The sequence below is a fragment of the Rutidosis leptorrhynchoides genome, chromosome 8 (genome assembly GCF_046630445.1).
Source record: "Rutidosis leptorrhynchoides isolate AG116_Rl617_1_P2 chromosome 8, CSIRO_AGI_Rlap_v1, whole genome shotgun sequence".
In the NCBI taxonomy this organism is placed as follows: Eukaryota; Viridiplantae; Streptophyta; class Magnoliopsida; order Asterales; family Asteraceae; genus Rutidosis; species Rutidosis leptorrhynchoides.
This window is the reverse complement of record NC_092340.1, coordinates 271,835,430-271,907,518: the sequence shown is the minus strand read 5'-3', so window position 1 is coordinate 271,907,518 and position 72,089 is coordinate 271,835,430. Positions and strand designations below refer to the sequence as shown.

The 72,089-nt window shown below is 32.8% G+C and overlaps 4 protein-coding genes across 7 annotated transcripts; 2 read left to right on the top strand and 2 right to left on the bottom strand.

Moving 5' to 3' along the window:
• Nucleotides 1-23,234: 23,234 nt before the first annotated feature.
• On the bottom strand, nucleotides 23,235-40,791 carry LOC139864216 (protein FAR1-RELATED SEQUENCE 11-like). The gene is made up of 4 exons (XM_071852800.1): nucleotides 40,474-40,791; nucleotides 24,759-25,193; nucleotides 24,071-24,211; nucleotides 23,235-23,987 (listed from the first exon to the last, which is right to left on the bottom strand). The coding sequence occupies exons 1-4, from the start codon at nucleotides 40,789-40,791 to the stop codon at nucleotides 23,235-23,237; spliced, it is 1,647 nt and encodes a 548-aa protein (XP_071708901.1).
• A 580-nt stretch (nucleotides 40,792-41,371) lies between these two features.
• LOC139861291 (heat stress transcription factor A-4c-like) lies at nucleotides 41,372-44,320 on the top strand. 2 transcript variants are annotated; one of them, XM_071849667.1, is made up of 3 exons: nucleotides 41,372-41,484; nucleotides 41,590-41,901; nucleotides 43,225-44,320. In XM_071849667.1, the coding sequence occupies exons 2-3, from the start codon at nucleotides 41,695-41,697 to the stop codon at nucleotides 44,149-44,151; spliced, it is 1,134 nt and encodes a 377-aa protein (XP_071705768.1). In that variant the 5' UTR covers nucleotides 41,372-41,484; nucleotides 41,590-41,694; the 3' UTR covers nucleotides 44,152-44,320. The 2 variants fall into 2 exon arrangements, with proteins under 2 accessions (XP_071705768.1, XP_071705767.1); XM_071849666.1 differs by having other exon boundaries at nucleotides 41,376-41,484; nucleotides 41,586-41,901.
• Nucleotides 44,321-45,625: 1,305 nt separating this feature from the next.
• LOC139861399 (probable sugar phosphate/phosphate translocator At1g06470) lies at nucleotides 45,626-58,500 on the top strand. Of its 3 annotated transcripts, none has more exons than XM_071849784.1 (13): nucleotides 45,626-45,714; nucleotides 45,868-46,339; nucleotides 46,427-46,596; nucleotides 46,754-46,839; nucleotides 46,917-46,966; nucleotides 47,051-47,118; nucleotides 47,300-47,400; nucleotides 47,849-47,861; nucleotides 47,959-48,143; nucleotides 48,278-48,364; nucleotides 49,086-49,180; nucleotides 49,383-49,537; nucleotides 58,305-58,500. In XM_071849784.1, the coding sequence occupies exons 2-12, from the start codon at nucleotides 46,107-46,109 to the stop codon at nucleotides 49,501-49,503; spliced, it is 1,209 nt and encodes a 402-aa protein (XP_071705885.1). In that variant the 5' UTR covers nucleotides 45,626-45,714; nucleotides 45,868-46,106; the 3' UTR covers nucleotides 49,504-49,537; nucleotides 58,305-58,500. The 3 variants fall into 3 exon arrangements, with proteins under 3 accessions (XP_071705885.1, XP_071705884.1, XP_071705883.1); XM_071849783.1 differs by lacking the exon at nucleotides 58,305-58,500 and adding an exon at nucleotides 49,741-50,076; XM_071849782.1 differs by lacking the exon at nucleotides 58,305-58,500 and adding an exon at nucleotides 49,680-50,076.
• On the bottom strand, nucleotides 52,154-53,155 carry LOC139864215 (uncharacterized). The gene has a single exon (XM_071852799.1). It carries the CDS (start codon nucleotides 53,153-53,155, stop codon nucleotides 52,154-52,156), a length of 1,002 nt encoding a protein of 333 aa, XP_071708900.1.
• Nucleotides 58,501-72,089: the final 13,589 nt, after the last annotated feature.

The following is a 72,089-nucleotide window of genomic DNA, read 5'->3' as shown; positions in this document are numbered from 1 at the left end:
TTTAGTACTTCGAGGTTATTTTAAACACACCTGATCTGGTGTACTTCAGAGGGGAAAACATGAACGTTAAGGCTTGTTACCAGGTGCATACAACATATAGAATACTTTTATACACTTGCGAGTGTACATATATTTATAAACGGAAATCTTGTGGTCTATTAATATATTGAAATGATTGTTATGATAAACCTATGAACTCACCAACCTTTTGGTTGACACTTTTAAGCATGTTTATTCTCAGGTATGAAAGAAATCTTCCGCTGTGCATTTGCTCATATTACATGGAATCGTTCATGGCATATTTAAGTCAGTACCTCGCAATGGAACCAAATGTTGAAGACTTCGTCCATGAGGATTAGGACGGGTCGTCACAGGTGGTATCAGAGCGTTGGTCCTAGCGAACCAGGTCTTACATTAGTGTGTCTAACTGTTAGTTGTTAGGATGCATTAGCGAGTCTGGACTTCGACCTTAGCTGCATATTATAAGTATTATTTACCGGTCCTAGTGAAAAATTACCTGCTAATCATTCCTAAGTCTATACATGACTTCCTGCACTTATTTGATAGATAGTGTACAGATAGATTCATATCTTAGCGTATCTGTTACTGTAGACTTTATCTGACACGTTTCCTTAAATCTCTCCGTAATCTACGAGATCTTCTGTACTATATATAGATATTCTATGTAATTAGAATATCATCCGATATCCGAAATTCATTTCATACCAAAAACTCTTTATCTAACCGAGCAAAATGGAACTCACCACTAGTTCAAGCCCCTCGGATTCCGATATTGAGTCCCATTCAAGCTCCGAAAGCAGTATGACCGGAATGGTCCAACCAATTCATCGGATGGGCTCGTAGTTGACTTAACCAATGGAGATGCAAAGAAGGTGATCCTTTTCATCAACCATATTTTCCTCTTGGATATGAATCTGAAGCACTTACCGGCGAACCAGTCCGAAACACCATTTATCACCCTCATTTCCCAAATATCTCGCAACAATTACACAATATCTACAATTCTAACTTTATTCATCCGCTTGTTTCGACCGCCAAACATCCCAGAGTAATAGAAGAAGTCAACGAGCTTCGCGTTTGAGTCGTGGCGTTAGAGAATATGGTGCAAAACTTACCAGCACCAGCAGCATCACCGACACCAACAGTACCACCAGCATTGGCACCATTACCACCAATAACACAAGCCTCAACATTACATGCCTCAATATCACTATTTGTACTTCGAGTATGATCTTCGTTCTACATATCGTTCTACATCGATTATCTTCACTCGACATGGCGATTATGTAATTTCTAAAGTTTTAGAGATTATATATTCTTGTTCTAACAGTAAATCAAATGAGATTAATATCATATTAACTCATTAAATCCATGATTACATCTGAAGAAAATATATATGCAAGTATATTTTCATAAAGATTGTAATTAAAATTCTTTTGTACAAACTGTTAATGGTGAAAATATTTTAACGAGTAGGTAATACCCGAGGAATATTTAGATTTCACATTAATCAGTTACACGGTACATTATTCGACTCTGATTCAACAGTCAGTCACTATTCTACTTATATCCATAGATATACGTATCCGTTCATCACAGAATCCATTTTCGTTCAATTTCATATTTGGATTTTGACCTATCAGAATCCAACAAGTGGCATAATGAAGAAAACATCGGACAAAGTAAAATTTGTTAGAAACAAACGAACTAACTAATTGAAATATTGTTAAGAATCCACGCTAACTGTTCCTAGCTAACTGGTTACATTTTATTTATCGCAATTTAATTATCGCAATTTACATTCTCGCAATTTTATTTATCGTCATTTAATTTCTGTATTTATTTTTCGCACTTTAAATAACGGGAAACGTATACAAGGTTTCGACATATCATATTGACCCATCTATATATTTATCTTGGAACAACCATAGACACTCTATATGCAAATGACGGAGTTAGCTATACAGGGTTGAGGTTGATTCCAAAATATATATATAGTTTGAGTTGTGATCAATACTGAGACCGGTACATGGGTCACGATACGTATTAATTAATTCGAATGTTATATATTAAACTATATATGAACTATTGGACTGTTAAATGTGGACTATCGACTGTGGACGAATAATATTGGACAATTAAAATGAATTAAAATACTGATTATAACATATGAAACTAAATAATTTTTCAAGTTTGCCACTTGATTTCATCTTAAACCTCATTTGTACCTTGACAATTATAATCTGTGTTCAAATCTTTCATGATTCCAGAAACCACCTCGATCTAGAGGATGAACCAGCCGCACTTCTTCTACGGAAGAAAAGATTGATGCATATAGTTATGCACCTGAAAACTCTCGGAAACTGAGTAAATGTTTAACACGTAGCTATGCTAATTCCTTTAGTGTTATTATTACCCAAAATAATTTGGTAATCCCTTTCAAAGTAGCAAATTTTGTCACAGCTCCAGCAAGTCAACTTCGACTTTCATTTGAAACAACCATATTGTAACTTTGATATATATGCGTGCCTTTTTATTGTTATCGGAGAAACCTTTTATATCCCACCATATTACCATCAGCGTTTAATCATTTAAAAACACAATCCTCCTGAAACCACCTCGGTTTGATAACCGATGACCCAGATCCGTTAACTTTGAAAATGCTGACGAAGCAGCATGTTGTAGATGGTCTTAATGGCCAAAAGTTGATGATAAAGAAGGAAGTGTTAGGAACGCTCGATAGAAATTTGGTACTAAAAATCGTATTGAGCACACCATGAAGGAGATTGTGAACAAATCACAAAGACTAAGCATGTACTTAACGAATCCAGATGATTCAGTATCTGCTGAAACCTTTAAATGAATATCTTGCTCCTTCTTATTCTAAATCCATGTGGAAGGATTTTCTTCATCAAATTTCGATCTTAGAAATTCCAAAATATCGTCATAAATATCTTCGATATTTATGAAGATATATCCATAAATATTCTTGTCTGAAATTATCTATCTCTTTGTGCTATCTGTGTTACATCCTAAAAGAAACTATTTTAGTTTCTATATTCTTTAAAATTCAAGTTAAATTATGAATGATTTTCTAGAGAAGTGTTGGGAATTGAAGCATGAGTTAATATAATATAATGACGCCGGGCCAACGTGGTTATATTACAGTAATTCATGCTAAATTTCTAATGGAACGTGATGATGGTTCACAGATCACACCCTTATCATGTGCCATGTTACATAACTCTTTCATTCTACTTAATCTCTAAGCATATCACGGAAATATTTTCTTGATATTTCTGTTCTTCCGTAATTCAAACAGTTGCTAAAAAAATCGTGCTATCACATTTTCTTGCTGAATAGAAGATTTCTTTAAAATTCCTTAAATTCCGGAAATCCACCATGACTACGTCAAAAGTTAAGACGAAACTTTTCACTCTTTTGTAATAGCTTCACTCGTACGCTTCACATGATCGAATCGTTTTATCTATATTAATCATTAATGATAAAACTCTAACTCATATTCATCATAAAAACATTCTTATTGTTATCCATGACGACCTCGATCAAATTTCGGGGACGCAATTTCTTTAACGGGTAGGTACTGTCACGACCTGGAAAATTTCGACTAATTTTAAATCAAACTCTCGATATAATTTAGTATTTTTGACACGATAAGAAAACTCTGTAATGTTGAGTATCGAAAATTTTGAAATGTTTCATATATTCAATTGACCATTGACTGTTTCCGACGATTCACGAACAATTAATTGTAAATAGATGTGTGCATATATATATATATATATATATATATATATATATATATATATATATATATATATAATAAATAAAAATATAATTTGAAATATTATATGTTGTTGTTATTAAAATTAATTATGTAAAATAAAATAAAATATGATATTATGATAATTAATATTTAAAACATATCTATATATATAAATAAAGTATATTAAATATATATTTTGTTATTTCAAATCTATTTAGTAAATGACAGTAACACTCAATTACCATTTGATGAATATTAAACAAGTTTAATACAAACTTAGGAGACTTTTAAGAATAAGTGGAAGTTCATGAATAAATTATGTACCTTATAATTAAAATTTGTATTTATAATTTATAATTTATAATTTGACTTTCAAATACAAATAATTTACAATTTTGCCGATTGTATAAGTTCATTAATCATTAAACTTTCCTTATTTGATATAATATATATATATATATATATATATATATATATATATATATATATATATATATATATATAATATATAAAAGATTGTGTCGGTAGATTTGTACAAATTAAAATCACGAGACTCTTTCCTATTCTTGTTTTCACTTCACTTATTACCCTACAATCATAACATCACTCTCTATTTTGAGAGCAAACCTATCATTCAGCCATTTAACACTGTATTTGATTGCTTATTTTCCGCTACCTGTCTCAATCTATCAAATTCTATCTATGTTCATATATCATTACATATTGAGAGAAACACATCACCAAATGACTCATATAACTCTGACTCCTATAACTCTTACTCATATAACTCTTATTCTTCTCTCCAAGAACACACCATCTTCATTACAAGAATCCTACCATGATCATAACACCAATTAATCATCACACCCATTTACATAAGCACACACATACATAAAAATGATATTGTTTCTTCTTCTTTAATTGTTTCTGTGAATCACCGAACACTCAACATAGTTTCCTACTCGACTCCTTCTTGCTCACTAACATCGACTAAGCTATAACCACAAACCCACAAAACTATTACAATTCCCAACCATCGACCATTACCCTTTGTTCTGTCCGATACACCTTATCACCATCGTAAATTTTATAGGTCACCACACAACCACCAAACCTCATCACCTTCTTGATTTTCTGTCTTCAACAATCAACACCATGGTTACTATTATTTAACGTGCGATTTCTTCCTTCCTTTCTTTTATTCGCTGCTACAGCAGTATGTGTCGGTTTCCTTGTAAAAAGTGATGATAGTGGTGTACATAATGGTGGACACAATTGATATATAAAGCTTCTATTTTCAATCAATAAACATCCACTTGGTTTTACTTTTTGATTATGCGGTTCTTTTCTTTCTGGTGGACCAAATACATCGACACATTTTAATCAAACAACCCCACTTGTTTTGTGATGTAAATTAATATCAAATGTTACAGATGTTTCGTTGGGCCACAACACCTATCTTACTATTGGGCCGATTACTTAAGAGGGATTGTTATGAATTGGGCCGTGATTATGTGTTGTACCGATTGTGATTTAGTTGAAATTACAATATAGGATAATGATGATGATGTATAAAGTTTGATGGTTGATACTCGATAAAATCTAGCTGGGTAATCTGACCGATTTTTTTTATTTTATTTAATGGACTGGTATTTGATAGTTTTGAAACCGAGTTTTGCTGTTGGGCCTGTTGGGCCACAGGATCTAGTTGGGCTCCCAATATCTAACTAGATTTTAGTTAAGTGGGCTTGTATTGGACTGCAGTGGTTTTTACGACTGATGGAACGTCATATACATCACACACATTTGTGTATCGGTCTTGAATTCACCAAGGGTATAAACTTTCATCTCTATTTTAAATTAAATGTTTTATGTAAACACTAATTGGAATTAAACATGAACATGTTTATTATCATGATTAATTAATATTAATATAGCTTGCTAATATGTATGTAAACATATGAATATAGTTAATGGTTATGGTTAATAAAAAAAAATGAATATGATTGTTAATATGTATTATGATAAACATTGTCACTAATAATTTGACACTAGTTTAATAATAATATGATAAGTATATACATGTATAGATAAAAGATAAAACTTAATACCTGAATCATAGAATAAAAAGGAAAACAATTAAAGATAATAATAAAGTGATAATGATAAATTTAATCACATAGGATAAGATAAAAGTTTAAGACATAAACTTATCTAAGTTACTTAAAATATAATATCATGATGCTTAGGATAATGATTAGATTAAGAATGATGATAATAGATTAAGATGATGAGTATGATTATGATTATGATTTTGATTATGGTTATGAGTTAGATAATATGATGATAATTCAAAACCGAAAACTAAGATAAAAGATATTAAAATCTTAATAATAACAAAAATGATAGATCAGAAGAATGGTTAAGGATGTTATCGGGCTAGCGGGACGTCGCGGGTTCAAACCCGGACTTGAGCATTTTTTTAGGGTTACTCCTTTGAGGCAGTTACTTATCTAATCATTTATTTATTAATATTATTATCTTATTATTATTATCATTATTATCATTATTATTAGTAAACTAAAACTAAACATTAAAATTATGATTATTATTATTATTTTCATTAGTATTAATAGGATTAACAAGATTATTATTATTATTATTATTATTATTATTATTATTATTATTATTATTATTATTATTTTTATTTTTATCATTTCTAGTATTATTTTAAGTATTAATATAACTTTAACAAACAAATGATATATATACATATATATACAAAAATGTATTAAATACATATAATATAACAAAATTTATATTAAATATATAAAATAAATATATGAAACATATAGGCTATTAATATAAAAATGATATAACTAATAAATTTATATATATATATATATATATATATATATATATATATATATATATATATTTATATATATATATATATATATATATTATATATATATATATATATATATATATATATATATATATATATATATATATATATATATTTGTTCGATTACAATTATGTGTGTTAATATATATATAAATGATATAGGTTCGTGAATCCGAGGTCAACCCTGCATTGTTCAGATTCGTCATATGTATTTTTACTACAAAATACATTATAGTGAGTTTCATTTGCTCTCTTTTTATATATATTTTTGGAACTGAGAATTCATGCGCTGTTTTTATAAATGTTTTAAGAAATAGGCACAAGTACTAAAACTAATTCTACGTGGGTTTAAACCAGAAATATACCCTTAGCTTGGTAACATTAAACTACTTGTCTATGTACGGTAGGCGCGAATCCTAAAGATAGATCTATTGGGCCTGACAAACCCCATCCTGACTATGGGATGCTTTAGTACTTCGAGGTTATTTTAAACACACCTGATCTGGTGTACTTCAGAGGGGAAAACATGAACGTTAAGGCTTGTTACCAGGTGCATACAACATATAGAATACTTTTATACACTTGCGAGTGTACATATATTTATAAACGAAAATCTTGTGGTCTATTAATATATTGAAATGATTGTTATGATAAACCTATGAACTCACCAACCTTTTGGTTGACACTTTTAAGCATGTTTATTCTCAGGTATGAAAGAAATCTTCCGCTGTGCATTTGCTCATATTACATGGAATCGTTCATGGCATATTTAAGTCAGTACCTCGTAATGGAACCAAATGTTGAAGACTTCATCCATGAGGATTAGGACGGGTCGTCACATTATGTTTTATTTGATTCGGGTGCAGATAGAAGCTATATGAGTAGAGATTTTTGTGCTAAATTAAGTTGCCCATAAACGCCTTTGGATAGTAAATTTTTACTTGAATTAGCAAACGGTAAATTAATTTCAGCAGATAATATATGTCGGGATAGAGAAATTAAACTGGGGGATGAAACGTTTAAAATTGATTTAATACCAGTCGAGTTAAGGAGTTTTGATATAATTATTGGCATGGACTGGTTGAAAAAGGTGAGAGCAGAGGTCGTTTGTTACAAAAATGCGATTCGCATTATGCGTGAAAAAGGAAAACCTTTAATGGTGTACGGAGAAAATAACAACGCAAAATTAAATCTTATTAGTAGTTTGAAGGTGCAAAAACTAATAAGAAAAGGTTATTACGTCATTCTAGCACACATTGAGGAAGTTAAACCTAAAGAAAAGAACATCAGTAATGTTCCCGCAGCAAAAGAATTTCCCGATGTATTTCCGAAAGAATTACCGGGATTACCCCCACATCGATCCGTTGAATTTCAAATAGACCTTGTACCAGGAGCTGCACCAATAGCTCGTGCTCCATACAGACTCGCACCCAGTGAAATGAAAGAATTACAAAGTCAGTTACAGGAACTTTTAGAGCGTGGTTTCATTCGACCAAGCACATCACCGTGGGGAGCTCCTGTTTTGTTTGTCAAGAAGAAGGATGGTACATTTAGGTTGTGTATCGACTACCGAGATTTGAACAAACTTACCATCAAGAACCGCTACCCACTACCGAGAATCGACGACTTATTTAATCAACTATAAGGCTCGTCGGTTTATTCGAAGATTGATTTACGGTCTGGGTATCATCAAATGCGGGTGAAGGAGGATGATATTCCAAAGACTGCTTTTAGGACGCGTTACGATCATTACGAGTTTATGGTTATGCCATTTGGGTTGATTAACGCACCAGCTGTGTTCATGGACCTCATGAACCGAGTGTGTGGACCATACCTTGACAAGTTTGTCATTGTTTTCATCGATGACATACTTATTTACTCAAAGAATAACCAAGAGCACGAAGAACATTTGAGAAAAGTGCTAGAGTTGTTAAGGAAAGAAAAACTGTACGCTAAGTTTTCAAAGTGTGCATTTTGATTGGAAGAAGTTCAATTCCTCGGTCACATAGTGAACAAAGAAGGTATTCAGGTGGATCCAGCAAAGATTAAAACCGTTGAAAAGTGGAAAACTCCAAAAACTCCGAAGCATATACGCCAATTTTTAGGACTAGCTGGTTACTACAGAAGGTTCATCCAAGACTTTTCCAGAATAGCAAAACCCTTGACTGCCTTAACGCATAAAGGGAGGAAATTTGAATGGAAGGATGAACAAGAGAAAGCGTTTCAATTGTTAAAGAAAAAGTTAACTACGGCACCTATATTGTCATTACCTGAAGGGAATTATGATTTTGTAATATATTGTGATGCCTTAAAGCAAGGTCTCGGTTGTGTATTAATGCAACGAACGAAGGTAATTGCTTATACGTCTAGACAATTGAAGATTCACGAGTAGAATTATATGACGCATGATTTGGAATTAGGTACAGTTGTTTTTGCATTAAAGACTTGGAGGCACTACTTATATGGGGTCAAAAGTATTATATATACCGACCACAAAAGTCTTCAACACATATTTAATCAGAAACAACTGAACATGAGGCAGCACAAGTGGATTGAATTGTTGAATGATTACGACTTTGAGATTCGTTATCACCCGGAGAAGGCAAATGTGATAGCCAACGCCTTGAGCAGAAAGAACAGAGAACCCATTCGAGTAAAAGCTATGAATATAATGATTCACACTAACCTTACTACTCAAATAAAGGAGGCGCAACAAGGAGTTTTAAAAGAGGGAAATTTAAAGGATGAAATACCCAAAGGATCGGAGAAGCATCTTAATATTCGGGAAGACGGAACCCAGTATAGGGCTGAAAGAATTTGGGTACCAAAATTTGGAGATATGAGAGAAATGGTACTTAGAGAAGCTCATAAAACCAGATACTAAATACATCCTGGAACGGGGAAGATGTACAAAGATCTCAAGAAACATTTTTGGTGGCCGGGTATAAAAGTCGATGTTGCTAAATACGTAGGAGAATGTTTGACGTGTTCTAAGGTCAAAGCGGAGCATCATAAACCATCAGCTCTACTTCAACAACCCAAAATCCCGGAATAGAAATGGGAAAGCATTACCATGGATTTCATCACTAAATTGCTGTAACATCCTCCAGATAGGGTCTAGAAGAAACGTCACTAATATCAAATAAACCAACATATTATAATATACGAGAACAATACTACATGATAAAATCAAACTTTATTGAGAGTACGCAGCGAAAAATGAAATGTCGTTACAAGAATTGAAATTACAATAAAGTAAATGTTTAAAATGCAAGAATAGTAAATGCGATATCTCTTGTTCCTAAGTCCAAGTAGCATCACATAAGCAGTAAGTAAGTAAGTAAGCTTGAATCAATCAGCACCTGAGACAAACATGCTAAAGTGTCAACCAAAAAGGTTGAGTGAAATCATAGGTTTAACAAAAGTAGTTATCGTTGTTTTTAGACCACAAGATTTAGTTTATAAAGTTGATCTCGCAGATCAAAAAGTTATGCCAATGCGTGATATTTAGACTAAACGTTCAAGTTTGCCCCAAGACAAGTTGTAGTTTATACTTGTCGGTTTAATTTCATTATTAAGTAATACAAAGACTTAGTCAAATGTATCGGAGACGTTACTCCCGATAGGCCTACCCCCAATAATTAATAATGCATTTATCGAGCAATTAAAAATATCACTGTAGGGACTTAGTCGGACATAGCCGGGTATAGCATAGTTTAACAGTTGGTACTTGTGTCTAAATTGTAAATACTAAAAGTAGCATGTGTCTCACCCCAAAAAGTTAAATAAGTTATGCACAATATAAAGTGGGGCTATGAAGTTCACCTTAGTAAGTAGAGAGAGAGAGTTATTCCTCGGAATAGAAAGTTGGATGAGTGAGCAGAAAAGTCAACCTATTGACATTTAAGAGTAGTAAGTGTTTTTGCCCAAGTTTAAGTAGATGTTTAAGTATGATAGTGTTGTAAGTATAGTTCGTTTTACTAAGTTTCCTTTCCTAGTAAGTTTCTATTTTTAGAAAGTTTCCACTTTTAGTAGATTTCTTATCTTAGTAAGTTTCTATAACTAGAAAGTCTCTACTTTAAGAGTGTTTTCCATTTTAGGATACTTGCTGTATTAGATAAGCTTCCAATCACCCCTTTCCCTTCGAATGGCCATTTCAGGTCTAGGGACTTGAGCTATAGGATCATTTAAATAAGAAATCCAAACCCTTCTGCCTTGAGTTTCGTAGAAACCATTCGTCAAGAAAGTTCGAAGATCTAAACATCTCTAATACATATCCCAAAATGTTTTTATGTGTTATAATATAAGTAGTAGGTTATAGGTGTTAGTAATAGTAATAGTGTATACATGTTAATTAATAGTATAAGTAGTATTATGGTTTCATTAATTAGGGTTAGTTAATTAAAGTAGTATTTTAATGATTAGGGTTTAGGGTTTTGAGGATCTAAATAATATGAATGTTAAGATCATGCACGAATATGATTATGAATATAAAACATGAATTGAAAGAAAGATTTAAAAGTTTTAAGATTTTGGATCATACCTTGTTAATGATGATGAAGATTAACAAGAAACGAGAAGAAAACTTGGTGATGAAGATCAAATAACCCAAATAATGAAGAACACGCTTGAAAATCTTGATGAACACGAAGAACAAGCTTGAAGATCCGAATACCACAAGAGTGGGAGAGGGAGAGATTATTTTTGAGAGAGGATTTTGGTGTGATTTGTGAATGAGAAACTAAGAGTCTATGGGTGTTTATATAGTGCAAGTATTAGAGTGTTAGTCAACATAAGGATGTTCTAATTAATGATTTTATTTTATTTTATAATTTTTAGTCAACAATAGGTGGTACTAGTTTATATATATATATATATATATATATATATATATATATATATATATATATATATATATATATATATATATATATATATATATATTATTTTTTAGTCAACATAAGAATGTAATTGTTTAAGATTCTTTAGTCTTATTATTATTATTATTATTATTATTATTATTATTATTATTATTATTATTATTATTATTATTATTATTATTATTTTTACATTTACTACATGATAAGTATTATTTTCTTTTTACTAATTCATGACTTGTATATATTATTTTTTTATTTAGTTCCCAATTGTTTTATTATTTATATAAATGTCTCTTTTTATTTATTACTTATAGGTTATTAGTTATAATATTACATAAATGTATAAATTTTAATTAGCAGTGAGTGTCGACTAACAGTTTATTATTTTCATCTTTTATTAACTTGTCAATTATTGCACAAAGTTAATTAATATGTTTTATAACTCTTAACACTTAATAATTGTTGATTAAAGTTTAATCATTAAGTTTTAATTATATTGTTTGGGCATTTAATATTGGAAAAATATAGAATGGAAAAATGAGGGTCGTTATAGTACCTCCCCGTTATTAGAAACTTCGTCCCGAAGTTTTAAGTAGAGCTCTCGTTTGCATCAGTAGTTGAGAAGAGATGGGGGTATTTCTGTATCGTTTAGTCTTCGCGTTCCCATGCATGTTAGGGGCTTCTACGCAAATTCTAACGGACTTTAACAATAGAGTTTGATTTTCACGTTCCCGGGTATGGTCGGGGCCAATGAGTGTTAACAATAAGTATATTGTTTTGTTTACATGTTTGATCTCATGATCCTTAACCTTAATAGGTCGTTTACAAGTGCAATGAGTGTTAACAATAGAGATAGTACCAGCTTCAAGTTTCGAAAGGTAACCATAATACCTTTAGTTTTCAAGAGATGTCTAATAGACAACTGAGATGTTAGTTGAGAGTTCGTTGATCTCAGGATAATACGAGTGATTAAATTTAAGACATCGTTCAGTATACATGAGAACTTGTCTTTAGAAATAGTTTCAGAATGTAGCTTTCAGATTTATGATTTCAGTTTCATGTCGAATCATAGATTAAAACTTGACTAGAATAACATCTAGTTGCAAACCAAAAAGGAAGAAATGTTTAGAGTATCTTCATAAATGTCTAAGGTAACTCGTTCTGAGTAAGAAAAGTGTTTTCGCACAAATGGAGAGTCGGTCTATTATTTACTTATGAGTTTAAATGTAGATGAGAATAAATGTGAATCATTGATTATAAGATATTGTTTCTACCATGAAGGAACCTCTGCTTCCATGTTCAAAAGATCGTAGTTTTGATGTTTACGAGAGCGTCGTGGTTTGGCCATGAAATACCGGAAGTAGAAACTTCTTAACGAATAACATAGCAAGGAAGAGATGATGTACGTAAAGAGGTAAGTCTCGTTCTTGCACGGAGAATGAGAATAAAGGTGATCCAAACACATTGGAGAGCAATACGAAAGTTTTAATAATAAACCAAAGTAATTTTTGAAAAGTTGCGACATTTGTTATAACAATATAAACGAAGCGGAGCTATTGGTAAAACTTGAGTTATGTACAACACGTACTATTTTATGTGAAATAATTTGAACAATACGAAAAAAGAGTTGTTTAAAAGAATGTTTAATTTAATGAAACAAAGGTAAATTTCTAAAAATGCGAAAGTGTTTATATAATTAGTGAAAGTAATTTTAGAGGAGGTGGCGAAATGATGGTCATAGTACAACTAGGGTTACGTAAAATTTTGTAAAGTAATTTTGATTTAATCAAAGTGGAAATTTGTAAAAGTGAAAGTATAATTTGATATGTACTAGTCAAAGTACGTAAAGTTAAGTTTATGTATAAGGTTTTATAAATCACATAAGTGAAAAATCATTTTTTTTATAAATTTCGAGATAGTTTGAAAATAAAGACTCGTGTAAGAAATCTTTGGAAAACAGGATACTTGTATTTAAGAGTTTATTTGTTTGAGAAAAATTGATTGAAGATTTTAAAATTCTGGAGGATAATTGTGTAATAATTGTTTCAAGGTAGTGAAAACTAATGGATCGACTTTTATCAGGGCATGAGTCCTTGGACTCGAAATGTTAACATTAAAGTTAAAAGGATGATAATGTGATTATCATCAAATGAGTAAATCCCTCGGATTTAGAGTTATGTATGAAAGAACTTCAAATAAGATTTGCAACTTTGAATCGTTCGAATGATAGTGAGAGTTTGAGAACTCGGCATGAATAATCTGGCAGTCGCATAGACAAGTATAAATAAATGCTAAAACAGTGACTTTCAACTATGTAATGATCGTTTGAATTCAGCCTTAGCTGGTCTGAAAGGAGGATACGTGAAAGTATGATGGAATCATTTCAATTGTTACAACAGTTTTTCAGATGAGTTTAGCTCAAGCCACAACTTGAGATTGTGTATTTCACCTTCGAATTGACAATGATCGATTATTGTTTGAGTATGAAACCATTACTTACATGGTGCCAAGTTTTCTATCATAAGTAAATGCACGAGTGCAGAAGTTTCTTGACTATGATAGTCAAAACGGTACAAGTATGGAGATTCTATTCTTCAAATTTACCATCTCGACATAGAAAATGTAATATTGAACATGGTGTTTATAATATCGACGTTTGAGGTTTCAAATGACATAGGTTTTTGAAAGTCATATGAGAATTTACACCGAGAGTGTAATAACAAGTGATGATCATGTATCAATGATCAGGAGATATCCATTTAGGATGAATGAATTTCAAGATTCGATTGTCTACAACTTTTTATGGTACATGAAAGTTTGTTAAATGAGTATGAGATAGATATATAGTTTTATTAGAATGAGTTCTTCGTATCTACTAATATCAAGATGATCATTTTTATCCCTTCATGCCTTTGCATTTGGGTTTTTGAATAGATAGCTTGAGAGTTTTTTTTCTTCTTTGATTCACTTTCTATTCCATACGTCATGCTATTGGAATATCTCTATGAATTACCGTAATATAATCACGTTGGCCATCGTCATTATATTTCACTAATTCATATTTCCTTTCCAAGGTCACTCCATAAGGTCAGGATACGTGATCAATGATGACTTCTAATATAGTGTGTTAAGGACAGCAGTAATCTTAGCTAGATCGACAGCATGTCGGTTTTAAGCCAAAACTTGCACTTTGGAAAAGTTTACGTAGAGTTGTTCTTTTTCTCAAGAATGAGTTTGTAAATGTTGCTCACATCCTTTCTCACTCTTGGAGCAGTTCGAAATGTCATCCGTAAAAACAGTTACTAACTTATGGTTGGCTAGTTTTAAGTTGTAGTCTTTATAGACTTGGTTAACCTTCATATCTTTGATAGTTATGGAAGTTGTGGAAGACGTAGTCAGACGAGGAAATTATGAAACATCGTGGTAAGAGTTGGTGTAGTTGGACGAACCATGATTCTTCACTACATAAGGGTGTATAGAAGTTTGATAAATCCGATAGGATAAAGATGAATATGATATAAATGAAACACTTTATATTATTAAGAACGAGGCATTAAATAAGCCTTTTTAATACACGATTCGGATATAGAAATGGTTTAAGGCATAGTCTTTACATAGATGAGAAATTGGAATAGGATAAACTAGGAAATATTAGGATTGAAGTAATCTTCATATTTCTTCTTTTCGTCCTCAACCTTCTTCATAAACTTCTCAACTTTCTTATTCTTCGCCTTTTGTTTCTCATGCAGGAAATCGAGGCGGTTTTCCTCCATCTTCAATTTAAAGTTAACATCTTCTCTTAGGTAGGCAAGAGATTGCTTCCCCCATCGGGCATTTCTATCACCTTCATACTTCACCAACTTTATCTCCTTCTTTAGCTCAGCGTTTTCCTCCATGAGCTTCCTGATCGCTAGGTCTTTTTTCTTCATTTGAACATCGATCCTTGTAATATTGGCGAATTAGGTCATCGGTAGTTTTTTGCAGATTCATGATCTCGTACTTGGCATCAACTTCTTTGTAGGAAGGAGATCGGGATCTTTTCTTTGACGAGCTATCTTCTTTAAAATCGGCAGGGCGTTTCCCTTTACTTTCCGTTCTTGGAGTCGGGTAGTATTCGGGAGAATTAGGTAAAGTATCCGTTACTATAGTTTGGTGAGGGAGGACCACCAAAGCCATAAGGTGGACTTTGGACTAGTCTTGCAGTTGAAGAATATCCAGTATTTTCTTCGATAGCAGGTTTGAAGTGAGTCATTACTTCAGATGGTTTGGAAGGAGTTGTCTTGTCGTTTTGATTAACGCTTGACATCCTATCATTGGGAAAGAGACTTTGATTCGCAATTTAAGCCAAGATTATCAAGGCAAGGTTGTTAAGATTATAAGGCAATTCTAAGTGCTTTAAGTCTAAGGCAGGAAAAGTTATAGTTTCCTAGATTGCTAAGGCACCCTAGCTAGCAAGTAAGGCACACATAAAGAAGCAATCATGGTTCTCTATAACAGCCTGGTTTGCTCTGATACCACTCTGTAACATCTTCCAGATAGGGTCTGGAAGAAACGTCACTAATATCAAATAAATCAACATATTATAATATACGAGAACAATACTACATGATAAAATCAAACTTTATTGAGAGTACGCAGCGAAAAATGAAATGTCGTTACAAGAATTGAAATTACAATAAAGTAAATGTTTAAAATGCAAGAATAGTAAATGCGATATCTCTTGTTCCTAAGTCCAAGTAGCATCACATAAGCAGTAAGTAAGTAAGTAAGCTTGAATCAATCAGCACCTGAGACAAACATGCTAAAGTGTCAACCAAAAAGGTTGAGTGAAATCATAGGTTTAACAAAAGTAGTTATCGTTGTTTTTAGACCACAAGATTTAGTTTATAAAGTTGATCTCGCAGATCAAAAAGTTATGCCAATGCGTGATATTTAGACTAAATGTTCAAGTTTGCCCCAAGACAAGTTGTAGTTTATACTTGTCGGTTTAATTTCATTATTAAGTAATACAAAGACTTAGTCAAATGTATCGAGGACGTTACTCCCGATAGGCCTACCCCCAATAATTAATAATGCATTTATCGAGCAATTAAAAATATCACTGTAGGGACTTAGTCGGACATAGCCGGGTATAGCATAGTTTAACAGTTGGTACTTGTGTCTAAATTGTAAATAGTAAAAGTAGCATGTGTCTCACCCCAAAAAGTTAAATAAGTTGTGCACAATATAAAGTGGGGCTATGAAGTTCACCTTAGTAAGTAGAGAGAGAGAGTTATTCCTCGGAATAGAAAGTTGGACGAATGAGCAGAAAAGTCAACCTATTGACATTTAAGAGTAGTAAGTGTTTTTGCCCAAGTTTAAGTAGATGTTTAAGTATGATAGTGTTGTAAGTATAGTTCGTTTTACTAAGTTTCCTTTCCTAGTAAGTTTTTATTTTTAGAAAGTTTCCACTTTTAGTAGATTTCTTATCTTAGTAAGTTTCTAGTTAACTTGCCGTACAAGATAAGCTTCCAATCACCCATTTCCCTTCGAATGGCCATTTCAGGTCTAGGGGCTTGAGCTATAGGATCCTTTAAATCGGAAATCCAAACCCTCCCGCCTAGAGTTTCGTAGAAACCATTCGTCAAGAAAGTTCGAATATCTATACATCTCTAATACATATCCCAAAATGTTTTTATGTGTTATAATATAAGTAGTAGGTTATAGGTGTTAGTAATAGTAATAGTGTATACATGTTAATTAATAGTATAAGTAGTATTAGGGTTTCATTAATTAGGGTTAGTTAATTAAAGTAGTATTTTAATGATTAGGGTTTAGGGTTTTGAGGATCTAAATAATATGAATGTTAAGATCATGCACGAATATGATTATGAATATAAACATGAATTGAAAGAAAGATTTAAAAGTTTTAAGATTTTGGATCATACCTTGTTAATGATGATGAAGATTAACAAGAAACAAGAAGAAAACTTGGTGATGAAGATCAAATAACCCAAATAATGAAGAACACGCTTGAAAATCTTGATGAACACGAAGAACAAGCTTGAAGATCCGAATACCACAAGAGAGGGAGAGGGAGAGATTGTTTTTGAGAGAGAATTTTGGTGTGATTTGTGAATGAGAAACTAGGAGTCTATGGGTGTTTATATAGTGCAAGTATTAGAGTGTTAGTCAACATAAGGATGTTCTAATTAATGATTTTATTTTATTTTATAATTTTTAATCAACAATAGGTGGTACTAGTATATATATAAGGATGTAATTGTTTAAGGATGTATTAGAGTTATTTTTTAGTCAACATAAGGATGTAATTGTTTAAGATTCTTTAGTCTCATTATTATTATTATTATTATTATTATTATTATTATTATTATTATTATTATTATTATTATTATTATTATTATTATTATTATTATTATTATTATTATTATTATTATTATTATTATTATTATTATTATTATTATTTTTACATTTACTACATGATAAGTATTATTTTCTTTTTACTAATTCATGACTTGTATATAATTTTTTTTATTTAGTTCCCAATTGTTTTATTATTTATATAAATGTCACTTTTTATTTATTACTTATAGGTTATTAGTTATAATATTACATAAATGCATAAATTTTAATTAGCAGTGAGTGTCGACTAACAGTTTATTATTTTCATCTTTTATTAACTTGTCAATTATTGCACAAAGTTAATTAATATGTTTTATAACTCTTAACACTTAACAATTGTTGATTAAAGTTTAATTATTAAGTTTTAATTATATTGTTTGGGCATTTAATATTGAAAAAATATAGAATGGAAAAATGAGGGTCGTTATAATTGCCAAGGACTGCAAGTGGTTTTGATACTATTTGGGTAATAATTGATCGTTTCACCAAATCAGCACACTTCCTGCCAATAAGAGAAGATGACAAGATGGAGAAGTTAGCACGATTGTATTTGAAGGAAGTCGTCTCCAGACATGGAATACCAATCTCTATTATTTCTGATAGGGATGGCAGATTTATTTCAAGATTCTGGAATTAGGAACTCGTCTAGACATGAGTACTACCTATCATCCACAAACTTATGGGTAGAGTGAAAGGATGATACAAACGCTTGAAGACATGCTACGAGCATGTGTTATTGATTTCGGAAACAATTGGGATCGACACCTTTCGTTAGCAAAATTTTTATACAACAACAGCTACCATTCAAGCATTGAGATGGCACCGTTTGAAGCACTTTATGGTAGAAAGTACAGGTCTCCGATTTGTTGGAGTGAAGTGGGGGATAGACAGATTACGGGTCCGGAGATAATACAAGAAAATACCGAGAAGATCATCCAAATTCAACAACGGTTGAAAACCGCCCAAAGTCGGCAAAAGAGCTACACTGACATTAAAAGAAAAGATATAGAATTTGAAATTGGAGAGATGGTCATGCTTAAAGTTGCACCTTGTAAAGGTGTTGTTTGATTTGGTAAACGAGGGAAATTAAATCCAAGGTATATTGGACCATTCAAGATTATTGATTGTGTCGGACCAGTAGCTTACCGACTTGACTTACCTCAATAACTCGCGGCTGTACATAACACTTTCCATGTCTCGAATTTGAAGAAATATTTTGCTAAAGAAGATCTCACTATTCCGTTAGACGAAATCTAAATTAACGAAAAACTTCAATTCATCGAAGAACCCGTCGAAATAATGGATCGTAAGGTTAAAAGACTTAAGCAAAACAAGATACCAATTGTTAAGGTTCGATGGAATGCTCGTAGAGGACCTGAGTTCACCTGGGAATGAGAAGATCAGATGAAGAAGAAATACCCGCACTTATTTCCAGAAGTTACGTCAACACCTCCAACTGCTTAAAATTTCGAGACGAAATTTATTTAACGGGTAGGTACTGTAGTGACCCGAACTTTTTCATGTTTATATATATTAAATGAAATTAATATTTACATGATTAAGTGTTTCCAACATGTTAATCAATCAAACATGTTAAGACTTGATTAATTGAAATAGGTTTTATATAGACATTTGACCACCTAAGTTGACCGGCGATTCACGAACGTTAAAACTTGTAAAAAAACTATATGATGACATATATATGGATATATATATATATATATATATATATATATATATATATATATATATATATATATATATAGTTAACATGATATTATGATAAGTGTGTACCTCATTAAGTATTTTAACAATGAGTTATATACATAAAATGAGACTATGGAATTAAGAAACTCGGAAATGATATATATATATATATATATAACGACTATCGTTATAACAACGTCTTACTAAATACATATGAATTATTTTAAGATATTGATATACTATATTTAATCATGATAAATGATAAGTAAACATGTCATTAAGTGTATTAACAATGAACTACATATGTAAAAATAAGACTACTAACTTAATGACTTCGAAACGAGACATATATGTAACGATTATCGTTGTAACAACATTTAACTGTATATATATCATACTAAGATATATTCATATATCATAATATCATGATAATGTAATAATTTAACATCTCTTTAGATATAATAAACACTGGGTTAACAACATTTAACAAGATCGTTAACCTAAAGGTTTCAAAACAACACTTACATGTAACGACTAACGATGACTTAACGACTCAGTTAAAATGTATATACATGTAGTGTTTTAATATGTATTCATACACTTTTGAAAGACTTCAAGACACTTATCAAAGTACTTCTACTTAACAAAAATTCTTACAATTACATCCTCATTCATTTTCATCAACAATTCTACTCGTATGCACTCGTATTTGTACTCGTACAATACATAGCTTCTAAATGTATTTAATATTGGTATATACACTAAAATAATCAGCTCTTAGCAGCCCATGTGAGTCACCTAACCATGTGGGAACCATCATTTAACATCTAGTATGAAATATCTCACAAAATAACAAACTAATGGAGCCTATATGATTGATCAAAATTCACGTGAAGTATGGTGTCCACAAACACTTTCATTTTGCAACTTACATGCATCAAACTACTCTCTCTCAAGTGTTCTTCCTTTGTTCTAAGTGTTCTTCATCATCTTCAACAAAATCTAGCTCAATTTAGTTCATAATTCCATACATAAACCAAGTTATAAAACAACTACTCAAGAACACACCAACAACACTTCCAAGTTTGCTAGCTTACTTCCAATCTTGCAAATCCACTTTGAGTGATCATCCAATCTCAAGAAATTTTTCTTATTTATAGTAAGATATCTTTCTAATACAAGGTAATACTCATATTCAAACTTTGATTCAATTTCTATAACTTTAACAATCTTATTTCAAGTGGAAATCTTACTTGAACTTGTTTTCGTGTCATGATTCTACTTCAAGAACTTTCAAGCCATCCAAGAATCCTTTGAAGCTAGATCTATTCTTCTAATTTCCAGTAGGTTTATCCACAAAACCTGAGGTAGTAATGACGTTCATAACATCATTCGATTCATATATATATAACTACCTTATTCGAAGGTTTAAACTTGTAATCATTAGAACATAGTTTAGTTAATTCTAAACTTGTTCGCAAACAAAAGTTAATCCTTCTAACTTGACTTTTAAAATCAACTAAACACATGTTTTATATCTATATGATATGCTAACTTAATGATTTAAAATCGAAAAACACGAAAAACACCGTAAAACCGGATATACGCCGTCGTAGTAACACCGCGGGCTGTTTTGGGTTAGTTAATTAAAAATTATGATAAACTTTGATTTAAAAGTTGTTCTTCTGGGAAAATGATTTTTCTTATGAACATGAAACTATATCCAAAAATCATGGTTAAACTCAAAGTGGAAGTGTGTTTTCCAAAATGGTCATCTAGACGTCGTTCTTTCGACTGAAATGATTACCTTTACAAAAAAGATTTGTAACCTGTATTTCTGAATATAAACATATACTTTTTATATTTAGATTCATAAACTTAAGTTCAATATGAAACCATAGCAACTTGAATCACTCAAAACGGATTTAAAACGAAGAAGTTATGGGTAAAACAAGATTGGATAATTTTGCTTGTTGTAGCTACGTGAAAATTGGTAACAAATCTATATTAATCATATCCTAGCTAACTCATATTATATTATACATGTATTCTAATATATTATCTAATCTTGGGATACCATAGACACGTATGCAAATGTTTTGACATATCATATCGACCCATGTATATATATTATTTGGAACAACCATAGACACTCTATATGCAGTAATGTTTGAGTTAGCTATACAGGGTTGAGGTTGATTCCAAAAATATATATACTTTGAGTTGTGATCTAGCCTGAGACTTGTATACAAGGGTCGTGGATTGATTCAAGATAACATATATCGATTTATTTCTGTACATCTAACTGTGGACAATTAGTTGTATGTTACTAACGAGGACAGCTGACTTAATAAACTTAAATCAGTAAAACGTATGTTGTAAATATATTTTGAACATACTTTGATATATATGTACATATTTTTTATAGGTTCATGTAGCGACCAGTGGCCAAGTCTTACTTCCCGACGAAGTAAAAATCTGTGAAAGTGAGTTATAGTCCCACTTTTAAAATCTAATATTTTGGGATGAGAATACATGCAGTTTTATAAATGTTTTACGAAATAGACACAAGTAAATGAAACTACATTATATGGGTGAATGATCGAAGCCGAATATGCCCCTTTTGCTTGGTAGCCTAAGAATTAGTAAACCGATCTACTAATTGACGCGAATCCTAAAGATAGATCTATTGGGCCTAACCAACCACATCCAAAGTACCGGATGCTTTAGTACTTCGAATTCATTTTTATCATGTTCGAAGGATTTCCCGGAATGATATGGGATATTCATATATGCATCTTGTTAATGTCGGTTACCAGGTGTTCACCATATGAATGATTTTTATCTCTATGTATGAGATGTATATTGAAATATGAAATCTTGTGGTCTATTATTACGATTTGATAAATATATAGGTTAAACCTATAACTCACCAACATTTTTGTTGACGTTTAAAGCATGTTTATTCTCCGGTGATTATTAAGAGCTTTCGATGTTGCATGCTAAAATATGGACAAGATTTGGTGTCAGCATGCTTGTATAATATTGTTTAAAACATTCGAGATTTACTTTGTTATAACATATTAATATTGTAAACCAATATGTATTGGTAGTGTGTAAGTGTGATATTTTTAGATTATCATTTCTGAATAATCTAGGTGGTGTCCTTTTAACCTTGTCGATAAAATAAAGGTTATGGTTTGTTTTAAAAACGAATGCCGTCTTTGAAAAACGTCTCATATAGAGGTCAAAACCTCGCAATGAAATCAATTAATATGGAATGTTTATAATCAATATGAACGGGACATTTCAACTACGCATTAGTAGAACCTGTAGTAGTTGTCTCACCGCTTACCTTCTGTACAACCATTGCAAAAAAATTATAGCATGTCAAAAAGTAACACAAATAAAAAACTTGAAGACTTAAATCCATTATCCCAAACCATAACAATAATAAGTTGAAATAAATATAAACGATACAATCATAAAATCCAAGCAAAATATAAATCTCAACGATGAAATTATACTCCTAACATTTCTTAGATAAAATTGGGTTAACATCTTTACAATTTGAATCAATTTTCTTTTTCTTGTTAGAATGTTGAGAACTTGCATCGTTCAAATCATCAACTTGTCTTTCCTTGCATGTGTTAATATTGTGACCAAAACCCCTACAATACCCACAACGTCTTTGTTTTGCTAATTCCTTTCCACTTTTCATCCTCTTTTGTTTGGGTCGTCCTTTGGTTTTTGATTTAATAGGGCACTGAACCAAGTCAATCGCATCAACTATAGCCTGATCATTGAAAGTAGTGTTTGAATCAACAACAATAACTTCTTGAGTTGATGAACATATTTCATCACCTTGAGTATCTTTGCGACCCCATCGTGGATGCCAATAATTAGAAGGAACTTCAAAGCAACCCTCATGGATAAAGACACTTAAAATGTGACGATAAAGTATGCCAACAAATTCAAAGTTTTTGCATGTGCACTTAGCCACCTTACCATCCCAAATCACATTATGCAATTTTGTAGCTGTCTGGTGTTTGAAAATAAAGTTAACGGTTTTTTCTTCATGACTCGAATACTGAATTCCTTCAACTGAATATTGCATTACGAGTCCAAACTGCTCTTGAAACTTTTTAAAAGAAAATGGAGCTAAAAAATAATAACCTTGTTCTTCCAATGGTGAAAGTGATCTCAAATACGACCCCTTATATTTCTGGAGCATGGTATCATGTATTTGTTTTTGCTGAATATCTTCAACTGCAAGATCAACCTAAAAAATATGTATAACAATAACTAATTATGAGTAAAAAAACTAATGTAAACGAACATATTCAAGTAAAGGTGAATACTTACCTGTCTAATAAAGTCACTTAGACATGTTCGCGATGAAATAAATTTTTTTATAAAAGCATTAATACTTTCTGATCTCCCAGTAGTTGTCATACCACCAAAAAAGAACTCACGAAGATAAGCGGGTACCCAAAATGACTTTATCTTATATAAGCCGACAACATGCTTATTATTAGAAAGATTATATTTTTCAATAACTAGTGGCCAGTGTTGCTCGAATTCTTCAACCGTTTCTAAGTTATATAAAGTATAAAATTCTGAACACCAACTTGAATACGCATTTCTTAACACCGACATAAACTAACTGCTAAACTTTATGGTGATATGCCATATACAAAATGCATGATTAGCCGAAGGCATTTCTTTTGCAATTGCGTTCGTCATCTATTGATCTTGATCAGTCAGAATTGTTTGTGGTGACCTTCTCATAAGGATGCAAAAGTTCTGAAAATTATATAATAAGTTATTAGGAACAATTCACCAATATAATAAAAGGATAGCCGAAACCTATGATGCTATACTAAAAGTACTAAATGTAAGAATGTAAATATTGATGAAACTTATGATAATGTGCTGATAGAAAGGATACAAAATTTCCATTATCTCGTGGACATTGGGTCATCTGATCATGATGAAATTATGATCATATAATAACAAAAATGAATGTTACTTTAAAAAAAATGTATTGTACCTTGAACAACCACTCAAATGTATTGGTTGTCTTGTCTCGTAGAATTGCACAACCAAATAAAATGGTTCTTCCATGATTATCAACACCCACAAATATGCCAAAAGGCATGTCATACGAATTGACTTTGTAGGTAGTATCAAATACTACAACGTCTCCATATTCTTGATACATATCAAAACAATGAGCATGAAACCAAAAAATATTTTGTAGTCTATTATCAGCATCGAGTTTAAATGCATATTGAAAGTTAGAATTTTCAATTTTTGCATTTTTACAATACTCCAAAAGCTCTCTTGCATCATTTTTTGAGTGTAGCTTATGATTTTTTATTATAAAATTACTAACATCTTTCCTTAGAAATTCAAGTTCCCCGTGCCTTACACTTTTTTCAAGCTCCATCACTCGCATAATTTGTCTAATATACAACCCTCCTTCCTTTAACAGGAGTATACGATTCTCATCATCCGATGTAATACTACGATAAGAAGGAAGAAATCGAACCTCTTGAGGAGACAATAAATCATGATTATGCTCCAAAACGAATTTAGTGACTGAAAGGACCCGTTCATATCGATTATAAATGATTCACAATAGTTGATTACATCGCGAGGTATTTGACCTCTATATGATACATTTTACAAACATTGCATTCGTTTTTAAAAGTCAAACTTTCTTTACATCGAAAGTTGACGGCAAGCATACCATTTCATAATATATCTAACTATAATTGACTTAGTAATAATCTTGATGAACTCAGCGACTCGAATGCAACGTCTTTCGAAATATTCCATGAATGACTTCAAGTAATATCCTTAAAATGAGCTAATGCACAGCGGAAGATTTCTTTAATACCTAAGAATAAACATGCTTTCAAGTGTCAATCAAAAGGTTGGTGAGTTCATTAGTTTATCATAATCATTCATTTTCATCATTTTAATAGACCACAAGATTTCATATATTGACACGCGTAACTCGCGAATTAAAATTCATTCATATGGTGAACACCTGGTAACCGACCTTAACAGGATGCATATAGAATATTCCCATCATTCCGGACTCACATCGGACATGATAAATTCGAAGTACTAAAGCATCTGTAACTCAGAAGGGGTTCATTAGGCCCGATGAATCTATCTTTAGGATTCGCGTCAATTGGTGGCAATTATCATAAACACCAATTCTTAGGCTACCAAGCTAAAAAGGGGCGTATTCGGTTTGATAATCCAACCATAGAATGTAGTTTCGATCACTTATGTCTATTTCGTAAAGCATTTATAAAAGCAGCGCATGTATTCTCAGTCCCAAAGATATATATTGCAAAAGCATTTAAAAAGGGAGCAAATGAAACTCACGATACAATATTTTATCGTAAAAATATTCATACGACGATACTGAACAATGCAGGGTTGGCCTCAGATTCACGAACCTATATCATTCATATATATATTAACACACATATTCATAATCGAGTAAATATATATATTATTATTAGTGATATAATTTTTATAGTATTAACTTATATATTTTTTCATTATTTAATTAAATGTGTTCATTTTGTATATAAAAGTATTAATATAGCTAAGTTATGTATGTTGAGTATATTTTTATATATATCATTTGTTTGTTGAAGCTAGTAATGGTAATAATAATAAAATAATATTTGTAATGGTAAAAATGATAATATTGATAATACTTAATATTACTAAAAATAATAATGTTAATAATCTTAGTGATAAATATAATGATATTAATAATACTAACTATAAAAATATTACTTTTACTGTTAATGATAGTTTTAATAATAAATATTATGATAATGATAATAATAGTAGTTTTTAACAAGATGAAAAATTTAGTAATAAGTATTGTAATGTGTTTTTATATACAGTTTTTATTTGTAATAATAACCATAATAATAATAGTGTTAATATCAGTAATAATAATGATATTCCGTTTTAACATTTATATTCATATTTAGAATTTGATAGTTATAATCTTAACAATATCTTTAAAACTTTCATTTTCATCGATATACTAGTTTTCATAATAATAACATTGATAATACTAATAAAAATAATGCAATACTAATAATACTAATAATAATAATAATATTATTAGTAATGATAATACTAGTGATTTAAAAATGATAATACTGGTAATAATAATAATGATAATCTTAATAATAATTCTTATGATAGTAATAATTATAAGTATGGTAATAATACTAATATTAATGATAATAATATTAGGTTGTATTGTTTTCCTAATAATGATAATAATAATCATAATCATAATAATAATGATAATACTTATAATAATAATTATAATGGTGATACTAATAATTATAATGATAATACTAGTATTATTAGTAATACTTTTAATAATAATAACACTAGTAACAATAACAAATTATAATTATAATTATAATTATAACCTTAATAACTAATAAAAATAATCATAACAATAATAATAAAAACAAAAGAAAATGTGTATACCCTTAAAAGATTTGAGTAAAAAGAAATGCTCCAGACAGGACTCGAACCCGCGACCTCTCGTTACCCCGACATAACCCTTTACCATTGCTCTGCTTCAATTTTTCTGAGTTAAAACTCGATTTAATTATTTTTTATATTCTTTGCATTTCTGTTTCTTGTTCATCTTTCTCATAACTCTACTACTGGAAATCTTTAATCTCAACAATTGAATATGAAGTAAAATAGTTTTAGGATTTATAAATATAAACGATTTCATCAGTGCATTTAGATTTAACAGAAAATTAAAAAAAACGAGCTGCTAACAGTCGCTGATTAATCAAAAAAAATAATATATTGATTTTGAAATTGAGATAGTTTGGGACCTCGATTCCTTCATGAATTATTTTCCAAATCGTTCCTAAAAACTTTATCAAACATCAATTTAACCTAAAACTTCGAAACAATCACGAATTTGATGAAAAACGATTCGTTTGACTTTTTAAATAATAACTTTGACTTCAAAATTCTCAATCAATAACATGAATTGAAACCTTAAATTTTGCAGATAGTTTCTTTAAAAGATTCCTAACACAACTGCAACTATAGAATTTGAAAACTAAAACGAATTCGAGTTTTTGAATTTTTTTTGACATGGACAGAGTATATGTTGCAGTTTCTATTAAAATCCCTTTTTAATACCCCAATTGCAGAGATGATTAGCTGAATATAACGAGGATAATCAAATATTTAATGCAGTAATATCATGTGATTAGATTTTGTTTGGTATTGATAATGAGGTCGACATTTTTTACTCCAACAAACAAGAAGTACACTAATATTCAATCAGAGGATTTAAAAACAATTAAGCAGATAAAGATGGGTAATGGATTTATTAAGTGTCGGCTTCATCTATCTAATCAAATTGTAAAGGAATACAGATTGATAGCGAGGTGTAACAAAACTGAATTCCTTTTATCTGTCTATCTGATTTCGTAAATTTGATAATTAATAAGTATATATGTATATTAATATTATTAATAATACAATTAATAATAATATTACTAATAATTATTATATTATTGATAAAGATACTAATAATAATAATAATAATAATAATAATAATAATAATAATAATAATAATAAGAGTTATAATAATAAGAGTTATAATAATAAGTCACAAGTGATAATTTTAGTAAAATTGATATTAATAATGTTATTAATAATAATGGTAATTATGAAAATGATAATCTTAATAACTAGAAAGAATTCGGACAACGCGTTGCTGCGGTTATATATGGATATACGTTGTTTGCTACCTAGTATACCTAATGGCCCGCACGTTGCAGTGTAACATTTTAACATCTTTTATAAAACTAATGTTGAGCGATAATAGAGAAAAAATTTGCGAACAAAAGGGTTCAAAGGACTGGAACTCGTGTGATATAATTAGTTTAGTTTGTTTATTATATATGTAATATATTTAATTAATCCAAAATATTTTATAATTTTATGGAAAAACTCCATTTTGAATATAATTAGTTGCGTTTTCTTCGTAAAATTATTTCAAGTTGAACGGTAATGACGGAGAAATCTAACTCACGGGGAGAAAAAAGATAAATTCCGTTAAAAAATTGGGTGAGTTTTATTTAATAATTAGTATATTAAATTAAAGAGTTACATTTGAAACCCCAAAGTTACCTTTTATAACCATTTTTATCCCTAAATAGTTACAACTATAACCCCTCAACTATAACTCATTTAACACTTTTCTTCCTTGACCAAAACTACAATTAGGTGTACACCCAAATTGACCTAAACGACTAAAATTTTGGTGGGGTTTAGTAGATATGGAAATAACTAAAATCAGAATTTTTATTACTAATTATAATAGTAATGATATTAATATTAATATTAATATTTATTTTAATAATATTACAACTACATTTTAATTTGTAAGTATATATATAGATATTAAATATTATTAATTATACATATTTAATACTTATACGATATATATTAAATAAATACACATATTGAATGTTTAATATTTATACATGTTATATATTATATTATGCATACAATCACTAATTATATATATATATATATATATATATATATATATATATATATATATATATATATATATATATATATATATATATATATATATATATATTTCAACTACTACATTTTTAATTGTGTTTTAAGTTTTCTTTCATAATATCTAATCACCTAATAGTTTATTAATCTATTTTAATTTATAATATAGTTATTTACATGTATAGTTGTTTATATATAAACATTTATATTTACGATTAAAGGTTCGTGAATCGTCAGAAATAGTCAATGGGTAATTGATTACATGAACATAATTCCAAAGTTTTTGAGACTCAACATTACAAACTTTGCTTATCTTGTCAAAATTATATAAAGATTAATTTAATTTCGGTCAAAAATTTTCGGGTCGTCACAGTACCTACCCGTTAAAGAAATTTCGTCCCCGAAATTTGATCGAGGTCGTCATGGCTAACAATAAAAATGTTTTCATGACAAATTTGAGTTGATAATTAGAGTTTTATCACCATCGAATAATATGAATAAAACAATTCATTTAGGTGAAGAGTACAAGTGAAGCTATCACGAAAGAGTGAAATGAGTAAATGTAGGTTTGTCTTAACCGGTGACATAGTCACGGTTGATTTCCAAAATTCAAGGGATTTTAAAGAAAATCTTCGAAATCTAAAAGATTTGATTCTTCGGTAATTCAGGAAATTGGGATCTCTCCAATTAAATGCAGAAATCTGCCTTGATTTCTTTATCAGATATTTCACTATAAATTAACTTCTTTCGTTCCATTATGTTTACCACTCCTATACTCAATTCTCAAATTCAAAATATTTTGAAAATGCTTAATCCAGTTCTGATCTTTGTCCTTATCCTTACTATCGCAACAATCATTCTCCTTTTGCAACTTCCACCAGAGGAATCTGTTTACTTCTACTTCGCCCTTGGGGTTATAGTACTTTTAATTCTCCCATGTCTTTATGTTGCGATAAACATTGATATACACGGTTTGTAATTTATATGTTGTTATCGGGCTTTATATTCTCTCTTATATTTCGGAGTTTCATACTTTTGTTTTCTCTTCCCGACTTTAAGTCAAGCGAATAATGCTCCAGAATTTATAGATATGAAATTCAGAATGAACACAGTTATTGTTCTAAGATGGAAATGATAATGGCACGATCTTGATTTGTCAAATTACCAGAATACCTCGAAAAGACCGAATCATCAAGAAAAATATTTTCTTGATATGTCTAGAGGTTAAGTAGAACACAAGAGTCGTGTAACATGGCACATGATGACGTTATGATCTGTGAATCATCACGTTCCATTTAAAAACTCAGCATGAATTACTGTAATATAATCACGTTGATCAAGTGTCATAATATTATACTAACTCATGCTTCAGCTCCCAACACTACTTCAAAAACATTCAAATTTTAAATTCGAATTTTTTCAGAATTTAGAAACTAAAATAGTTTCTTTTCTGATGTAACACTGATATCACGAAGAGGTAAATGATTTCAGATAAGAATAGTTATGAAAATATCTTCAGAAATATCGAGGATATTTATAATGAAAGATACGATGATGTCTTAGAATTTTAGAATCAAATTGTGATGAAGAAATTCATTCACGATGATTTAGAGCAATTAAGGAGCAAGGTATTCGCTAAAGATTTCATCAGAATCAGAATCATCAGGATTCTTTACGTACAAGTTTAGTCCTTGTGATTTATCCACAGCCTCCTTCATAATTTCGTATAATCTGCTTTTTGGTACTAAATTTTCTATTGAGCGTTTCCAACCCTCCATTCTTTATCATCATACTTTAGACGGTTAAGGTCATTTATATTTGTCTACAGTTTATGTTGCTTCATTCAACTTTCTCAACATTCCGAGTATTAATTCGCAGACTAGGTGTTTTTTAAAATTTCAGAATGGAAGATCATGATTCTGAGAGATAAATGTTATATGTATACATATAACTGTTGATGTAGAAACGCTGCGAGATTCGAAATACTGATTTTTAATACCCGGTAGTTGTTATGGCAGTTCTCGTTACAATATGTGGATGAGTATATGATAGGGTTTTAATGAACAAATATAATAATTTTTCGGAGAGACTTAAAGATCAATGAAGTTGTTGGTATATTTACTGCTAATGTGGTGAGATATAAAAGGTTATCCGATAACGATGACGAAAGGGCAACATATATATCGAGGTTATAATAAGACTGTTTCAGCTGATAAGTTGAAGTTGACTTGCTGGAGCTGTGACAAAACTAGCTAATTTAAAAAGGAAACGCAAAATTATTTTTGCTAATAAATACCAAAGGGTCTGACACATGTATGTGTTAAACTTTTACTTTGGTTTCAAGAGTTTTTCAGGTATATAACTGTGAGTAACATGTGGTTGGATCATCATCTCGATTGTTCATTATTTGAAGTGTCTTCAGGAATTTCAGAGGGTTTGAACACAGATTGAAGTCGTTAATATACATATGATGTTCTAGCACAGTTTTGAAGTCAAAGTATAGCTTTGAAAGATAAAGGAATCTAAGAGTGATGATACCGGTTATATCTCGAATTGAATTCTGTGATTTCAAAATCAGAATATGTAGTTGAATTTGAATGAGTATGGTTGTTTTTGATTTTTATGAAAGAATGTAGAGTGAGTATAGTTGGTGATTGCTAAATCAGATTCGAAGAATGTAACATAATAATTGTGAATTTATATATCTCTCGGGTATTACCTACCCGTTAAAAAAAATTTCACAGTTAATATTTTGTACAAAACAATTGTATTACAGTCTTTATGAAAATATGCATGTGTATATTTTCTTCAGATGTAACATAGATTTAATGAGTTAATATTACATTAAACTCATTTGATTTATGGTTAAAATTAGAATTGACTAATCCCTAAAAACTTTAGAAATTACATATTTTTTACGGAATATTTCTTCAATGAATTTGAAATTATGAATCAATACTTCGTTATTTGTTGATGCATAATGTTGGTATTCGTGGAATTCTTGTGAACTTCGCAAGGTATGAATGATGTTATCTGAAAAGTTTCGAGTATATCGGTGATGAAAGTGTAAAATCAAACATATATTTGAATAATACACTTGATTTATTAGGAAATGGAATTCATTGAATTGAAACAGAGATTGTAGTTAATGATGATTAAGTTGTTAAGGAAGGATGGACATCATTGCATATTAATAATATGAATCAACCGAGTAGTTAAGATTCACACACAATAGCTTAGTACGGAAAGATTTATTTTGATCTTAAAATTAATATATATATATATATATATATATAAATATAATATACATATAATTTCTTCAGAGGGAATGAGTTAATACTTCATAACTCGTTGATACACTATACGTGTTATTGATTTGTAATGATGTCCACAGTGATTCTTGAACTGACGGAGTTTGTGATGTTATAGGTGCTGTTGATTCTGATGATGCTGACGGCACTGACTGTGCTGGTGATGCTAACGGTACTGTTGATGATGTTGGTAAAACAAGTCTAGCTTGTAAATCACTCATCATTCTTGTCGGGGTTTCTACTCTTCCTTCTATCCTTTCACTCATCTGACTCCTGGTTAGGGTTAGAATAGATAATCTCTAAGACTTTAGAGATTACATAATCGACGCGGAGTGTTTCCTCAATGAAGTTATGAATCAATACTTCATCATTTGTTGTTGTTGGTATTCCTTGGTATCTACAGAGCGTATGACATGGGTGCTCGTGGGACAGTTTGTAAAGTTGAGGTTTAAGATGCGGTTGTGGTTATGGGTGGTAATGGTACTGTTGGCATTGATGATGATGGTACTGATTATGCTGCTGATGCTGTTGCTGGTGTTTGTAACCTTTGCACCATATTCTCCAAAGCCACTACCCGAGCTCGAAGCTCGTTGACTTCTTCTATTACACCGGGATGATTGTCGGTTCGGACGAGCGGATAAATAAAATCTAGAATTTGATGTAGTATATAATCGTGACGAGTTACTCTGGAAATGAGAGAGAAAATGGTGTTTCAGACAGGTTCGCCAGTAAGTGCTTCAGGTTCTTCTTCCAGAGGGCAATGTGGTGGATGGAAAGGATCACCTTCTTCTTGTCTCCAATGATTAAGTAGACTACGCACCCATCCCCAATTCATCCAGAATAGATGATGGCTAATTGGTTGATCCATTCCAGTCACACTGCTTTCGAAGCTTGATTGGGATTCCATTTCGGAATCCGAGTGACTTGAACTAATGACGAATTCCATTTTGTACGATTGGATAAAGAATTTTTTGATATGAAATGATTTTTTTCCGGCTATCGGGTGGTATTCTAATTACATAGAATATCTATATATATAGAGCAAAAGATTTCGTAGATTACGGAGGGATTTACGGGATATGTTAGGCAAAGTTTACAGTAACAGATACACTAAGATATGAATTAGCAGATACGCTAAGATATGTATTTTGTCTATACACTATTCATGCAATCATTGCAATAAGATATGTCTAGACTATGAATGATAAGAAGGTAATTTTCTAAGCATGATAAACAGGCTATTTTCGACTAGAAATGATAAGCAAAACTTTTGACATGCAGACACGGTCAAAGTCCAGACTCATTAATGCATCCTCACAACTACTAGTTAGACACACTAATGCAAGACCTGGTTCGCTAAGACCACCGCTCTGATACCAACAGAAAGGATCCGTTCATATCGATTATAAACAATTCACAATAGTTGATTACATCGCGAGGTATTTGACCTCTATATGATACATTTTACAAACATTGCATTCATTTTTAAAAGACAAACTTTCTTTACATCGAAAGTTGACGGCATGCATACCATTTCATAATATATCTAACTATAATTGACTTAGTAATAATCATGATGAACTCAACGACTCGAATGCAACGTCTTTCGAAATATGCCATGAATGACTTCAAGTAATATCCTTAAAATGAGCTAATGCACAGCGGAAGATTTCTTTAATACCTGAGAATAAATATGCTTTCAAGTGTCAACCAAAAGGTTGGTGAGTTCATTAGTTTATCATAATCATTCATTTTCATCATTTTAATAGACCACAAGATTTCATATATTGACACGCGTATTCATTCATATGGTGAACACCTGGTAACCGACCTTAACATGATGCATATAGAATATCCTCATAATTCTGGACTCACATCGGACATGATAAATTCGAAGTACTAAAGCATCTGTAACTCGGAAGGGGTTCGTTGGGCCCGATAGATCTATCTTTAGGATTCGCGTCAATTGGTTGCAATTATCATAAACACCAATTCTTATGTTACCAAGCTAAAAAAGGGCATATTCGGTTTGATAATCCAACCATTGAATGTAGTTTCGATCACTTGTGTCTATTTCGTAAAGCATTTATAAAAGCAGCGCATGTATTCTCAGTCCCAAAAATATATATTGCAAAAGCATTTAAAAAAAGAGCAAATGAAACTCACGATACAATATTTTGTCGTAAAAATATTCATACGACGATACTGAACAATGCAGGGTTGGCCTCGGATTCACGAACCTATATCATTCATATATATATTAACACACATATTCATAATCGAGTAAATATATATATTATTATTAGTGATATAATTTTTATAGTATTAACTTATATATTTTTTCATTATTTAATTAAATGTATTCATTTTGTATATAAAAGTATTAATATAGCTAAGTTATGTGTGTTGAGTATATTTTTATATATATCATTTGTTTATTGAAGCTAGTAATCGTAATAATAATAAAATAATATTTGTAATGGTAAAAATGATAATATTGATAATACTTAATATTACTAAAAATAATAATGTTAATAATCTTAGTGATAAATATAATGATATTAATAATACTAACTATAAAAATATTACTTTTACTGTTAATAATAGTTTTAATAATAAATCTTATGATAATGATAATTTTAGTAGTTTTTAACAAGATGAAAAATTTAGTAATAAGTATTGTAACGTGTTTTTATATACAGTTTTTATTTGTAATAATAACCATAATAATAATAGTGTTAATATCAGTAATAATAATGATATTCTGTTTTAACATTTATATTCATATTTGGAATTTGATAGTTATAATCTTAACAATATCTTTAAAACTTTCATTTTCATTGATATACTAGTTTTCATAATAATAACATTGATAATACTAATAAAAATAATGCAATACTAATAATAATAATAATATTAGTAATGATAATACTAGTGATTTACAAATGTTAATACTGGTAATAATAATAATGATAATCTTAATAATACTTCTTATGATAGTAATAATTATAAGTATGGTAATAATACTAATATTAATGATAATAATATTAGGTTGTATTGTTTTCCTAATAATGATAATAATAATCATAATCATAATAATAATGATAATACTTATAATAATAATTATAATGGTGATACTAATAATTATAATGATAATACTAGTATTATTAGTAATACTTTTAATAATAATAACACTAGTAACAATAACAATTTATAATCATAATTATAACCTTAATAACTAATAAAAATAATCATAACAATAATAATAAAAATAAAAGAAAATGTGTATACTATGACGATCGCTCCAAATCCATATGGACACATTCATCGATTTCATTGCGAGGTATCTGACCTCTATATGATACGTTTTGTAAACATTGCATTCTTTTGAAAAGGCACACCATAAATGAATATTTAAATCAAAGGTTTTCGACATCTGATGATTTCTACATATAGACAATCACCGTAAATAATAGTTTACAATAGTAATTCCGTTGACAATGCAGTCAAAATAAGATACATGGTGATGATTTGGTGAATGCAACGTTTTCTTAATAAATATGCCATGTAAGACTCCATGCACATAGCTTGTCTAACATATAAGCAAACAGCAGAATACTTCTAGGGAACCTGAGAATAAACATGCTAACAAGTGTCAACACAAAGGTTGGTGAGTTCATAGTTTTAGTGTTTCGTATAATTTGTATATAAAGGTGAATCACAAGATTTCAGTTGTTTCATCCAGAAACGTTTATCAAAATATTCTACGAAATTGAGCACCCTGGTAACTAAACTTAACGTATATATAATTTGTACCATTTGTATAATCATCTTAATAATACACGCAAACCAACGTGTACGCTTCTCAAATAGCATACGTCCGTTAAAAGGCTAGTGCTCTAGCTCGGACGGGGATATCAAGCCCTATGGATCCATATACAACTACTCGCGCCCACCAGTTCTTATAACCGGCAGTTACTAGTTACCAAAGCTAAGGGATTTTCGGTTCAAACTCAGTGTAGAATTTAGTATGTACTTGTATCCATTGCGTTTAAAATAAAGTGAATGTATTCTCAGCCTAAAAATATAGATTGCAAAAGCAATTAAAAAGGGAGCAAATGAAACTCACCTTAGCAGCACATAAGGTCATTCATCAAAAAGTGACCGTAACTCGGAATGCAAGATTAACCGTTGATCTCAACCTAGAGAACATATGTTGGTCAATACATGTCTAATAAACTAGGTTGGGTTATAGTGTATCACAATCCTAATGCTCGAGATCGACATACAAAAGTTATCAAAAGTCATTTCAAAAAGTCAATTTTGACAATTGTTCAACAAAACGAGACGTGCCTTATATAAGGATTCATTTACTTGGCTAGTAGTATTTTATCAATCTCATAAACAGGTTGTTTAAATATTAATTGCAGATTTAAAAGCAATTTCAATTAACGTCAATTATAATTCAGTTGACCATATCTTTTGATTTGTTCATCGAAATTACGCGATTTCTAAATGAAAAGTTATTGATTTTTCACCAGCTTTCCGAAAACATGTATATCATATACCTTTTACCAGTAATATATGTATTTAATTCGTGATTCATTATAAACTGTTTAACGACGAAATTTAGCATACAGGCATGTATAAATATATACTCGAGCACTAGACATGTATACACTATTAATATATAAAAGATAAGATATGAATGCTCACGTATCAATATTGAGATTCAATATTGCAGGAAAGTACGTAGATGCAACAGAGATGATAAATACTAGGTTTGACTTGCGAACAATACCCATGAACATTACCCATAACCTCCATAGCTATAACCCATAATTTCCTTAGTTCTATCCCGTTTGAAGCTTGTTTTGAAAGTGACACGCTCATGACCTCGTCGTAATATTTTATGTATAATATTACTAAAAATATTAAGATTAATAATAATAATAATCTTAATAATAATAATATAATAATAATAATAATAATAATAATAACAATAATAATAATAATAATAATAATAATTAAATACTTACAGAGATATATGTGTAAAAGAATTCGAGCAGAAACTGGACTTTTATAGGCAACTTTTTGAAATCTAATGCCCATGCGATCGCATGGGTTTTATGCCTATTTCTCATGCGATCGTATGGCCGTCAGATCCAGCTCACATATTTTTTTTGTTTTCTTGTTTGTCGACATAATTAAATATAATATATATAATTTAAATAATTAATTATATATTATATTAAATTCATGTGCATAGTTGACTTGTAATTTTTGTTCCGATGACTCGTACGTTGTCACTCGACTTATGTCCTGGTTCCGGTTTCTCGAACGCATTTTCGTACGCTTAGAAAACTCGCAATTTACGTTTTGTGACACGTACCTTTGTCAAAATATAGTCTTAAATTATCAATAAACTATATCATTCTAAGTGTATCTTAAACTTTCGAGTGTTTTGGTCATTTACTTCTATAAATCATTGTCTCGCTATTTGTTAATATATATATAATAACAAATCGTTTTATGACCAAGTTAATATATATTTTCAACATTCATAAACACGTTTTAAATATACGTCGCAAGTTATTCATACAATTAATATTCCAACTTTTCATATATATTCAAATAAATATTTAAACCAATAAGTTTAATGTACGGTATCAAACAATTAATACATTGTTACGTTTTCAAGTTATAGTATATATATATATATATATATATATATATATATATATATATATATATATATATATATATATACATATAATTGTTCGCGAATCGTCAAGAACAACCGAAAGGTATTTGAATATATGAAAGTAGTTCAAAAATTTTGAGATTCAGTTTTACAGACTTTGCTTATCGTGTCAGAAATATTAATCATACAAAGATTAAGTTTAAATTTGGTCAGAAATTTCCGAGTCATCACATATACCCTTAAAAGATTTGAGTACAAAGAAATGCTCCTGACAGGACTCGAACCCGCGACCTCTCGTTACCCCGACATAACCCTTTACCATTGCTCTGCTTCGATTTTTCTGAGTTAAAACTCGATTTAATTATTTTTTATATTCTTTGCATTTCTGTTTCTTGTTCATCTTTCTCATAACTCTAACTACTGGGAATCCTTAATCTCAACAATTGAATACCAAGTAAAATAGTTTTAGGATTTATAAATATAAACGATTTCATCGGTGCATTTGGATTTAACAGAAAAAAAAAAACGAGCTGCTAACAGTCGCTGTTTAATCAAAAAAAATAATATATTGATTTTGAAATTGAGATAGTTTGGGACCTCGATTCCTTCATGAATTATTTTCCAAATCGTTCCTAAAAACTTTATCAAACATCAAACATCAATTTAACCTAAAACTTCGAAACAATCACGAATTTGATGAAAAATGATTCGTTTGACTTTTTAAATAATAACTTTGACTTCAAAATTCTCAATCAATAACATGAATTGAAACCTTAAATTTTGCAGATAGTTTCTTTAAAAGATTCCTAACACAACTGCAATTATAGAATTTGAAACTAAAACGAATTCGAGTTTTTGAATTTTTTTTGACACGGACAGAGTATCTGTTGCAGTTTCTATTAAAATCCCTTTTTAATACCCCAATTGCAGAGATGATTAGCTGTATATAACGAGGATAATCGAATATTTGATGCAGTAATATCATGTGATTAGTTTTTGTTTGGTATTGATAATGAGGACGGCATTTTTTACTCCAACAGACAAGAAGTACACTAATATTCAATCAGAGGAATTAAAAACAATTAAGCAGATAAAGATGGGTAATGGATTTGTTAAGTGTTGGCTTCATCTATCTAATCGAATTATAAAGGAATATAGATTGATAGCGAGGTGTAACAAAACTGAATTCCTTTTATCTGTCTATCTGATTTCGTAAATTTGATAATTAATAAGTATATGTATATTAATATTATTAATAATACAATTAATAATAATATGACTAATAATAATTATATTATTGATAAAGATACTAATAATAATAATAATAATAATAATAATAATAAGAGTTATAATAATAAGTCACAAGTGATAATTTTAGTAAAATTGATATTAATAATGTTATTAATAATAATGGTAATTATGAAAATGATAATCTTAATAATAACTAAAATCAGAATTTTTATTACTAATTATAATAGTACTGATATTAATATTAATATTTATTTTAATAGTATTACAACTACATTTTAATTTGTATGTATATATATAGATATTAAATATTATTAATTATACATATTTAATACTTATATGATATATATAAATAAATACACATATTGAATGTTTAATATTTATACATGTTATATATTATATTATGCATACAATCACTATATATATATATATATGTATATATATATATGTATATATATATATATATATATATATGTATATATATATGTATATATATATATATATTTCAACTACTACATTTTTAATTGTGTTTTAAGTTTTCTTTCATAATATCTAATTACCTAATAGTTTATTAATTTATTTTAATTTATAATATAGTTATTTACATGTATAGTTGTTTATATATAAACATTTATATTTACGATTAAAGGTTCGTGAATAGTCAGAAATAGTCAATGGGTAATTGATTACATGAATATAATTCCAAAGTTTTTGAGACTCAACATTACAAACTTTGCTTATCTTATCAAAATTATATAAAGATTAAGTTTAATTTCGGTCGGAAATTTTCGGGTCGTCACAGTGACTTGCCACTCTTTCGGAAAAATTTCATTAATTCTTCTCAAAGCTATGCGCATATGTGCTTTGCATTCACAAACCGTACAACCACGATTTCTTTGTTGTTTTGAGTAATCTACCATTTTAACTTTCGGTTTTCCTTCACGATGACAAAAGAAATCTCTTCTTGATTTCTCTCCATTCTTGTTTACAAACCTCCCTTTACGAATAGCAAATCCATTCCTCTTAGCATAGTTTTGATAAAAAGCAAAAGCCTCTTCTTCACTTAAAAAACATTGACCGACTAATGGCTCATCTAAATCTAGACTTTTGCATTCACCCTCTTCTTCTATATTACAGCCCTCCTTTTCGATATCTAGCGAGTTTTCCTCCAAAGGTAGTTCATTTAAATCAATCATATCTAATGTGTTCATGTGAAAAAGCAAATAAACTAATAATCATGAATCTTTTACGACGAAGTACATAGTTAAGACGTAAAAACAACGAAGTACATAGTTAATATATAAAAACAATTATACGAATTAAATATTAATATTACCTATTATTGGTTAATCGATTATGATGTCCTCAAATATTAATAGAGACGCACTAGTAAGTAATGGTGAATCATTGATTTGTAAACGAGAGAGGGATGTATTTTCTAATCATTTTGTTGAAAAGGAGGGAAAATTTGGCGATTTTGGCAAATTAATTAAGATAGTCAAAAATTTAAAATTTGATGTATATTTAGTCGTACATAAAAATAGGGAGTATCACGTTTCTGTTACAGACTAACTTTTAAAATTAATTTTAATTATTATTATTAAACAAGGGTATAAGTGGAAGATGAAGGAAAACCACGGACTACTATTTTGGTAATATTGTTGAGATAGGAATATTAGATCCTTTATCACATGCCTTAAGGACATTCGTTAGCTTTTCCCTAATTTATGAAGTATTAAATTATAGAGGTTTACATTTTACCCCAAATTAAAACTTGTTTATTGGAGTATTTTATTTTCAACATTAAAATATTCGATCAACCTCTAAAGCTGTTCAATTTTAGTTTCCAAAGTCAACCCTCTTATCTTCTTCCCCAATCTTGGTCAAAGGTAAAACCTTTATCACAAACTTGCTAATAATTTTCATTGATCTATCTATACCTGCTTACTCTTGCATCCCTAGGTTAGTAATTTTATGCTTCTTGATTCAGGCAGGTTGGTTTGACTTTGACTATCTGAGACTAAGAGTGAGTGGTTGTTAACTGCTGCTTTAGATGCTAGTTAAAAGTATGCAATTGATTGATTGAAGTTGATATTGTAATGGAAGGGGGTTCAAATTCATCACCACCATTTTTGACAAAAACATATGAAATGGTGGATGATCCTTTAACTGATCATATTGTTTCATGGAGTCATACTGGGACTAGTTTTGTTGTTTGGGACCCGCCCGAATTTGCTAGTGAATTGCTCCCTAAGTACTTCAAGCATAACAATTTTTCGAGTTTTGTTCGACAACTTAATACATATGTAAGCATGCTTCTAGCACCTTGTGTTTGTGTTTAATATTTATCCAGTTGTGTTTGGATGTGTGTTTTTAAAGTAATTATTGTGACTTGAAGAATCATTGTTAACTAATGAATAGTTTTGTGTTGATCTCTATAATAACTGGTTTTCTTACACTCATTACATGTTTGTCAATATTTGATAATTTTGCCTCTAAATAGTATCATACCAAATCGTAGTACGGAGTACTATTCAAACACCCCCTTATTGGTTTGACACATTATATGTGTGTATGTGTCACAAGTACAATTACATTTTTAAGGTCCTAGACAATGATATAGTTGAATTTGTCAAATTGTAGATAATGTAAATACCTTAAATAACAGTATTATTTAGGGTCGGAAATGGTCACGGGATAACCCGGTTAGGCAGCGTACACCCCTTTCCCGGGTAGCCTGAACAAGAAAACTTTATGCGTTTACTAAAGTAATACCATATTTGATATAGGAAATGGGAGTGTTGGACAAGTGCAATTACAATTTGAATGAATAATGTATAAAAGGTCTTGAATAGACATATTGTTCATAGTACATACATGCTTGTATTTGAATAGTACAATTACATTTTCTGATGTTATAATTACATTTTTATTGCTATCTAATGAAAATTCAGAATGCGATTCTTGTACCTTAGTTACACTTAATCATTTATGATTACGATGTTAAACCTGATTGAACCTGCTGCCCTGATTTATATTTGCTAGCTTTAGTGTTTTGAAACATATATTTCAGCAATTAGTTGATAACTAAAGACATTAGATAGCCAACTAAACAAATATAAGCTACAATCCTACAATCTTCAGTGATTCTTATTAGGTTATTAATTTAAATACTTAAAGATCATTAATCTAATCTAAGCTCTTAGGAATTTTAGAATAGGTGAACTTGTAGTAGTAAGTATTAGTAACTATCAAGAATTATGATTATGATCTATAAGATATTTTGGTACTTATTGGTTTCTTATTTATGCGTGTGTGTCTCTTATGGCTCTAACGAGTCCAGTCAAGAGTTGAAATTTATAATTTCGGGTCGTGAGCTTACAGTTATGATTATAATTGCTTGTAGTTGATGGAACCTGTCATATATATTTACAAGAATTAGGAATTTTTAGAAACGTATATTTCTTGTTAGTGGTTAATATGTCGCTATACAATTAGAATGCAATAAATTTCACTGTAAATAATTACAATGCTTCACATTGTGTACTCTAAGTCACAATATCTGATTTATGTATGCTCATCTTATGAATTACTTTTATATTTGAATAAATTTGTTATTATTTCTATAGGGTTTTAGGAAGATAGATCCCGATCAATGGGAATTTGCGAACGATGAATTCATAAAAGGACAACGACACCTTCTTAAGAATATTCATCGGCGAAAACCAATCCATAGCCACTCAACAACGCCACAAGCGAGTTCATCTTCAACATTATCCCCATCAGAAAAACAAGAATACGAAGACGATATAAAAAAGTTAAAACACGAAACTAATTCTCTTCGACTTCAGTTACAAACACACAAGCAGGAAAATCAAGAAAAGGAACATAGTTTGGTTTCGTTACACGAGCATTTAAAGAACATACATTCAAAACAGAGAAACATGATGTCGTTTGTTGCTCAATTACTTGAAAAACCGAGAATTTCATCCTCACGTTATTTGGAAATGAACAGCAAAAAGAGAAGGTTGTTGATATCTACGTACTTGCAACATGAAGCGGATGCAGATGAACACGAGAATCTTGATACTCATGCTTTGATAAACAAATTAGAATCATTGATTGCGTTTTGGGTGGAATTTATGAACGACGTCAGAGAAACTTTTGACGAAAAAGCGTATCATTTTGGTTCGAGATTGGATCGTTCGTCCCCAGATTTGAATAAAGTTAACAGCCCTACAGTTTCGTTGGTCTACATGAATCAAGATTCTCAAGCGAAATCTTCAGGGATCGATGTGAATGCGGAACCTATTGGTGCTACGGTAGCTGCTAGTGGAGAGGGTAACAGTACACCGCCAGTGCAACAAGTACAAACGGGAGCAAATGACGTTTTCTGGGAACAGTTTCTGACTGAAACGCCAGGCGGCGGTGACACGCAGGAGGTTCAGTCTGAACGACGATATGTTATTAAATCTTTGTGGAATAATAATGTTGTAGATAAAATTACGGAGAAGATGGAAAATCTTAGTCCTTCAGGTAAGCTTGACGTTCGATGATCTTAGTGAGTTGAAGTTCAAACTCAACTTACTCTTTCGCGTTTACTTCTCTTGTAATCGTTGTTGATCGTTCTTGTTAATCGTTATAGATTTTGTATTGTTATTGTTAATGGGGATGTGGTTTGAAGGTTATAGTTTTGTTATCTATGCAGTGTTAAAATCTCTTAAAAATTAGTGATAGTAATCTACTATTTTACCTATACTTCTAATACTCCATTCGGTCCCTGAATCTATTGTTCATCTGTTCTAAAAATAATATACTGCATAGTCAAAGACTCTAAGGGCAGGCTTCGTGTTCAGGATGATCGGATGTGTTCAGGATGATCGGATGAGAGATTCCTCGTGACTTCGAGAAATCAGTCAAGAAGAAAGCAACCGTTCACGTCGGGAATCAAGGTTTTTGATGTAGTTGCAAGGTCGAGCTTGTTTGGTAATCTTCTCTGGGAACCCGCCGCCGCATATGTCGAAAAAGAGGGAGCAGCGAAGGAAGAACAACCGTTTTACTTTAGCACATGATGTGGCGGGTTTGGCTGGGTAACATAATGGAAATGTATCGGACTGGAAATCCTGGAATGACGGTTCGACCCCGTCCTTGGCCTCGAGGAGTGGTGTGCAGCACGGAACTTGAATCAATCTTTTGGCATATAATATAGGAAGCTAATGCTATGTCGACCTTAGCGGGTACTTGATGACGATGAGCGACCACTTTCTTTGGGGATTGTGAATAGAACATAACTTTGACTCTTAACAAATTGAATTTGAATTCAAGTTAGGATTACAATTTTCAATATTGAATTTTAGATCGTACACCAAATACAAGCCTAGAAACTGTTTTTTTTTTCTCGGCTAAAAATAACGATTTTTATTAAAAACTAAGAACCTTCATTTATGAAAGAACCTAAAAACTGATATAAACAGACCAAACTAAGAAATGGCCTGATTCCAATAAACAGAACACAACCCGCTAACTAGAACCGGTAAACGGGCACCAAATCAACATCTCAAAACCACAAAAACAAACATAACAAGCTACAATCTACAAAGAACAATACGACTATAACAGAAATTCTAGCAAACATACCTACAAAAACAACCCCTACCAAACTAATATGTGAACTTGCAGAAATATATTAACTACCTTTTTTATTTAAATAAATTTCTCTATTTTTGTTGTTTAAATACTGTTACTTCTGTTTCATGTAAGTCGACATATTTTCAAGCTAATTCATAAATTGATGTGGTAACTCGAATACTAATCGGGTTACCCGACTCACCCACATTCGGATCGATTGGATTATTATTTAGACAAAAATACACAATATCTAAGGAGCCAGCCAATCAAATAACTTGAAATTTACTAAAAGTAAGGCATCCCATTCACTTTACGTAGAGACACGACAACTTGAAAAACAGAGACAACGTTGACAACCGATAACTAACCTAAATAATAAACATTAAAACCCACCCACCCACCCACCACTTGGTTCTTTCTTTTTTTCTCCACAAGATCTCTCTGTGTTTCTTGAAATTTTCACAATCTTTATGAATTCATAACATACCCAGGTATGTTTTTCATCCATTTTTGGTTACTTGCTTCAATACTTACATATGCTATGATATATATACTTAATTTTTTTGGTTTACTTTATGTTGTATTTAACTTCATTGAGCAGCAAAAGATTTTAATTTCTGATTTATAACATTGGATCAAAGCAGGTTAATGTTTACAAGATTTGGATCAGTTGGGTCTGTGAGCTTGTTTAATATTTCAAAAGATCTTGAACTTTGTTGTAATTTAGTAAGCTAAAGGTTGAATTTTTATGGGGTTAGGGTTATGAAACTGAATTGAAGAGATTGAAGGATTAGATTAAAGAAAAATTGAATCTTGGATTTGGGATTGTTTAAAGAAATTGTTTGACATTATGAGAATTTAGATCTTGGTGTAAAGTATCAAGATGAATGGTGGTAGTAGTGATACTGAATTGGCTCCTACTCTTAGTCCTAGGCGAGTGAATGTAAACGAAAAACGTGTTTCGTTCGGTATCGAAAACGATGATTCGAATAGCGAGTTGAAGTATCCGAATTCTAATTATGTTGAGAGATCCAAGAGTCCCATTATCGTTGCTGATATACTCAAGACATTGTTTTTGATACTTGTGTGGTATACATTCAGCACATTCTTAACATTGTAAGTCTACTTGTTACTATAACTTGTTTTTTTACTATAGTAATTATAAGTATGAGTCTTTTAATGTGTTTTTGAACATGGTAATAGGTATAATAAAACTTTATTGGGAGATGATATGGGAAAGTTTCCTGCTCCTATGTTAATGAACACTATTCATTTTTCGATGCAAGCAGTTTTTGCAAATGCGGTTACGTACTTGTGGTCTGAACGTTTTCAACCGACTGTAACTATGTCATGGAAGGACTACTTTATGAGAGGTAATAATATCTAATAAATATCCTTATGTAGTTTCATGTTCTTGTATATTGTACGCAATTAGACGTTATGACGAGTTTCAAGTTGTGCATCTTTTTAGGTTGATATTGTAGGTGTAATATTCTTGTACATTTGACAGATCCGCTTTGACTTTCACAGTTGTACCAACGGCTCTTGGAACAGCACTGGATATTAATTTGAGCAATGCGTCACTTGTTTTTATTTCTGTCACATTTGCCACCATGGTCTGTTATCATATACTCTCCACTTTATTTTGAATTGTTGGGTAGAAAAGTTATATGTTTTTTCTTTCATTTTGCAGTGTAAATCAGCTGCTCCGATATTTCTACTTATATTTGCTTTTGCATTCAGGTAATTTTTTTTCATAAATCTTGAAGTGTTATTACTATTTATCAAAGCAACTGATTTTTGAATATATATCAATTTGTTATGTAGGTTGGAGTCTCCAAGCTTAAAGCTTTTGGGCATTATGTTGATAATATCCATTGGGGTGTTATTGACAGGTATTATATCTCATTTCAGAATAGTGAATATAACTGCTGTTGCTGTTTTGAACTTTAGACGATTATGACTTTGTTTATGTAATATAATATAACCAATAAGTATGTCTGATAGTAATAACTACGAACTTCACATTATGTTAAATGCCCGTAATAATTTGTTGTATCATGATGATTATTACAGTTGCAAAAGAGACAGAATTTAATTTGTGGGGTTTCATTTTTGTTATGCTTGCGGCTGTTATGTCTGGTTTCCGTTGGAGCATGACTCAGATCCTGCTTCAGGTACAGATCAACTCTTATTAGGAATCTTATAGGTAGCATTGACTAAATGGTCGGTTTAGGTTGACCCAATACACTTTCTGTCCAATAGTTTCAAAATTTTTGTTGCATAATTAGTGTTTTATGCAAGTTTGTAATAGTTACACTATTTCAAGAATAATAGTAATGAATGTTTTATGGTCATGAATACACTTTAGGCAATTTTTGACGCCCCATTTACTTGATAAATTTTTATTTTTCCCATTAGAGATAATTTGAAATCCAAACCAACCCATTTAAGTGTCAATGGGTTGAAATCGTCTTCTCTATGACAACTATACAAAAAAAAATACTACTACTTTATATTTATTCTCTTATTTCTTTTTTAATTTTCCATTTTACTTAAACATGCTTGAATCTTTGCTGGGTTGGGCAACAAATTGGTCTACTTTGATTCTCATCCAACTCAAAGAAAGAAGTTTATGGTAAGTACTTTCCTTTTATTTAAAATTCCAATTTTAATAATACTGTTGTTGATATTGTTGGTATTTACTTAAAATTGTATTGCTTATAAATAAACAGGTTTGAAAAATCCACTTACTTTAATGAGCTATGTCACTCCTGTAATGGCCTTGTTAACTGCTTTACTATCTCTCGCTCTCGATCCATGGCATGAATTCAAAAGTAGCACCTATTTTGACAGCTCGGGTCATATCGTCAGGACTTTTTTCCTTATGCTTTTTGGAGGAACTCTTGCCTTTTTTATGGTAATATTTTTCTTTAAATGTTTAATAATAATAATCCCTAATTTTTAACAGTATGTTGCAACATATGAAAAGAACTATTAACCGTTCATATTTTTTTTATTTTTAAAAATGGGCTTTTTTCATAATGATTGCAGGTAATAACAGAGTACATCCTTGTTTCAGTAACAAGTGCAGTAACAGTGACTATTGCTGGAGTTGTAAAGGAAGCAGTCACTATACTGGTATTGTGCAATTTTTAATGCTTGGATGATACAACATGATCAATATACCTTGCGTTTACTTAACCAAAAATCTTAATGTTTGATGCGATTTAGAATATAGTAGTTTTTTAAGCGAGAATGTAAATTACATACCCCATTACTTACGAATCTGTAACCCATGAGTCCCTGACTAATTCAAGATACTCACTTAGCACCAGGCTAATGATATTTCTCATTAAATGGTTTTCTAAAGTGTTGGATGTGTGTTTTGTATGTGACCGCGTGATTATGATCAATCATGATGGGTTTATTCATATAGCGGGTTGTAGGAGATAGTGTTTGGTTGTTTTGTTACATAGCATCGTGATAACCAGATTATTAGTTTGTGAGATGCAAACATAAACGGGTAAACGGATAGGGTTTTCTTATTCAGACCAGGCTGGAGTATTTTTTAATTAGATGCAAGTCTAACCGGTGCAACCCGTGACCATTTTCGACCCTTTTCCTCGGCCACCCCAACTACTAGGCTAATTTGAGATGGTTTTGTGAGTTTCAGATTCTTGTTATTCTATTAATTGATAAATAAATAATAAGAACTACAAGACCTTGTTATGATAATTAATAAGATTTACAAGACCTTCTTATCTAATACATATATCTTTGTTCAATAAATATGCTACTTGTACATATCAATTATCATGTATGTTGTTACATGCTTAATGATTTTTTTGCTCATATTCAGGTTGCCGTGTTTTACTTTCATGATGAATTTACATGGCTTAAAGGAGGTGGCCTAGTCACAATCATGTTTGGTGTGAGTTTATTCAACTGGTACAAGTAAGTGATATCACAAAAAAACACAAACTCTTCTTTCATGTGCACCTTTTGTTTTGGCTAGTATGAGTTTATATAACTTTTAACATTAAAGACTGTATACAACAACAACAACAACAGACCCAATCCCACATGTGAAAAAGACTGTATATTTTATGATATCTGTTGAGTTTTGATATGTATCCTTTTTTGTCATATATATCAGGTATCAGAAGTTGCATAAAGATAAATTAGGTGTAGGTGACCTGTCAGGTTCTCAAAGCGCTATCCCTGCAAAATATGTTATTCTTGAGGAGGAAATGGATGACGAGGAAACTGGTCCATAACCGCCTGTTTATCACCATGTTTATCGCACAAGACGTAAGATTTTTAACCCAAATGATAAACTACTAATAGTATGTGATTAATTATTTGTTACTCCTTGTAGAGAACACATTTCTTGTTTTTTAGAAAACCAACCACACATCTTGCAGTTCTGACTCACACTCTTACAAATCTTTAGGTACGTTGATAGGTAGATATACATAGTTTCATGCTCGTTTTATGTTTTTCATTGCCGCAAGGGAAATTAGCCCAGATGATTAACGTCGAGCAAACAAAGCTTATTTCTTAAAGAGGGAGAGAGATCCAAGTTATTACGATGAATTACATGTAAACACGAGTGTGAACTATAAAAGTGTACACTACTAAATGCAGCCATTTTTGTTTCCATTTGGTTTTTTTTTTTCACTGGAGAAACATACTGCAATCATCATTATTATTATTATACATATACATATGATCAGGATATCAATTTTGTATTCAATTTTGTTTCTTGTTGACATTGCACAACAATTGAATCTTTGTTATCTTGTTGTAAAAGACCTTATGCAGTACATGTTGATTTTTAACAAAGACAAGTTTAGTATCGTGGGTTTTGCTTAAATTAGTTTCGAAGGGTATGTTTGAAAATTTAACTTTTTTTTTTCTTTCTTTTGTACTTATATTTTCATAAACTGCAGCATTTTACTCTATCTTAAGTACTTTTTTTTCTTTTTTTTTTTGGGTAAAGGGTTACCCGGCGAAGCTTTTATTAATGATAATAAAAGAATAAATGATTACAATGAAGCGCAAGAGCTATAAGTGAGCCTTAAAGCAACAAAAAAAACCAACCAAAGCAAACAAAAACCTCCAACAAGCTAAAGAAAGCATGAATAAGAATGCGTGGAGGGCTAGAATAAGAATTGTCGAGTAGGGTTGCTTTCTATTTTATTATTTGTATTATTATTATTATTAGTATTACTATTATTATTACTTTATTATTATTATTATTATTATTATTATTATTATTATTATTATTATTATTATTATTATTATTATTATTATTATTATTATTATTATTATTATTATTATTATTATTATTATTATTATTATTATTATTATTATTATTAGTGTATTTTTATTAGGATTATTACCGGTTTCATTGCCATTTTTATTAGTATTGATTATTACTAGTATTATTTTTATGTTATTATTACTATTAATATTATTTCTATTATTTCTTTTTACTTTCACCACTATTATTTACTATTATTATCATAATTGTTGTAGTTTTAATATAAATATAAATTATTAAAATTATTATTATTAGTTTTATTAATATTAATATTATTATTTCTTCTAGTAACTTTTAATAGCTACTATTATTTGTATTATTACTTCTATCTTTACTATCCGTTTTATGTACTTGTAGCATTACTTGTAGACTTTTTTTTTTTTTTTTTTTTTTTTTTTTGAGTATGCATGTATGTTTGTATGTATGTTTAAACGTTTGTTTGTATGAACTCTTGTTTATGGTTGTTTGTTGTTATGTTATGGAGGTATGCTTTTCTTGTATGTTTGCTTATGTAGGTACGTTTGTATGTAGGTAAGGATGTATGTATCTAAGTGTATATGTAAATGGTACGTACGTAGATTTGTATGCTTATGTAGATATGTATGTATGATTGCATGTATGTGTGGATATAGGTATGTATGTACGTACAAGTTTCATGTATGTATGTAGTTTTGCTTTTGTACGGATGTATATAGGTATGTATGTAGGTGTGTTTTTTGTGCGTGTGGGTGTTTTGGGAATGTTGTGTGGTGTGTGTTTTCGGGGTGTTTGTGTGGGTGTGGGTGTGGGTGTGGGTGTGTGTGTGAGGGTGTGGGGGTGTGTGTATGTGGGTGTGTACTTGTGGGTGTGGGAAGGTGGGTGGGGGTGGGGGTGGGGTGTGTGTGTGTGTGTGAGTGCGTATCGCATCGTTCGGTGCATCTTGGGGCCATTAGGACGGAGGACGACCTTCTTTGCTTTTGAGCTTCGTTGGTTTTCTTTTAGTTGTATGGCTTCGGGAATGTCTACCGTAAAGGTGCATGAGTGGTGTTTGGTTTGTCCCAGGTGGTTGGCTCTTTGCGTGCGCAACAACTTTCACCTGGCATGCCTCTCGTGTTATGTTCACAAGGTCTTTGGCTCTATTATTCGAGGCAACAACAAGCGTCGATTTGTGGCGTCTTGACTGCCGATTAGAGCCTAAATTAATTTTCAGGCAGGTTTAAATACCCATGGAAATTTGATTCCTACCATTTCCATGGCCTATATTTTTTACTCTCACTTTTATTTATTTATTTATTTTTATTTATTTATTTATTTATTTATTTATCTATTTATTTATTTATTTTTTTTATTATTTATTTATTATTATTTTTTTAATATATAGGCCGGAGGTCCGCACGGAAGCAATCTCTCTACTCTGGGGTAGGGAGAGGGATGACGTTCTCTTCATGCGGGTAGAGAATTTTTTCTCGACTCGTGGATAGAGAAACGACTTCTCTTCTATTCTAGGATAGAGGAAGGATTGTCTACATCTAACCTCCCCCATACCTCGCATATGCGGGATTGGGTATTGTTGTTGTTGTTGTAAGCTAAAGAAAGCATGAAACACCAACAACCCACAAGAACTAATTTAACTTCCACGCAATCTTGATCTGTCGAACTTGTCTTGAATCTTTAAATCTGACCGTCATGATCTTCATACGAACCGTAGAATAAATATCTTCAAATAATCTGTCTTTTAAACGCACTTTCCCTTTGAATAACCTGTCGTTCCGCTCTTGCCAAATAAAATACACCGAAGCAGCAAACATTAATTTAGCCACCACACCCGAAGCGCTATTAATCGAAACATTAGCTAACTCGTTAGAGACAAGCTGCCAATCATAACTGCTACTCATATTAAGCATCATTTGTTGCACTTTGTCCCATACCTCTCTAGAGTAACAACAATCAAAAAACAGATGAGCGTGTGAGTCCGGGCATAACTTACACAACGGGCATAAAAGCACTTGATTATGAACCTCCCAAGCTTTCATTTTATCATGAGTCTTTAATTTTTCTCTCATTAGAAGCCACGCTACAAAAGCATGCCGAGGAATAGATTGGGTGAACCAAATAACTCTGAACCAATTCACTTTAACAGCCCTTGAACGAATGTCTTCATAAGAAGTTGCAACCGAAAAATCAGACAACGACCCATCTACTCCTCTCCATTTGATAGAATCATGTGTATCAGTCAACACAGGCACATGAATTTGAAGGAGTTGAGGGTATTTATGGTACCAAAAAATAGGCCAAGACCATTGTTCATTTAAAGTAATATCACCGACCTTTGAATAAGGATGAAATTCAGCTCCATTTATGTCGCGCCATGACACAAAATTAAAAAGAGGACCTGCTACATCCCAAACATCAAACCATGCAAGAGAGTCTTGGCCATTCCCAATCTTATGAAAAAAATGCTTATGAATCACGTTTCGTGTCATTAAAATCTTTCTCCAACTCCAACTAACATCCGGTTTAATAGGGACCTCCCAAAACGATTTATCTTTTAAATGATAAACATGAACCCATTTCACCCACAATGATTCCTTGTGGTGTAAAATACGCCAAACATGAGTTGCCATAAGAGCAATGTTCCAATATTTCAATCTTTTAATTCCCAAACCACCTTCATCTTTTGGTAAACACAAGTCATCCCATTTTACTTTTGCCTTTCCTTTCTTCATATCTCCCTGCCTTTCCTTTCTTCATATCTCCCTGACACCACAAAAAACCGCGAAGCAATTTTTCAATATCTTTGATAATAGCATCGGGCAATATGAAAACCGATGACCAATAAACTTGCATTGAGGTAAGGACCGAAATAATAAGTTGAACTCTCCCGGCAAAGGACAAAAACTTATTTTTCCAATCATCAACCTTTTTCTTCACTCTCTCCACCAAAACTTTACAGTCCCGATATAGCAGGCGCGGAGAAACCAAAGGGACTCCCAAGTATGTGACCGGAAGAACCCCCTCGTCAAATGGTAAAATCTGAATGATTTGCGCCTTAACTGATGAAGGAACATTTGCAAAAAAAACCGTGCTCTTCGAAAGACTAGAATTTAACCCCGAACATTCTTTGAATTCTTCTAAACCTTCTTTAATAGATTTAACTGAATCCACATTAGCATAAGAAAACAAGAATAAATCGTCGGCAAAACATAGATTAATAATTTTCAAATCATCGCATTTTGGGTGGTACTTGAAGCCCTCTGTTTGAGCCATTTTTCTCATTAACATCAAAGAAAAAACCTCCATCACTAACGCGAATAAATAAGGAGACATAGGGTCACCCTGTCGAAGCCCTCTTTTTCCAATAAAATAGCCATGCATTTCTCCGTTAATATTGATAGAAAAAGATGTTGTTGTTACACATCGCATAATCCACTTGATCATCAAACTAGGGAAACCAAAACCTTTCAACACCTTCCTTAAAAACTTCCAGTCCACTGTATCATACGCCTTTTGAATGTCAACTTTAAAAGCACATCTTGACACTCCTCTATCCAGTTGGTAATTTTTCATAATCTCTTGCGTCAGAAGAATATTATCAGATATTCTCCTCCCTGGAATGAAAGCGGACTGGTTTATACTCACAATATCTTCTAGGCTCGATTTTATACGATTTGTAATCACTTTGCTTATACACTTGTATATGACGTTGCAACACGAGATAGGCCTGTATTCCGACACCTTTGAAGGAGATTGAACCTTAGGAATTAGGGCGATAACAGTGTGGTTGAGTTCCTTTAGCAGTCTTCCATTATGAAAGAAGTGTTTAATTGCTGTACTTACATCCGAACCAATAATATCCCACGATTTTTTAAAGAAAAACGATGAAAAACCATCGGGGCCCGGCGATTTACTATCACCAATGTCAAATATAGCTGCTCGGATTTCTGCATCAGAAATATCACGGATCATAGCAGCAGCCTTCAACGAATCAATCCTTCTTGTAAATAAATTTTGAGGCTCCACTATATCTGCACAGTTTTTTGCCAAGCCAAGAAAATTAGAAAAATGAGTAACAATAGTATTGGGAACCTGCCTTCCTTCAACCATATCTCCTTGTGGATTTTCAATAGCTTGAATCCTGTTTCGATGTACTCTCCCACGAACAACTTTATGGAAATAGTTAGAATTACTATCTCCCACACGTAACCATTCCACCTTCGCTTTTTGCTTCAAAAAACATTCCTCTTCTATAAGAGCTTCTATATATTTGTGCAGAATCTCCCCTTCCCTCCTTCTTTTCTCAATACAATGGGGATCATCATCTAGCTGCTTCTGAGCTTCTTCTAAGTCCTTGCGCACATCAGTAACATTCTTATTGAGATTGCCCTTTAACCACATCAATTTCCTAAGGGGTTTCTTAAGTAACCTTAATCTTTTTACCACCTTAAACATCATGTGTCCTTGAATCTCAGCATTCCATCCCTCTTGCACAATTTTTAAAAATTCAGAGTGTTCAGCAATATAATTGTTAAACTTAAATGGCTTATGTTTAGTCTCTTCTGAAATAGGAATCTTTAAAATTGCTGGACAATGATCAGAGATGCGATAGGCCTGAAAAACCACATGGGAGTCTATAAATTTATCTATAAAAGCATCATTCGCCATGACTCTATCTAGTTTTTTCAACATCCCCGTGTCTGAATTAGGCCTTTGGTTCCATGTAAATCGAAATCCTGAATGGTTCACATCAACCATCTGAATAGCCTTAACACACTCTTTGAATTCATACATCGAAATAGTAACTCTAGACGACCCCATAGAAGACTCATCAGTACTTAAAGATGCATTAAAATCACCCATGATAACCCACGGCTCTATCCCCACAACAGAATTATGCATGATTAATTCCCGCCATAAAGGCCTTCGCTGAATGTACTTGTTCGCCGCATAAACAAACGAGACAAAAAAATAGAATTATCCAAACTCGATTTGACCTTACAATGGATTGCTTGGTCAGAAGCAGCTAGCACCATCAATTGAACAGTAGAAGGGTTCCAACCAATAATAATCCTAGTACCCCCCATATAGAAGTCCAATACCATGAAGGAAACACTAAATTACAAATACGACTTAACTTTTCTATAGCTACATGCGATTCCAAAATGGCACATATACTCAACTTATTCCCTACCATAACCTCATGAACCTCACTTTGTTTCGGGAGACGGTTCAAGCCTCGAATATTCCATGACGCCACATTAATCATGTAAACCGACAAGACCGGGAGTGCTTGCCCCCTCAGAAGTTTTTGCCGCCATGAATCTAGCTGTTTCATCTAGACAAGGTTCCACGTCATTTATTTGATCCTCCTGGTCCTCTTGATTTTCTTTTCCATTTACCACCTCTTGTATTTCACCTTCCTCATTACATTTATTCAGTGTTTCAAATGGATTTAACATAGCATAATTATTTTTTCTCTCACTTGTACTAGCAATATTCGTATCCACTTGGGTAGTTTTATTACCTGTTGTCTTTGGCCGATAAACAAACTTCTGCTTTACCTTTCCCACATACACCCCATTTTTAGTTACAGCTTGATTATGCCCATCAGCTTTCATTGGCCCTTTTCCATACTTAACTTGTTTAAACCCATCGCTTGTAGCAACAACTGTACTAGTATCAACCTTTATCATTCTCGGACATTCAGCATCTCTATGACCAAATATTTTACAACACGAACATCTCGGTGGGCGCCATTCATATTCAACTTGTAACATCCCGCCTTTTTCCGTTTACTTTCCGTTTATTCATTTTAAAGTCCGTTATATATTTATAACATCTTCCGTTGATACGCGTTTTAAATTATCTCGTTTAGGTAATTCACGCACCGAATGAAACTAGAGGGACCAAACTTGCCAAATAACCAAACCTTTGACTAGGTCAAAGGGTCAACACTTCACTCTCATCCATTCATTTCTTCCCTTTCACTTTTACTACTTCCTTTTTCTCTCAAGAACACCAACAAGAATTCATCATCTAAATTCGGATTTGGAAGCTAGCAACAAAACAAATTGCATTTTTGGAATCCTTGCAACTTCCTCTTCGATTCCATACCGATTTCATTACATTTGGGTAACTTTTTAAAATCACTAGATTTTGTATTCTTGATGTTTTTAACTTATAAAGTTGTTAATTAGTGTCTATGGCTCAAGTCTAACATGAATATATGATTTATATGCCCGATCTCGTTGTTTTAGTGTAACTAGCATGAACATGAAAAGTGTGTGTTTGATTTTGAGTTTTGGATGATTTAATGTTGTTGTTATGATAAAGTGCAAGTATTAAATATGTTCCTAGTATCACTAGCTTCAATTGGATGTGTAGGTTGCTTTAGAAAACTTCATAAACTTGATTATTGATTTTGGTGGATTTGGGTTAGGGTTTGATGAACTTGAAATGAACCTTTGATGCTTTGAATGACATGAGATGTTATTAGTAAGTGTTTAGTTGTATTGTATGTTTAATTATCTTCGAAACGACATATCTTTCGTGTAAATTGGTTGCCCGAATCATTGAATTGCATTTATGAACTTGAATGCATTAAATGATGAGCATTGAATATGATTTGGGTTGTTGCAAGTATTGAATTAATTGTTGAAATGTGTTTAGTTGTTTTCCTCGTCAAAATACCTTTCCGATGATATAAAATACATGTTTTGGTTGTTTGCGGGTCATAAATTGGGAATGTTTGAAGTTTGGTTCGTGCATTTATTTGTTGCAGCAGAAACAGGGTCTGCATACCAATCTGGACGCCGTCCAGATTATTGGACGCCGTCCAGGCCTTCAATGCTGGACGCCGTCCAGCAAATCTCGACGCCGTCCAGTTACACTGCCAGTTTCTGTTTTGTTTTATCATTTTACGAAAAATGTTTGCTATGCTACGCACCTCCGATTCACATGTAACCTGTTCTAACATGATCATATATGATTAAAAACCTCAGAAAAATAGTTCGGGACCCGACCCGAACTTGTTGACTTTTCGTTGACTTTGACCCGACCAAAGTTGACTTTTAATCAAACTTAACCAAATAATTATGCGATCATTCTAACATGCTTTTATACTTGTACCTTGCATGAAACATGACAATTTGATTCACATGCTATTATAATAGTCTTAACGAGCCATAGGACTAATTGAACACTTTGACCGACCGTGTTTACCGATATTGATACAAACCTATTTGTTTAGGTCAAGACTAGCATTCGTTCTTGCACACGTTTACTTGTTGAAGTACTTTTACATACGTGCACTCAAGGTGAGATCATAGTCCCACTTTTACTCTTTTGAACTTACAATTGGGATGAGAAAACATAAACGTTTCTTTTTACTAAGTGAACACAAGTACAGGAAAACAAACATTCTACATACGAGTTTGAACAAAAATCCTCAATTCGATTATCATTAGTTACACTTGCCGGGTGTAAGCGAGAACTTATGTTATATGGCCATATGGGTTTGACAAACCCTCATTCAGGCGGTTCGCTACCGTCTACGAATGAAATATATTTTAGAGAAACAGTGTATGTTCTAACACTATTGTGATGGGGTTCTATGGAAGGAATGTTAAGCATTGATAATTGGGTGCTCGTGAAACAAATTTTGGAATGGTTTACTATTATATCAATGTTACAAATCTTGTGGTTCACTTGTACTTACTTACTTAAACCTATGATTTCACCAACGTTTTCGTTGACATATTTCTATGTTTTTCTCAGGTCCTTGAACGTTTTGTGATACATGCTTCCGCTCATTACTTTTGATACTTGCTTGGATGTCGAGTATACATGCATACGTGGAGCGTCTTTTGGCTACTTTCAAATTGTGTCGCATATGTTTCAATTGTACTTTAAACTTTGTTATGTAACTAGTTGTCGAACTACTTTGTAAACCTTGAAACATCTTTACTTTTGAAATGAATGCGACATACTTTTGGTAAAATGTTGTTTTAAAGACTTATGACCACGTAACGGGACCTAAGTAGACGGCGCCGTCAATGACGATTTTGTCGGGTCGCTACACAACCTTTATCTCATCAATTGTTTTCTCGCCCTCTATCTCGTTCGGTGTAGCCACCTTCAACATATCCCGTAAATCAGTTTCAGACGATATTTCAATCATTGCCTTTGCATAGTTCGGTCTACCCCATGCCTCAAGGCACATGGTAGACGTATATGAGTCTAACATTAGTGGATTACCCAGTTTGGACGCAATCATACTTAAACTCGTTTCATTGAAACCGGCTAAAGGGACATCATGTAGCTTCACCCAAATTGGGACCTTTGTTAAATCTTCCTTGGTTAGTGAAATATTCGGTGACCATTTATTAAGTATAATAGGTACCATGCGAATCATCCACGGGCCACTTTCCATAACACCCATTAATCCTTGTTCAGTAGCAAACTTGAAAAAGTAGAAGCCTTTTGCGTTCATCATTGTTTTTTCAATGCCAAACTTTTTCCAAGCGTTCATAACATAATTGTGTACAGCAGGGAAAGGCAATCTATGTCCCAAAAAATATCCATATAAAGTATTTTTGTACCTCATGGTTGCCTCCTGTATTGATTCAATAGGCAGAACAACGTCTACTTCATTATCTGTATTCACTTGTTGAATCAAACGAAAATTTACCTTCTTTTGTTTATTTTTTGATCCAACAACAGCCTTGATGTATGAAAACATTTTCAGGTTAGCCCCTGACTTGTTTAGTTCTACATCACCATTCTTTCCCAATAGTGGAAACTCATCATCTTTAGCCTTGTATACATCATATTCATCCCAAGTATCAACAGAATGGACACTAACCTTGTCATCTTCCTTCGGTACATCTTTTGTTCCAGATAACATCGATTCTAATTTATTTTCAATCCCCTGCATCTCTTCTGATTCTTCCTGTTCCTTAGGATTAGGTTCCACAGATTGTGGACAATAGTTTACATGTGTATCGTTTTGAATCTTTGAAGATAGTTCGGTTTCATCATCCGACAAATTGTCACTTCCTCCAGATCCCTTCAAATCTAAATCAATTTTTCTATTGCGTAATAGTAGACCTGGCAATTGTGACCCATACACTCAAATTCGGGTCAAATGGGTCAAACTTTCAGGTCAATTGGGTCTTGAGAAAAATTAAGCCTAAAAATGTAAATTAAAACTTAAAAAAAAGATCTAAATGTGTTTCTCTCCAACCTATTAAGTCCTATAAAAAAACTGAAGGAACGGGTCTAATGGGTATCAATACTCAAAAATCAATAAATAGAAATGGGTCAAATGGGTTTTGTGAACGGGTCAAATGGGTCGAGCACAAAATGTTTCATCCGTCAAAAGTTTATGAAAGCATTTATGGTTATATCATTTATTATGTTTATTAATAGTTCTTATGTATATATAATAAATAATAATAACTAAAATAATGTAATAAATGTAAAAAAAAAAAGCGATGTAACCCATTTGACCCAACTGACCTGTGACCCGTTTCGACCCATTACCCAAACCGACCCAACCTGAACCATTTTGACCCGTTTGACCTATGACCCATTTCAACCCAAAACCATATTGACCCGTTACCCAAACCGACCCAACCTGACCCGTTTGCCAGGCATACGTAATACCCTAGTCCCCGTTTGTATACCTGTTTTGCTCTTCTTACCTCCAGAATTCTTGCCCATGGTAAATCTCCCACGTATATATATCAGATCTTAAAGATCAAATTAATGAACATTTGAAGTTTTTCTGCTAATCACTTCAGATGTAGTGTGAACGCACTGTTTTTTTTTTTGAATATGTTATTTTTTTAGTTCTCTATCTTAAGTACTTAAAGGCTTTTATAAACTAACTTCTATTCTATAAGGATTTTAGAGACTTCCGTAACACCTTTTGATAAATCTACCACAAGTATGCATTAATGAGTTGTAATGTACAACTTGTTAAAGCATATTTGTGGTGAATTTATAAAAAATGTGATGGAAATGTTATTACCCTTATTTTTTCAAAAAGTCTAGCTGAATTTAATTTATCAAATATAAAATAACTTTCCCAAGAAGTCTACCATCATACCTAGGGATGAGCGTGGTACTGTATTGATACCGAACCGGTTGGTAGTACCGAATACGGTACCGATATACTCGGTTCGGTACCGATATCGGTACGGTAGAAAGGGGTAGTATACCGTTTGGTACCGAATCAAATTAAATACTAATTCATACAAAATTAAAATATTTACAAAATAAGTCAAATCAAACACATAACTACACAAGTACATCACAAAACTGAAGTTATAACATCACAAAACTGAAGTTATATAATTCTTTGATTTTATCACTATGCATACGTACAAAAAAAATAGAAATAAAAATGCTTTTCGATGTGATTTGGTTCATGAGAGTTCTTACTTCTTAGATATTTAGATATGGTTCACGACTTCACGACACATAAATCATACTCCCTCCGTCCCAGATTAATTGTCCCCAGACAAAAAACACACAGTTTTAGGAAATCCCACTAACTTTATTTCTCCACCAATGAAATATCTTCTCTCTCCATATCCACCAATGAAATATCTCCTTTCCTTTCTATTTATGGAAGTAGACAATTAATTTGGGACATCCCAAAATGGAATACTGGACAATAATTTAGGGACGGAGGGAGTACTTCTTATGTCACGAACCTTATGTCATGAACCTCTGCCGTAAACATGTTTGAGACAAAGCAAACTTTTTGTCATGAACCGCTGCCTGCTGTAAACATTATGAACTTAACTTTTTATAATAGTCGATACAAACATGTTTGATAATAACTATTGAAACTTACAAAAACAAACACTAAAACTTGTAAGTCGTAAAGAAAATGTAATATTAAAATTCCAAACCAAAAAGACTCTTCAGAAAGTTCTCAATCTTCAACAACTTAGCAACTTGCTTCCCTTTTCCTCTTGCATTTTGTAACAGAAGGCAAATAAGAGCAAAACAAATACAATATAACAAACTATTAGGGTTATGTAATAGATAATTAGAGATTGACATGTTATAATATAAATTGATTGAAGATATCGTATAAATTTTAGTAGATACTAGTGAAATGACCCGTGAAATCACGGGTTTGTTTAAACGAAACAGTTTAATGAGATGTTTTATGTACAAAAATTTCTCGAAGACATATCTTTTAATAGTCTTGATTACTTAAATGTTGGGTCAAAATTAACAAAGTTAGATTTACCCGAACATTTACAATAAAGTTTCCACTAAATAACCCCTCCAATTCCTTCAGGAGCTTTTGCCACTTGCAATAAAGTTTCCATGACTATCTACCATCCTTTGAAGCACAATGTACTGTGGCTTGCGTAAAGAAAGTATTCTGCACCAAATAGCTTTCAACATAAATAAAATATAATCTCAATAACAGATCCAAAAACTATTAGGAAAAAAGTTAACTCAATACCAAAATATTTGTGATCTTTGAAGAAATAGTGTATGCTTTGATCACTAAATGGGTTGTTGATCATTATATACTAATAATGTATTTGGCATAATATTACATGAACCTACATAAACCCAAGAAGATTGCATTAATCACTACATCCAAAATACTTACTACTCAAAGTCAACAAAATAATTGTTCCAAAAAGCATCTCCGTTTGAGAGAAAGAGTATGACAAAGTCAACAAAATTTGTGCCTCCTAAAAACTAATACAAAAAGCTTACTTTTGATAATTACCGGCTTTGAAGCACAATTAAACCAACCAACAATTTCTTCTATCAAAAAGCTTAGTTTTGGTAATTACCTCCTCTTCTATCAATTTCTTCATCGGGCATCACTCAATTCCATTGGTACAATTACTTCTGATTGCTTATTTTTTAACCTGTTACTCTCTCCTGGTTCGAAAAATTATATATTAGAATGTAACGTATCACTAACATATTCAAGCACCATATATTAATTGCATCAGAGATGCAATTTTAACAAAATATCATGAGATGTTTGCTTAAATTGCAAATTTCTTTCATCATTCACACGTCAACACCTCAAAAACAACAACATATAAATAACAGATAACTAACATGATGCAATGTAAACAGATAACTAACCAACGTTGTAGAATGAAAAGAAAGCCGATCATATAAGTGATTTCATCAGCATTCATATTATTTGCAAGGTATCTACAACTATTTGCTAATAATTGCTCACGTGTCAGCAACACATTAAAAAATACATGTTTAACATTTTTCATACCTAGTCACATAAAGTCTTCCATTGATGCCAACCAAATTTTTCGTCATCTAAAGTTGTAGCTTGATCCCATGTTTTCAATACAAAAAACAATCAGTGTTAACATTAAATAGGCCTATTCTCAAATAGGTATACCTTTTTAAAATCATAAAAATAAAAATTTACAGTACATTTTTGTTAATAATGCAATGAGTTTTTTTTTAATCTTGTTATCACTTCTTCATGGTAGCTTTGCACCAATGGCCGATCATCTACAAAATAAAACAACATAGCTAATATCATATGAACAAATCGCAAAAAAAAAAAAAAAAAAAAAAAAAAAAAAAAATCAAAAAGAATAAAACAAAAGTAATTTAATCAAATTTTCAATCTTAACAATCCTTACCAAATCAAGACCCAGACACTCAAAAAGGCATAGTTTTAGATTCTAATGACATCATTACACCACATAAAATCAAACAATTATCTACTAAAAATCAACTACAAATAATTCAATTCAATTTAGATGATAAATACATCACATGCATTTTACCCATAATTGCAGTTTTCATAAATACATCACATAGGCCCATTCATGGTAACTTTGCACCAATGACAACTTTGAACCAATGGCTGATCATCTACATTAAGTAGGCATATTCCATCCTAATTCAACAAAGATAACATATCAGATACATACGCTTTAAAAAACAATTTGAAACCTGTAACAACCCAAACCAAACCACGACAATTCCCGTTAAATTTTACAACAAAAAAAAATTTTCTGGTGCAGTTCATTTGCGCGGCGCGCCAGGTGGGTGCGCGGCGCGCCAAACCACCTGGACAGCCCGCTGTCCCCGGAAGTCAATTTAACGAAAATGTTTGACTAGTTCCCGACATTTTTAGCCAAAACGCTTTTAACCATAAATTCATATATATAAAACTAGCACGTTTAATTAATAAAATTGAGTTTACGAAGCGGGTCCCACAACGACCCATTTTACCACCTTAAGTACCGAAATACAATATTTGACCAAAAGACTTTAATACAATACAAAGCCGAGCATGGCGATTGGGGATACGCTACCCAATCCTAAATGATCCAAAAGCAAGTCACTAAAGCAACTATGCACGTCTTCTAGTCCTCGCGCTTACCCGAGCCACCATATCCGCATGCGATCTATAAAAAGAGTCAACAACGAGAGGGTAAGCTAATGCTTAGTGAATGATAACATACTACATACATATATATGTATAAAATGAATACGCCACACAAACAAATACCGCATACCGGGGCATCCAAGTATAAAGCATCTACACTAAGCATACCGTACGATCTAAGCAACGAGCTAAAGATACAACACAAATAAGAGTCCACCAACGACAAAGTGAACATCGCCAAATAGCTACACCCGGAGGGTTAGCTACAACACAACAACACATTAATATATAAACAATAATAATAATGCACAAGGTTAACCCCTTAACCTCAATCACACGAACATTGGCCGAACTACCCGAGCCTTGTGAATTCGCACAACCCGAAATTCACTTCTCAACCATAAGATGACCGAACAACCCGAGTCATCGTGAATCCGCACTACCCGAGATTCACTACCTCAAATAAGGTGACCGAACAACCCGAGTCACCATGAATCCGCACTACCCGAGATTCATTTCTCAATACCAAAACCCATGGTCACGGGATTATAAAATCTACCAAATCGGGGTCATCCACAACACAACCATATCAACCCTTCGCCATTAGGGTTACAACAACCAAATCACAACCAAGTGTGATAATGTGCACACAAAATGTGCATCTCGCCAAAGATGGTCAACCAAAACGCACAACGTGCCGATTGGACTTATACACAAGTCCATCAAAACCACCTATATGTGAAGTGAGCTCTATAACCGAGAATCACTTCACCCGACCCGCACCCATCCTACACATACATATGCACATAGGATATTATCACTCACCTTGAAGTCTTGAAGAAAGCTTCCAAGTAAACCGCAACTCGCCGATGGAAAATACCTATTCCATTATCACAAATACCACAACAATTCGTCACTTAGTGCCATTTCGACCCAAATGCACTTCCAAGCACAAACCGTACCTAAACTAACCAATAATCACTAACACAAGTGAGAATGGTCCTAATATGCCAATTAAACCCGAACTCAAGTGTTAAACACGTGTCATACCCATTTTGACACTTAAACCCTAATTTTGACCCATAAAGGTCAAAATCTCATCCTTTACAAGTTTTGCCACCAAAACACATTTAACTCGGTCTTATACTTCAACTTAATCCATTTTAAGTTTATAAACCTCATTAATTCGCCAATCGGGTCATAATTACCACCAAACTCTAATTTGACCCAAAGTCACAATTAGTCACCCAAATACCCTAAAATGGTTTCCAATACTTCCATAATCACTAATCCAAGTGATTAAACTCATAATCAAAGCCTAATCAAGGCCAAACCGCCAACCAACCCAAAACCCACCAACAATAACTATAAGATCCGATTACTAGCTTCACTTAACCCATTTCATCACTTAAAAGGGTTTTACAACTAATTAACTCAAAACCCTAACTTGAATATCAAATTAAATAAATGAAATTCGGAGTTTGAGCTTACCAATACTATCACCGCGTAGCCGAGAACGAAAGGAACAACTTTAAAACCCGAGCTTTTGCGAGAAATCCACTCCTTCTTCCCCAATCAAGCTCTCTCTCTCTAAACTCCCTTCTCTCTCTCTAGATGTAAGTGTGTGAGTGAAAGAGGTGAAAATGAAGATAAGATTGCCCATGGATCAGTTTTGTGGCTCAAAACCCGGCCACCAAGTGAAATATCCATTTTACCCTTTTTAAAACACTTAAAAGAAAAAGGGGTCTGCCAGCTCGATTCTGTGCGGCGCGCACCAGGACCGCGCGGCGCGCAACATGCCTGTTCCAGCTTCTTTTGCTTTTTAACTAATACAAATAGCCAATGCAACCAGAACTCGAATGTTATAAGTACATAAGTATGTAATATAAATATTTGGGTCTTACAATTCTCCCCCACTTAGACTCGATCACGTCCTCGTGATCCTCGTCACTTAACCCAACGGACCTCACCTCACGGTCCTCGACGTAAGTCCCAAACCGACTTTCCTAAGCAATTCTTTCCAACGAATCGCCTTCTACAACTTAATCGTCACCCGCGATTTCTCAAGTTCACAACCCGAGCACTAAACCATGCTCATTCCCCAACATCGAGGAAAACTCAACTAATCTCGTACCGGGATGTCAATCCCTTAGCATACTAATACCGAGTACAACTCTAAAAGCAACCAAGTCTCAACCTAAGGTCAACGACCCGAAACAATGAAGACCGAACCAAAAGAATCCTTACGGATACCACCAATCACGAATCATCCATTGTAGTGCGCAATACGACCCATACGCAACTACCGTAACAACACAATCCACGGTTAGAAACCGATAGCGCCCAAAGCGGGTATGGGAACACAAATCCCAAGGTGTACGAAATCGTCCATCGTCACACCCGTAACAAACATGTGAGCGAAACACGGCTATCGCATCACTAATCATACCACGTGGTCCTCACGACCCCACCATCGACGCATAAAACGACCGATAGTTCCCACAACATGGTCCTTACGACCCCACCATTGGTGTATCAAACAACCAATAGATTACAACTCAACATGGCCGAAACAACCCGAGCCAAAACACATATGGAGGATGGTCGAAACAACCCGAACCTTAGTGAATTCGCACAACCCGAAATCCACCAACCCAATCCATATATCTCACAACGAAATGACCGCACAACCCGAGTCATCGTGAATACGCGCAAACCGATATTCACTACCACCGCCACATAGTATAACCGTGGATGGCCGTACAACCCGAGCCTTAGTGAATCCGAACCACCCGACATTCACTACCTCAAACTATGAGCCCAACCAACAGGGACAATCGTACTACCCGAAATATTGTGAATACGAACAACCCGATATTCACGTCCCACAACACAACTCTCTTGATGAAGTCAGCGGACCCCGAAGGTCATGCTCCACCAATCTCAATACCGGATGAAGTCAGCGGACCCGAAGATCATGCTTCACCGATCTCAACACCACGCTCATGACGAAGTCAGCGGACCCTAAAGATCATGCTCCATCAATCACGTACTCCCATGATGAAGTCAGCGGACCCTAAAGATCATGCTCCATCACGTAACCATACTATAATGAAGTCAGCGGACCCGAAAGTCATGCTTCATTAATCCACAATACTACGATGAAGTCAGCGGACCCCGAAGGTCATGCTTCATCAACCACATACCATAATCGAGCAAGAACCACCTATATCAAACATAGGTACCGAACAAGAATTCTCCAAAAGAGAACCCGACACACACCTTCCTTAACCGAAGGATTTCACCTTGCTCACCAAACACGACCATTATCTCTCAACGAGGTTTACCACATTACCACCTCGGTGGTAATTCCAATCTAAACCATAAGTACAATTTATCCGAAATCGTACTCTACCACAAATCGACCAAAACTAGGTCTCGACAAAGTGTCCGGATCTACCAAAAGCATCATCCGAAATATCACACTAAAACTTCCTCGTGCGGGAGTGCGACTCCCCCACTTGGAACCACGTTCCTATATCACAACTCGTACACCCGTACGATGCTACCAAAGGTAGACTTTACCAACAATTGGGTACACACGACCCATCACCACACCTTGCTTTAATCTTGAGCACGCGAAGGATTTCAATCAATCCTTAAACACTTCGAACGAAAAGTGTATCACGATTACACAAACCATACCCTCGCAATTATCCAATTGCTTTAGTTTGTCAAGTTTCACCTAGTAACTCATGTACCTAAGGGTTTCTCCCGGGACCCTAAGTACAATGTAACCACAACACAATCGGAGTCGACACCACGCTAGTAGGTATAAAAGAGGCACCTAATGTCGCGTCATAAAGACTCCATTACCAACACACATCGAGATTTTAAACACTCGATCTCAAAGGTTCCAATCACCCGGCGAACCTCATGGTTCATCACTTCAACACCAAAAGCGAACACGTGCTTAACAATCGAACACCAAAACCATTTCCGTGGCTTGTAGAAACATTTCCCAAATACTAAGGGATGCTTGGTTACACCAAGTCTTACGCCCTTCGTCCAACAACCAAACATGCAAATTACTATGCAATTAACAAGTCCGAACATATATGCCACGTAAATAAATATTCAAAGACATATTTATTAAAACGAAACGTACCTCAACGTCTCCTTGCGGCATTCGCCGCCGCCGACTCGGGACAATCCGGCTTGCGATGTCCCTCATTATGACAATAGTAGCACATTCCGTCATCACTCCTCGGCATTGTGCATTCCCACAACTTGTGACCCCTAACGCCACAATTAAAACATCTAGGCGCACGAGACTCCACCGCGCCCTTTACCACATTACTCGTACTCGCACTCGGACCCTTAGTCCTCTTACTCGGAGCACCATAAGAAACAACCCTTCTCTCAATTGAAGGTTCGCCCCTTTTTGATCGGGAATACGACTCGAAACCTCTAGCCACGGCGAATAATTCTGCAAACGATTTCGCGTAGCCCCGGCTAATCTTACCTTTCAAGTCATCATTCAAAGTTCGATAGAAATCCTCCATCAACAAACGATCATTCCCCAAATATTCCGGGCAAAAACGAGCCTTCGACATAAAAGTCGTCTTTAAAGTATTCAAGTCCATAGAACCCTGTTGCAAATTTCGCAACTCACAACGCAATTTCGATAAATCGGCTGAAGTTCGGAACTCCTTGAAGAATTCCTCCTTAAATTCATCCCATGATAACGCCATAAACGTCTCACCACCGACATGATCAATCTTGCCATCCAACCAATCCTTCGACCTACCCCGCAACAAACTAGTAGCGAGTCTCGTCTTTTTCTCGGGAGGGCATTCCATAGTACGAAAACACCCTTCGACATCCGAAACCCAAGTCGTACTCACCAAAGGATCCGGCTTCCCATCATACATCGGGGGTCTAGTCCTCATGAAGCTCTTAAGACAACGCTCCATTTCACCCCTATTTTGGAATTCGGAATACTTCCCATCCATTTCTTCTCGAAACGCTCTCATTTGCTCCGCAACGGCGGCCGCAACTCTAGCGTTAAATTCCGTGTCATTCGTCTCGGTCTCGTTTCGCGTCGTCATTCTAAAGAATGCAAAACGATTAGTCCACGCACGTATAAAACGACACGCACAACACCACCCCATCTTGCTAAACACTCGTCGTACATCACTTGTTAGACACGATTTGCACCCGTAATAAGGTCTGCAAGTTCTTATTACGCACGCACGCCGCATCGACTCGTTAGTACAACGACCGCCTCGCTCGATGCTATAAACAAACACAAACAAAATTCTACGCGATAGAAGCACACGCGAGAATTACCCCACAACACAAATAATATATTAATAATATCCGCATTACTAATATAAACGTTAGTCAACCTATAAACAAGGCACTAACTAAACCCGTTCCTGACCCGAAATCCTACAAGTCCCGCAACAAATTACGCGCACACAAAAGTCTAAGTCTAGGCACTTATCTCAAGTCACCTAAATCCCTTAGAACCTGGCTCTGATACCACTTGTAACAACCCAAACCAAACCACGACAATTCCCGTTAAATTTTACAACAAAAAAAAATTTTCTGGTGCAGTTCATTTGCGCAGCGCGCCAGGTGGGTGCGCGGCGCGCCAAACCACCTAGACAGCCCGCTGTCCCCGGAAGTCAATTTAACGAAAATGTTTGACTAGTTCCCGACATTTTTAGCCAAAACGCTTTTAACCATAAATTCATATATATAAAACTAGCACGTTTAATTAATAAAATTGAGTTTACGAAGCGGGTCCCACAACGACCCATTTTACCACCTTAAGTACCGAAATACAATATTTGACCAAAAGACTTTAATACAATACAAAGCCGAGCATGGCGATTGGGGATACGCTACCCAATCCTAAATGATCCAAAAGCAAGTCACTAAAGCAACTATGCACGTCTTCTAGTCCTCGCGCTTACCCGAGCCACCATATCCGCATGCGATCTATAAAAAGAGTCAACAACGAGAGGGTAAGCTAATGCTTAGTGAATGATAACATACTACATACATATATATGTATAAAATGAATACGCCACACAAACAAATACCGCATACCGGGGCATCCAAGTATAAAGCATCTACACTAAGCATACCGTACGATCTAAGCAACGAGCTAAAGATACAACACAAATAAGAGTCCACCAACGACAAAGTGAACATCGCCAAATAGCTACACCCGGAGGGTTAGCTACAACACAACAACACATTAATATATAAACAATAATAATAATGCACAAGGTTAACCCCTTAACCTCAATCACACGAACATTGGCCGAACTACCCGAGCCTTGTGAATTCGCACAACCCGAAATTCACTTCTCAACCATAAGATGACCGAACAACCCGAGTCATCGTGAATCCGCACTACCCGAGATTCACTACCTCAAATAAGGTGACCGAACAACCCGAGTCACCATGAATCCGCACTACCCGAGATTCATTTCTCAATACCAAAACCCATGGTCACGGGATTATAAAATCCACCAAATCGAGGTCATCCACAACACAACCATATCAACCCTTCGCCATTAGGGTTACAACAACCAAATCACAACCAAGTGTGATAATGTGCACACAAAATGTGCATCTCGCCAAAGATGGTCAACCAAAACGCACAACGTGCCGATTGGACTTATACACAAGTCCATCAAAACCACCTATATGTGAAGTGAGCTCTATAACCGAGAATCACTTCACCCGACCCGCACCCATCCTACACATACATATGCACATAGGATATTATCACTCACCTTGAAGTCTTGAAGAAAGCTTCCAAGTAAACCGCAACTCGCCGATGGAAAATACCTATTCCATTATCACAAATACCACAACAATTCGTCACTTAGTGCCATTTCGACCCAAATGCACTTCCAAGCACAAACCGTACCCAAACTAACCAATAATCACTAACACAAGTGAGAATGGTCCTAATATGCCAATTAAACCCGAACTCAAGTGTTAAACACGTGTCATACCCATTTTGACACTTAAACCCTAATTTTGACCCATAAAGGTCAAAATCTCATCCTTTACAAGTTTTGCCACCAAAACACATTTAACTCGGTCTTATACTTCAACTTAATCCATTTTAAGTTTATAAACCTCATTAATTCGCCAATCGGGTCATAATTACCACCAAACTCTAATTTGACCCAAAGTCACAATTAGTCACCCAAATACCCTAAAATGGTTTCCAATACTTCCATAATCACTAATCCAAGTGATTAAACTCATAATCAAAGCCTAATCAAGGCCAAACCGCCAACCAACCCAAAACCCACCAACAATAACTATAAGATCCGATTACTAGCTTCACTTAACCCATTTCATCACTTAAAAGGGTTTTACAACTAATTAACTCAAAACCCTAACTTGAATATCAAATTAAATAAATGAAATTCGGAGTTTGAGCTTACCAATACTATCACCGCGTAGCCGAGAACGAAAGGAACAACTTTAAAACCCGAGCTTTTGCGAGAAATCCACTCCTTCTTCCCCAATCAAGCTCTCTCTCTCTAAACTCCCTTCTCTCTCTCTAGATGTAAGTGTGTGAGTGAAAGAGGTGAAAATGAAGATAAGATTGCCCATGGATCAGTTTTGTGGCTCAAAACCCGGCCACCAAGTGAAATACCCATTTTACCCTTTTTAAAACACTTAAAAGAAAAAGGGGTCTGCCAGCTCGATTCTGCGCGGCGCGCACCAGGACCGCGCGGCGCGCAACATGCCTGTTCCAGCTTCTTTTGCTTTTTAACTAATACAAATAGCCAATGCAACCAGAACTCGAATGTTATAAGTACATAAGTATGTAATATAAATATTTGGGTCTTACAAAACCCTTTAACTTTGTTTGTCACTATCTCAGTCTGAAAAAAAACATCTCAGTATCGCCATACTGCATTCACATTGTGCTATCGGTTTATCATATCAACCCAATCATAATTGATAAATACATTACATACATTTAACCAATAATTGTAGTTTTCATAACTACTTACCAGACATCTTAGAAAAAAAAATTCGATAAGGAGCATCTTAGAAAGTTTTGGGCATCATCAACATTAACTGAATACAAACTA

Excerpts from the sequence above, each read along its gene's own strand:
- LOC139864216 (XM_071852800.1), bottom strand. The coding sequence starts at position 40,791 with ATGATTGATTTAAATGAACTACCTTTGGAGGAAAACTCGCTAGATATC. Across the intron at positions 25,194-40,473 it reads AAAGAAATCGTGGTTGTACG|GAAGGAGGGTTGTATATTAG; the intron begins GTTTGTGAATGC and ends CTCCTGTTAAAG. Across the intron at positions 24,212-24,758 it reads CATTTGAGTGGTTGTTCAAG|ATAAAGTCATTTTGGGTACC; the intron begins GTACAATACATT and ends GGCTTATATAAG.
- LOC139861291 (XM_071849667.1), top strand. The coding sequence starts at position 41,695 with ATGGAAGGGGGTTCAAATTCATCACCACCATTTTTGACAAAAACATAT. Across the intron at positions 41,902-43,224 it reads TTCGACAACTTAATACATAT|GGTTTTAGGAAGATAGATCC; the intron begins GTAAGCATGCTT and ends TTATTTCTATAG.
- LOC139861399 (XM_071849784.1), top strand. The coding sequence starts at position 46,107 with ATGAATGGTGGTAGTAGTGATACTGAATTGGCTCCTACTCTTAGTCCT. Across the intron at positions 46,597-46,753 it reads GAAGGACTACTTTATGAGAG|TTGTACCAACGGCTCTTGGA; the intron begins GTAATAATATCT and ends TGACTTTCACAG. Across the intron at positions 48,365-49,085 it reads AGGAAGCAGTCACTATACTG|GTTGCCGTGTTTTACTTTCA; the intron begins GTATTGTGCAAT and ends GCTCATATTCAG.
- LOC139864215 (XM_071852799.1), bottom strand. The coding sequence starts at position 53,155 with ATGGCAACTCATGTTTGGCGTATTTTACACCACAAGGAATCATTGTGG.